This window comes from Molossus molossus, unplaced genomic scaffold (assembly GCF_014108415.1).
Source record: "Molossus molossus isolate mMolMol1 unplaced genomic scaffold, mMolMol1.p scaffold_m16_p_21, whole genome shotgun sequence".
NCBI classification, from domain to species: Eukaryota; Metazoa; Chordata; class Mammalia; order Chiroptera; family Molossidae; genus Molossus; species Molossus molossus.
The window spans coordinates 12,174,071-12,235,018 of NW_023425357.1; the positions used below are offsets into that span (position 1 = coordinate 12,174,071).

General features: G+C 44.3%; 2 protein-coding genes and 1 long non-coding RNA gene across 3 annotated transcripts; all 3 read right to left on the bottom strand.

Annotated features, from left to right (window-relative positions):
- Positions 1-14,519: 14,519 nt before the first annotated feature.
- Positions 14,520-24,536, bottom strand: LOC118639251 (cytochrome P450 2G1). Its single transcript, XM_036275544.1, has 10 exons — positions 24,401-24,536; positions 23,263-23,484; positions 22,320-22,482; positions 20,570-20,719; positions 18,917-19,077; positions 18,492-18,668; positions 17,578-17,719; positions 15,752-15,939; positions 15,514-15,655; positions 14,520-14,701 (listed from the first exon to the last, which is right to left on the bottom strand). Exons 2-10 carry the CDS (start codon positions 23,440-23,442, stop codon positions 14,520-14,522), a joined length of 1,485 nt encoding a protein of 494 aa, XP_036131437.1. The 5' UTR covers positions 23,443-23,484; positions 24,401-24,536.
- A 2,653-nt stretch (positions 24,537-27,189) lies between these two features.
- On the bottom strand, positions 27,190-32,122 carry LOC118639253. Its single transcript, XR_004961163.1, has 3 exons — positions 31,237-32,122; positions 27,878-28,022; positions 27,190-27,238 (listed from the first exon to the last, which is right to left on the bottom strand). It is a non-coding gene; the product is annotated as an uncharacterized LOC118639253 (long non-coding RNA).
- Positions 32,123-32,192: 70 nt separating this feature from the next.
- On the bottom strand, positions 32,193-44,623 carry LOC118639252 (cytochrome P450 2B11-like). The gene is given in 12 exon segments (XM_036275545.1): positions 32,193-32,543; positions 34,598-34,739; positions 34,902-34,966; positions 34,969-35,088; positions 36,309-36,326; positions 36,329-36,446; positions 36,924-37,069; positions 37,072-37,099; positions 37,614-37,774; positions 39,523-39,672; positions 39,819-39,981; positions 44,287-44,623. Coding segments are annotated over 12 exon segments (1,620 nt in total). The 5' UTR covers positions 44,614-44,623; the 3' UTR covers positions 32,193-32,361.
- Positions 44,624-60,948: the final 16,325 nt, after the last annotated feature.

Consider the following 60,948-nt stretch of genomic DNA (forward strand, 5'->3'; position numbering starts at 1 on the left):
TTTTTAGATTCCTTGGGATTTGCTACATGAACAATCATGTCATCTGAGAATAGAGATAATTGTATTTTTTCCTTTGCAAACTGTATGTTTTTATTTAGTTATTCTATTGGCTAGAACATCCAGTGTGATGTTGAATAGGCATAGTAAAAGCAGACACTCTTGCCCTAGCCGGTTTGGCTCAGCGGTTGGAGCGTCGGCCTGCGGTACAGAGAGACCCGGGTTCGGTTCCCACTAAGGGCACGTACCTCCGTTGCAGTTTGTCCCCGGCCCTGGTTGGTCGTGCGGGTGGCAACCACTCGATGTGTCCCTTCACATCGATGTTTCTCTCTCTCTCTCCTCCTCTCTCTCCCTCCCACTCTGTCTGAACAAAAAATGCAAAAATGTCCTCGGGTGAGGATAAAAAGAAAAAAGCAGACACTCTTGCCTTGTTCCCAAACTTAAGGAGAAAGCAGTCAGTCTTTCATTACTCATCTGTAATTTGAAATATTCTAGTAGCCACATTGAAAGGTGAAGAGAAACAAATACAATTAATAATATATTTTATTTAGTATACTATATCTAAAATATCTCAACAAATAATGTAAAAAATTTTTTTTCATATTGTCTTCTAGTTTGTTGGCATTTTATACTGTAAGAAATCATGTAAACAGCCCTGGCCAGTGTGGCTCAGCATTAGAGCATCGGCCTGCGGTCCCACGAGACCCGGGTTCGGTTCCCACTACGGGCACATACATTGGTTGCAGTTTGTCCCTGGCCCTGGTTGGTCGTGCCGGTGGCAGCCACTCAATGTGTCCCTTTCACGTCGATGTTTCTCTCTCTCTTGTCTCTCTCCCTCTCTCTCCCTCCCACTCTGCCTGAACAAAAAATGGAAAAATGTCCTCAGGTAAGGATAAAAAAAAAAAAAAAATCATGTAAACAGGGTCATTTCGAAATGAAGTCGGGGCCACCATCCCAGAGGAAAGACCCTGCACGTCTTGTTCTTTGAACATTTGGAATGTTTAAACTGTGCGAAAGAACGTTTGAAACAGGCCAAAACAACCTTGCATTTCAAACAAATGTTTGCAAAGCTAACAGGGGAGCAGACATCCTGACTGCAGGACTGAAAATTAAAGACATTCTTTATCATTAGCACCAACATGTGTCGCTAAAGAATAACAGATTGTTCGCAGGTACAAACATCCTTTCCTTAGCTTATTAACACCAATAGAAATTCCTTCTTTCTTTCTTTCTTTTTTAAATTTTTTTATCCTCACCTGAGGACATTTTACATTTATCTTCAGATAGAGCGAGAGGGAGAGAGGGAGGAAGAGAGAAACATCGATGTGAGAGAGACACATCGACTGGTTACCACTCACACAACCCCAACCAGGGCCGGGGACAAACTGCAACAGAGGTAGGTGCCCTTAGCAGGAACCGAACCCAGGCCTCTCTGGTCCGGAGGCCTACACCCTAACCACTGAGACAAACCAGCCAGGGCGAAATTCCTTCTTTCTAGTCATGTAATTATTCTCCTTCTTTTCTCATAAACCCCCCTTGACTTCTCCCCATAATCAGAATACCATCAGTACTTCCCAAACAGCTATTCCTTCTCACCTCAAATAAATGCTTCTTGGTTGTCACCTTGGCCTTTTATTTTCAGGTGAACATATCTGGTGCCAGAATCGGGCTCTGAAGCAATCTCACATCTGCCAGCCAAAGTCCCTTGGAACAAGGTATGTCGCCTCCAGAACCTCTTTTGTGCTCACTGCTCCATGGACATCCACCTCTTCAGCCAGGAGTTCCTCTGAGACTCTGGACTTCCCTCTTTTTATTTCCCTCTTTGAGGTCAGTGAATCCATCTGAGATGCAGAGGGATTTTTCCTGGAATGAGGGTAGGCGGGGAAAGAGGGCTCCGGAAATGCTTGTCCTGGTTCCAGCCAGCATGCAGCTCAGCCCGAGGGCTTGACCCAGCGTGAGGAACTGGTTTCCTGCAGAGGTCTTCTTTCATGGTTCTCACATGTGTGAGAAGTCTCTGGGTGGTGAGCAGCTCCTAGAGAATGTTTTTCCCATCCTGGCCAGTTTGGCTCAGCGGTTAGAGCGTCGGCCTGCGGTCCAGAGAGACCTGGGTTCGGTTCCCGCTAAGGGCATGTACCTCAGTTGCAATTTGTCCCCAGCCCAGGTTGGTTTGTGCGGGTGACAACCACTCGATGTGTCCCTTTCACGTCGATGTTTCTCTCTCTCTTTCCCTCCGTCCCACTCTATCTGAACAAAATACGGAAAAATGTCCTCAGGTGAGGATAAACAAAAAAGAGAGAGAGAGAGAGAATATTTTTCCCTGATGGCTGAATACTCATTTTTGTTGCATGGTGGTGGTTTTATTTCTGTCTATGGCTGTTGTATCCTTTGTAATGAGAAGGAAATTCACTTTGGGTTAAATCGGGTGAAGTTTTTTCCTTTTGCCTTGAGAGTTTGGCTTTTTGACCTATGAGAATACCCTCCCTGGTCCCTGCCACCCAGAAGGTGCCCGTATCTGTGTGTGTTTGACTTTTGGCATCTATTTTAGCTTCGCCACACAGCACATCTCAGTCGGGACTCTAACTTTTCATCAGAAATTCTTGATCTATGTTTAGATGTCATAAAATTTAAACCTGAAAATGTTGATTTACAAGTCAAAGTTGTTCTAAACATTTGCTACTGTCCATCGGCCAGAACAAGTGGCAAGGACGTCCCGGACTCAAGGGGTTGAGATAGAATCTACAGTTTTCTAAGAAGAACCGCACAATCTCATTTCCCAGACTGTGAATGTAGGGGGTGAGGATAAAGAGTTTGTAGTCATGTAGTCATTTTGCCATCAATCTACCACAGTTTCTACCATGAATTTTTCAGCTTCATCAAATGTGGCTCCTGTATTTTGCGTAAGAGTTCATACAATTTTTCCTTTTATAAATATAAAGTATTTTGAAGCAAACTAACATCCATTGTCGTCTGTAAGGAAGACATTAATCCAATTATAAGATGTCTCTCACTCTTTTTTTTTTTTTATCCTCACCCGAGGACATTTTTCCATTTTTTGTTCAGATAGAGTGGGTGGAGAGAGAGGAAGAGAGAGAGAAGCATCAACGTGAAAGGGGCACATTGAGTGGTTGCCACCCACACGACCCAGCCAGGGCCGGGGACAAACTGCAACCGAGGTACGCACCGCTTGCGGGAACCGAACCCGGGTCTCTCTGGACTGCAGGCTGATGCTCTAACCGCTGAGCCAAACAGGCCAGGGCTGATTATAAGATCTCTTAATGGAGTGAACAATATTCCAATAGATTTTTAGACATAATGTCAATATATATATACATATATATATATATTTTGGTACGTGCCCCTAGCGGGAACCGAACCTGGGACTCTGGTCCACAGGTTGATGCTCCAACCGCTGAGCCAAACTGGCCAGGGCACAATGTCAATATATTAAGTACATACATAAACTTAACAATACAGAAGATAAAAAAGATTTATACATTTTTAACTTTATATACTTTTAAAATGTAGGCTCTATATTTTTTTCTTGACAAAGCTGTAAATTGGGAGAACAAAATGACAGGATGTTAGTTCTCAGTTTAATTAATGACTTTGATTAATAGGTTTCAAGATATAATGCACCAAAAATGACTATTAAGCAACCATAAATATATAAAAGTTCTGGTAATATTCCTAGTTGATATGCCTCTAGCTGATTGCATAGTTTTTGTGTAAAACAACTGTATGTCTTCTCTTTGCTTTTACCCCATGTAAAAATAATGTTGGCATAATAATCTAGTCTATGTTTTTGTTTTATTATCTAGTTATTTTGAATATTCCTGTTTTTCCTGTTTATGTTGTTGTTGTCTTCAGGTCAGATTAACTATCATCAATGCATTAAGATTACAAAATCATGTGTTTAACTGAACTGAATTATCATAAGTAATGTCTGTATTAAAGGATTACATTTTTAAAATACTACAGTCATAAGAATTCAATTTTTCCATGCAATTTTCAGATTCTAAGTTAACTTGGCCAGTTTGGCTTAGCAATTTGAGTGTTGGCCCATGGACTGAAGGGTCGTGTGTTCAATACACAGTCAAGGACATGTACGTGGGTTGCAGGTCAATTGGTGTATCTCTCTCACATCAATGTTTTTCTCTCCCTCCCTCCCTCCCTCCCTTCCATTCTATCTAAAAATCAGTGGAAAAATATTCTTGGGTGAGGGTGAAGATTAACAAAACGAAAAACAAAGATAACAAAAGACTGGTTACTGAGTCAGTAAACATAGTTTTGATTTATGCTTGTTGATCAAAGTTACATATTATAGAATAGTGATTGATTGATAAGATAAAGCATATACAACTGCCATTGGATGATGTTACTACACATCCTTTTTTCCACCTTATATTTTCAAAATGGTATGTAAAGTGTACTCATGGGCAGACATATTTGACATTTCTAGGTTTTCTGCTTCCATTAAACAAAAGTTAGTTATGCTGGCTAAAAATTGTAGTTAGTAGAAATAGTTGAGATTACACTGTGTACAATATTTGCAGAAATAACTATATGTATACAAAGGATAAGGGATTATTTGGTTTGCTTGTTTATCGGAGGAATTGCTACCATTTATGAAGGGAATTTTAAATAACCATTTAAGCCAATGAAAATAGTGCTAAGAGCAAACAGCAAATGAAATCATGTGTATTCAAGATGATTAGTGAAAATGCAGACTGGGTGGAATTGGAACTATGACTGATCTCTTCTTAACACCTCCTCACTCAGCAAGGCAGAGACCCAGCTCCAGACTTCTGCACTAGAACACAGGGCTCCCCCTCCTCCAGATTCCAATCAGAAGACCTTCTTCCTGACTGATACAAAAATTACTTTAAATAGTGCTATTGAATTCTATGGAAATTCTCAAAGGGACAGAGGCATAAACATCTCAGATATATGTTGCAACAGATATTTGCCATCTTCTTAAAATTTACCGCTGCTACCACCATGGAAGGGATAAAGAAAGCAAAATCCTCTATTCTGTGCATATAAGTGGTCACATGTTCAAATACACCTTATTTACTTAGAAGCTTCTTTCAAGCACCACAATTCTCCCTTACAAATATCAGCTCTTAAGTTTGCCAGCACCTTGAACTTCTCTGAGCCGAGTCATGCCCCATAGCAAGGTTTGTATTGTTTTCCTAAGCCACCCAGTTTATGATAGTTTGCTGTGGTCCCTAAGAAGGTACCTGCCTTGGAAGCTGATACATCCATCCACAGATAAATGGATAAAAACAACCTGGTATATCCATACACTGAAATTTTACTCAGTCCTAAAAAGAAATGAAGGTACAGCAGCCCTTCCTTATTCATGGTTTCAGTTTCTGTGTTTCAGTTACCTAAGGTTAACCATGGTCCAAAAATATTAAATTATAATTTCCAGAAATACACAACTTATACATTTTATTTTTTCCTGTTTTTATTTATTTATTTATTTATTTTTAACTTATTGTTGAATGTATTACAGATGTCCCTCCTTTTGTTCCCCATTGACCCCCTCCTTCCCAATCCTGCCTTCCCCACACTCTTGTCTGTGTCCATTGGTTATGCATATATGCATAGAAATTCTTTGGTTTATCTCATCCCTTCCTCCCTCCTCCTTTCCCTTTGAGGTTCATCAGTCTAACAACCAATTTGTACTTCTTAATTCCTTCATCTTTTTCACCCATACCTCTAGTCCCCTCCCATCTGGCAAGCAACAAAAAGTTCTCTGTATCTAGGGATCTGTTTCTGTTCTGCTTTCACATTTTGTTTGTAGATTCAATTGTTGATAGATATGTATTAATTGCCATTTTATTGTTCATATTTTTGTTCTTCTTCTCCTTCAAGAAGATCCTTCGACATTTCATATAATAGTGGTTTGGTGATGATGAACTCCTTTAGCTTTTTCTTGTCTGGGTAACTCTTGATATGTCCATCAATTCTAAATGATAGCTTTGTAGGACAGAGTAATCTTGGTTGTAGGTAGGCTTTTCATCAGCTTGAATATCTCTTGCCACTCCTTTCTGGCCTGCAAAGTTTCTTTTGAGAAAAAAGTTTCTTTTGACAGTCTTATGGGAGCTCCTTTGTAGATAACAAACTGCTTTTCTCTTGCCACTTTTAAGATTCTCTTTGTCTTTAAATGTTTGCATTTTGATGGTGATGTGTCTTGGTGTGGACCTCTTTGGGTTCATCTTGTTTGGGACTCTCTGTGCTTCCTGGATTTGTATGTCTGTTTCCTTCACCAAGTTAGGAAAGTTTTCTATCATTATTTTTCAAATGGGTTTTCAAATTTTTGCTCTGTCTCATCTCCTTCTGGCACCCCATGTTGCAAATATTGGCACACTTAAAGTTGTCCCAGAGGCTCCTTACACTATCCTCATTTTTTTGGATTCTTTTTTCTTTTTGCTGTTCTGATTGGGTGTTTTTTGCTTTCTTATATTCCTAATCAATGGTTTGCTTTTTGGCTTTACCTACTTTACTGTTGATTCCCTGTAAATTATTTTGTATTTCAGTTAGTTAGTTCATCCTTCATTTCTGACTGGTCCTTGTTGATGTTCTCACTAAGTTCCTTGGAGTTCTCCTTAAGTTCCTTGAAGTTCTTACTAAGTTCCTTGAGCATCCTTATAACCAGTGTTTTTAACTCTGCATCTTATTGATTACTTATCTCCATTTTGTTTAGTTCTCTTCCTGGAGTTTTTTTCTTTTCTTTTCTTTTCTTTAATTTGGGACATGTTTCTTTGTCTCCTCATTTTGGCTGCTTCCCTGTGTTTGTTTCTATGTATTAGGTAGTGTTGCTATGTCTCCTAGGCTTCATAGGTTGGCCTATTGTTGTAGGTGTCCTGTAGGATCCAGTGGCATAGCCTTCCTGATCACTCCAGCTGGGCCCTCGAGGTGCACACCTAATGTGGACCGTACACATTCTGTTGTAATTGAGTCTTAATTGCTGTTGGCACATCAATGGGAGGGATTTACTCAGGCTGATCAGCTGCAAGGACTGGTTATGCCCACTGACCACTGGCCCCTGACTACCTTGGAGGATCAGCTGTGTAGGGGCCCAAACACAGAGCAATACTTACTTCAGCAGGGTTCTGGTACCCACTGAGTCCACTCATTGAGTGTGTCACTTGTGCAGGTGGTTGGGTGGTGGTGCTTCGATGTGGTTTGAAGCTGTCCACTGGGTGGGCTGGCTCTGGGGCAAGGTCAGCCACTGCCTGTGTTTTATCCAGAGCCACTGGCATAAGCTACAAAGTGATCTGCTGATGGCTGCTTCTTGTGCTGGGCTTGGAGGTGCCCAGGAAAAGCTAAGTTGTGAACTAAGCCTGGCTACTTCTAGTGCCAAGCCTGGGCCCACTTAATGAGAGGTATGGGGCTCACTGAGACCAGATGCTGCTTGTTTGAGAGATTTTAGGAAACTCTGAAGCAAGATCCAAGACAGGCCAATCCTATGGTAAAGCCTTTGGAAACAGCTTGGGTGGGCCTGAAAGTTGGGTGGGGCAGGGCCTCAGGGAATCACTAGGGTGGGGCAAACAGTGTGAGCCAGGTTGCTGGAGTCCCAGGTATGGCAGCCATGTGCTATTCCTGGGGAAGGGCTCACTAAAGGAGCAACAGCCTCCGCCAGCATGTCCGTCTAGGAGAAAGGTGTTCCTCCAGCTCTCTCCCCAATGCCAAACAACTCAATTCTTCACTGTATGTCTCTGGTGCCTTTCAAGCTGCCTCCCCAACGCTGGAGCTTGGAGGGTGTGAGACCAAGTAAGTCCATGTGCGGGCCCTTTAAGAGAAACTGCCTGTGGCTCCAGCAGCCTCAGCCTCCCTCAGCCTCAGTTCCCACTGGTTTTCCAGCCAGAAGTTATGGGGATTCTCTTCCTGGCACTGGAACCCTGAGCTGGGGGGCTGGTGTGGGATGGGAATCCCTCATTCCTCAGGGAGGACCTTCACAGCAGAGGTATCTTCCTGATTTTACCCACCACATGTGGGTGTGGGACCAGCCCTTCTGCACCTCTGCCCCTCCTACCAATCTCCATGTGGCTTCTTCTTTAATCTTGTAGTTGTAGGACTTCCATTCAGCTTGATGTAAGGCAGTTATGAATGATGGTTATTCTGTAGTTTAGTTGTCATTTTGATGTGGTTGTGGGAGGAGGTGATACCGCGTTTACCTGCACCACCATCTTCTTATACGTTTTAAATTGTGTGCTGTTCTTGAGTAGGATAATGAAATCTTGCACTGTTTAATTCCATGCTCCCTGGGACATGAATGGTCCCTTTGTCCACTGTTTATGCGCTGCCTGCCCATTAGTCCTTAGTGTTTGTCGAAGTTGTCAGATCAACAGTCACAGTATCACAGGGCTGGTGATCATGTAACCCCTATTTTAATAATGGCTCCAAAGCCATTTATATAACTTTTATTACATTATATTGTCATAATTGTTCAATTTTATTACCAGTTATTGTTGTTAATTTCTTACTGTGCCTAATGCACAAATTAAACTTTAACTTAGGGATGTAAGTATAGAAAAAAACAGAGTTATCTGTAAGGTTTGGGGCATTATACATTTTCAGACCTACTGAGGGTCTTGGAATGTATCCTCTATGGTTGAGTGGGGACTACTTCATACATAAGTAGCATTCGCATGAACTTTGAAAACATTCTGCCAGGTTAAAGAAGCCATTCACAAAGACCACATGCTAGCCCTGGCCAGTTTGGCTCAGCGGTTAGAGCGTCGGCCTGCGGTCCAGAGAGACCCGGGTTCGGTTCCCGCTAAGGGCATGTACCTCGGTTGCAGTTTGTCCCCGGCCCTGGTTGGTCGTGCGGGTGGCAGCCACTTGATGTGTCCCTTCACGTTGATGTTTCTCTCTCTCTCTCCCTTCCTCTCTCTCCCTCCCATTCTATCTGTACAAAAAAGGGAAAAATATCCTCGGGTGAGGATTAAAACAATAATAATAATAAACAAAGACCACATGCTATATGATTCAATTCGTATGAAAATCGAGATTGGAAAATCAATGCAGACAGAACGCAGATGAGTTGTTGCTTAGGGCAGGGAATGAGGTGACAGCCTAGGGGAGTGGTACCTAGAAGGTATGACTTTTATTTCTGTCTTAAAATCGGCTATAGTGAGGGTTGCACCTCTCTACGGAGATACCAAAACCCATTTCATTGTACTTTCTAAATGGGTGAATTGTAGATATTTGAATTCTATCTCAATAAAACTTTTGTAAAAGACAAACAGAAACCCATAGTAAAGCAAATGTCCTCTCTGGCTCATGTGTCCTTTTTTGGCTTTTCCTAGCAGTGACAGCATAAAGACAATTCATTCACCTACTTTTTTTGTTTTTTGTTTTTAATCCTCACCCAAGGATATTTTTTCCATTGATTTTTTTTTTCAGATAGAGTGGGAGGGAGGCGGGGGAGAAAGAGAAATATTGATGTGAGAGAGACACGTCGATTAGTTGCCTCCTGCATGTACCCCGACTGGGGATCAAACTGGCAACCCAGGTACGTGCTCTTAACTGGGAATTGAACCTGAGACCCTTTGGTCTGGAGGCCGACATTCTAACTGCTGAGCCAAATGGGCCAGGGTTCATTCACCTACCTTTTGAGAAAAATTTACTCCAGTAAAACAAATTACTTCCAAAAAAATAAAAGGAATATCAATTCTCTCAAACCTGTCTACTATTACCTGGTGTTGCCCCAAACCATTTTGGCATCTCTTATCTCATTATAGCCTTCGACACTATATTCTGTGCTCCTATCAGAGTTCTGGCCATTCTGGACTCTCACTGTCCAGAGATGGGTCGGTCTTCTTTGCTGGACTGCAAGCCCCATGTGGGCAGTGAATGAATCTATCCTGGTCACTGTTACATCATCAGGTTGCTTCATAAGTCCTCACTTAGAAAAACAGTGTGTGTTGAATGACTGCAATGCCTTCTAGCTCTCAGAATTTTCAGGACCTTTCTAAAGCGCTTTCATCAGTGAAAGTGAAGGCTCTTTTGAGAGTCAAGAGCTCCTCATGCTTTCCCTAGAGAGAAAGGTTAGGAATTACCTCTCCTATTTTGTATATTTGACTTGTACATAAGATACTTTGAGAAAGTTTTCAAGGCCAAAAACATTTGATGACCATGGAACTTGTTGACTATGAGAAAGAAGATGCCTACCAAGAAGGGCTTTTGGTGGCTAGCTGGGTTTGAATTTACAAACAGAGCCTAGCAGCCATTGCTAAACAGGGGCCTTTCAGGCAAGCTGCACATCGGGGAGACCCTGCACTGAACCACCTGCCTTCAGCTGTTCCTGCGTCTGTTTCAACATGGATAAAGGAGTTGCTGGAATTGTATTTCAACCAACAGGACTAAGACTTTCCCCATCCAATTGGAACTGTGCAGCTATATCTCCATTAGCATGTTCACTGACCAATCAGAGTAGCTCCACTTTGATAAATCAGGACAGAGCTTTTCTGGACCAATCAAACTGTGAGAATTTGGAGTGCTCATTTACATAAGGCAAACCAATCAGGGACCAGAAGCGGGAACTTCTGTCTATGTAAGGCAGTTCCCTCCGCTTAGGAAACCACACTCTTTCCGTGGAAGGCTGTCGCCTGCATTTTTCTAGCTGGAGCTGAAACACTGAGGACTTCCTGCCACAACAGAGCAGTGCAGAAGGGAGCAGGCAGAGCAGAGGTCTCAGAGCTGCCGCACCTGAGAGCCCACTCCCAGGCATGCTGTTGGCCAGCCTCGCTGTCTCACAATTCAGCCATAACACTAGTGAGCAGTTACATAAGATTTTCTTCTTCAGCACACCCCAAATTGGGGATTTCTGTAGTCATTGAATTGGTGCCAACATGCATTTGTTGACAGACTGTACCCTTATAAGGGTATCTGTAGTTCTGAAACTCAATGCTTATGGAAGGAGCATCAAAGATTTAATGATGTATATTTGTACCTTTGTCAGTAGCGGGCACAGAGATGTGACACTCAGATCTCCCTTCAGGAAAGACCTTGCCATTCAGCTGCAAGGAGTGCAGCGAGCTGATAGCCCCCAGCTGCAGCGCCTTCAGGATCCACTTCAGCCTGGAGCAGAGTCCAGCTCTTCCAAGGAAGCGCAGCCTGTTGTAGACCAACGAGACAGACCAGACTCAGACTCCAAACTGGGTTCAGATTAGGAGAGCTTTATTAGCCGCGCGGAGGCTGTCCCATCCTACGCAGAGGAGAGAGCAGCCCCGAGCTCAGGGGGAGGGCTGCTTATATAGTTGTCTTAACCCCTTTTAAGGAATTTGGGCTAAAGGTTTGCGAACAAGTAAGCACGTACAGAAGCAGATATTTGCAGTTAGCCGTTATGCCTGAGAGACGGTTTGCACAATGCAATAGTTATTTATCTCTACAATATAATGGTTATCTATTAACTCTGCCTGCTAGTTCTTACTATTCTCTTAAACTCTAGGGGTAAGGTCTGCCTAATGGGACACATTTTTACTGTACGTTCACATAGCATGTGTTTGTCCTTTACAAGCCAGCGACTAAGAATAGGTGGGGTTGAGGGCATGACCACTTCTTGCCCAACGTGAGACACCCCCTAACAGCGATCTTCACTCTAGAAGTACCATTGGATAAACTGAAACTCTGCATGGCGGTCTGAGTATCTCCCTGCCCAATTCTGCTTCTGGTCTTTCCTTTGATGTGTGTCAAATCTGCATCCTGTTCTGAAGGCTTTTACTGACCCATTCTGCTTCCTTCCTCTTTTGTATTTAACACTCATTACTCCACTCCCCCACCCCATTAAATTATGCACTCCTAGCTCCATCTAAGCCTCTGCTTCCCAGGGGGCCCAATTTCCGTAATGAGCATCATGGCATTTGCTGTTTATTACATTCTCAGTCTCAAAACTCTCTTCCAGTTTTGGAAGTTCCCCTGTTGTGTGACTCTTCAGCAGTGGAAAGTCTTTGCCTCCCACCCCACCAGTTGAAGGGGCCATTACATCTTCAGGGTCATTAAATCTTGGCCAGCACACCCTGAAACCTAAGGCTTTAACACCAGTCAATGGCTTGGCTAATTGGGTCCTCCTTCCTGGATATCGTTTGAGGAAATGACAACATAAACACAGGCACAATCCGGAAGTTGTCCACAGCGAGGCCTGGTGTCAGGGCCCTAGGTGGGTGGGGGGCGGGCGGCAAAGGCAGCAGCAGCCCTTGGCTGACGTCCCAGTGGCGCTGCCTCTTTTTTACCTTTCCTGCTCATATTCTTGGCCTGACTTCCCACCGATTTTGTGTGCTAGTCATTCTCTTTCCAATAGCCAGCAGCCTTTACTGTTTCAAACAGCCAGAGCTGCCCTGGCCGGTTTGGCTCAGCGGTTAGAGCGTCCGCCTGCGGTCCGGAGAGACCCGGGTTCGGTTCCTGCTAAGGGCACGTACCTCGGTTGCGGTTTGTCCCCGGCCCTGGTTGGGTTGTGTGGGTGGCAACCACTTGATGTGTCCCTTTCACGTCGATGTTTCTCTCTCTCTCTCTCCCTCCCACTCTATCTGAACAAAATATCAAAAAATGTCCTCGAGTGGGATAAAAATAAATAAAATAGCCAAAGCTTTTTTGGGTTGATTAAAAACATTGTAGTATCCTCCTAATTGGTCCTTTCTTTTGCCTCACCCCTTCCTTCAGTGTTTTCACTACAAAACAGCTAAAGTGAGCCATTTAAAACTTTTCAATAAATGTTATCTATGCTCCCCCCCCCCACCCCCCGCAAAGAAACCTCCATCTCACTCAAGTTCCCATTCAGTCCGGCACTTGAGCCCTCTACCCTCATCTCTTTGACTCTCACAGACTCTCACTCCTCCACCTACTCCAGCCACATGTGTCTCCTCCCGGACTCATGAACACACACAGCCTTCTGTCCTAGACTCTGCGCTTTTTTTTTTTATCCTCACCCGAGGACATTTTTCCATTTTTTGTTCAGGTAGAGTGGGAGGGAGAGAGAGGAACAGAGAGAGAGAGAGAAACATCGACGTGAAGGGACACATCGAGTGGCTGCCACCCGCACAACCGACCAGGGCCGGGGACAAACTGCAACCGAGGTACGCGCCCTTAGCGGGAACCGAACCCGGGTCTCTCAGGACTGCAGGCCGACGCTCTAACCGCTGAGCCAAACCGGCCAGGGCGACTCTGCGCTTTTTAATTGTTCTTCCAGGAACACTCATGTCCAGATATCTGTATGGCTTGCTCATCATTGCCTTATGAAACCACCCATTTAAAATTCCAATCTTGGAATTCCCAATTCCATTTCCCTAGTTTGCTTTTCTAACATATCATTGATTTATTATGTTTATCTTTAATGATCTACCTTCCCAATTAGAATGGAAGCGCCATACGGGCAGAATCTCATCTGTCTTGTTCACTGATAGGTCCCAAGCACCTGAGGAGTGTGCTGGTCCACCTTGGATATTTAATAAATATTGGTTGAATAAAAATGAATGACAAGGGAAAGCTTTTTTTTTTTTAATCCTCACCCGAGGACATTTTTCCATTTTTTTGTTCAGCTAGAGCAGGAGGGAGAGAGGAAGAAACATCGACGCTAAAGGGACACATCGAGTGGCTGCCTCCTGCACGACTCCAACCAGGGCCGGGGACAAACTGCAACCGAGGTACATGCCCTTAGTGAGAACCGAACCCGGGTCTCTCTCGACCGCAGGCCAATGCTCTAACCGCTGAGCCAAATCAGCAGGGTGACAAGGGAAAGCTTTAATCACTGAGCAAGTTAGTGGAGTTTAGAAATGGAATTACAGAGCTATGGGCCATTTATTCTTCAAAATGGGTTGGGGTGTATTGAGACTGGAAGTTATAATAAGAACAATCAGGGAAGCAGGTTTAGAAAAAAGAGATGCTGGGGAGGGAGAGGTAACGAGCCAGCAAGATGGTTGAGGCTGGGGTATTATAACGGTGGCCCAACCAGTAGGAAATCTCTGGCAGTCAGCTGGGAGAAGCAATACTTAATCACAAAGTAGTAATAAAGGCCATTTTAAGTTGTTTGTAGTGCCCATTGAACTCACCCACACACTACACAATAAATATGCCACACACAACAGTATTGAACTCCTCGATGCCTTTTTTTTTTTTTTTTTTTTGAGGGGGGTTGGATATGAGAATCAAGAAAAAGGATTGTGACCCACATTTTGGTCATGATCAGGGAAAAGACAAAGGAACGCCATAAAGACATGGGATCTACAACAAAAATTTGATACAGATACAAACCTAGCCGGAGGTGGTCAAGGGAAGGAAAAATCTGCAGGCTTTTGCTGAAATGTCAGACAGGGCGTGGCTTTTCTACTAGTGTAGAAGATATGTTACTAATTCACACTGCATATTTTCAGGTGATCCTCGCTGACCTGTAGTCCCCTCTAATAGTGCCTTCTCTTAGGATTGTGAGGATTTAGGGAGATGAGAGGGGTGCCCCTGAACACTGGGGCAGAGCTCTCTTCTCCGATGGTTCCTTCCACACCCAGTAGGGGGCGCTCTCAGCGAGCCACCAAGCAGAGCTCATAGGTTGGGGGGATGTTGCCAAAGCCCGAGATCTTGGGGGTGACATCGATGTCAGCAGGTGGCACCAGCGGGCGTAGGGAGAACTTCTGAAGGATGGAGGTCAAGTAGAGGAAGAGTTCCATGCGGGCCATGGCCTCGCCAAGGCAGACACGCTTTCCTGTGAGCACAGTGGGGGACAGGAGGGTCAGTCACAATTGCACTGGCATAGTGGAGTCATGGGGAGCCTTCTGGCCCAACCATCCCTCTGAGCCTCATCTACTTCCTCGGCATCTCTGGGGTCATGATACCACCACTTGATAGGCTTATTAAAAAGACGCAGTGGGTTCCTAGAGTCAGTGCTCAGCTAGGATCTGTCACTCAACACGTGGCAGACACATCTCTGGATGGCTTGGATTCCATCAGATTCCAAGATGGAATGGTGGTAAAGGAACCTCGAATATGAAGATTCTGTGCATTTCAATTTCTTAAATGTTTACCAGAAGCCTAGTTGGTACCAGATACTGGTGAGGGGGAAGAAAACAAAAGCACACACTTAAATAGTGTCAGTCACCCTTCCGATGGTTTGGAGAGATTAATCTCCATTTTACAGACAGGGAGCTGAAGTACCCCCCCCCGCATTGTCCCCACCATTTGTAAGTGGTGGAGTTGCGACCTGTTTCCTAACCATGCTCACTTCTGTAGTACAACGGTGTATGTGACTAGTTAACACTGCCTATTTCAGACAGAGACCATATGACTGGCCAAGCCTAAAATAGTTTCTATTTGTTCCTTCCCAGAAAAAGTTTGCTGATCCCTACATAGTGCTATTACTTTTCTAATTATGAGTCAGTGATTCTAATATTTGATGATTCTAGGATTCTTTGAAATAGCACTCAACTCCCCTTTCAGATCCGAACCTAATCCAGACCAATGGTCACAGGACACATCAAGCATCTTCCTGGGGGGGACACTCAGACCACAGAAACCTACCAGAAGAAAAGGGCACAAAGGCTTCATTCTTCTTGAAGCGGCCCTTCTCATCCAGGAAGTGTTGGGGGTAGAAGGCATCTGGGTAGCGGAAGTATTTGGGGTCTTTGAGGACTGAGCCAAGCAGGGGAAACACGTCAGTGCCCTGTGGTGGAAATGGGGGCAGTGAAGAGAAATCGGTGCTGGAGCATGGGGTAAGGGACCAGGAGGAGAGAGGGGTGCCAGAGAGGGTGTACTCCACCTTGGGCAGAAGGTAGCCTCGGAAATGAGTGTCCCGAATGACATTGTGTGGAACACCCATGGGCACAATATCTGTCAGTCTCTGTATCTCATGGATCACGGCATCTGTGTAGGGCATCTTGACTCGGTCATCCACACTTGGCATCCGATGTGATCCAATCACCTGGTCAATCTCTTCATGGATCTTCCCTGGAAGAGGCCCAAAAACACAACAGACAAGGATACAGGGTGTGTTTTAGGAACCAGGGTTGGACCCCGAGGGAGCAGGCCACGTGTGTTTGGATTGCCTCTTTATTTGTAACACGTGACACGTTGGTGGGGTTAGTGAATACTCATCAGATCATTGGGAGGCACATAGCCCTGAGCCTTGAATGCCATTTGGGACATTTGGTCTTCATCTTGAAAAAACCAAGGATCCATGGAAGGCTGATGAGCAGGGCAGTGTCCCGGTCCCAGCTGGGCTTTCATACCCAGAGTTTTGACAGGATGGGAAAAAGGCACAATAGATAACTAGGTCAGGATTAAAGCAAATGATAGTCATTATGTGACAGTGATTAAGAACACTGTCGGTGCAGTCACCCCTCTCCGCACTTCCTGGATGAGTTACCTTGGAGCAAATGACTTTACCTTCTGAGACTCTCTTTTTTTCAAAATAGATGTGACAAGCTCTTAGAATTGTAAAATTTGCATAAAATCCAAGATGTAAGTAACTAGGACAGTTCCCAGCACATAGTAAGTGTCCATTACATATCTGAATTCTTAGATTAGTAAAAGATGACTTGGACAATGGAGGAGACTAAGAGTTTGAGTGGAGTGCGACCGGTGTGGCTCAGTGGTTGAACGTCGACCCATGCACCAAGAGGTCACCGGTTCGATTCCCGGTCAGGGAACATGCCCAGGTTATGGGCCCATCCCCAGTGTGGGGCATGCAGGAGGCAGCCAGTCGGTGTTCTCTTTCATCAATGTTTCCATCTCTCTCTCCCTCTCATTTTCTTTCTCTGTAAAATAAAAAAATGGAAAAAAAATTAAGAATCTGAGTGGAAACAAGTTAGTCTTTCCATTCGTCTGTAGTAGAAAATTGTTGGTTTGTTTTGAACTGCATTAGAAGGAAGACAGGCCAAAATTGGGGATTTTCTTTAAGCAAGAAATTAGCTCCTCATTGCTGGAGTTACTTCACTAGACCAGATTCCAATGAATAGTTGATTCTAGTGCTATCGTCAGTTAAATAATGGCCATCAAAGATATCCACCTCTAATCCCTGGAATCTGTGAACATGACCTTATTTGACAAAAAGGACTGTGTAGATATAATGAAATTACAGATGTTGAGATGAGGAGATGATCCAGAATGATCAAGGTTGGCTCTAAATATAATCAGAAGTGCCTGTGTAAGAAGGAGGCGGTAGCGTCAGAGTCAGAGAAGGAGATGTAACAGCATAATCAAGATGTGAAGATGGAGGGAAGATCATGAGCTCAGGAAAGCACGGAATACAGCTCTAGAACCTGGAAACAGCAAGGAATCAGGTTCTACCTTGATTCAGCCCAGTGAACACCTATTTGAACTTCTGGGCTCTGGAACTACATGATAATAGATTTATGCTGCTTTACGCTACTAAGTTTCTGGCAGTTGATGACAACAGCCATAGGCAACTAACACAGGCACCGAGGAGAAGATTAAATTAAATGGCCTTCTAAGACTTAGATCCTAAGATTCTGTATTCTGAGATTCTAAGGTACAAAGAGGCTAAGGCCATAGGATTCCAAGGTTTCAAGGTTATGTCTTCTTTCCTGGTGGGAGTGGGAGTCGCCAGCTCAGGTGGACACTCACCTTCCACCTCAGGATGCTTCATCAGCAGCAGGAATCCGTAGCGCAGCGTGGAGCTTACAGTCTCTGTGCCAGCAAAGAAGAGGTTGAGAGTGGTGAGGACCAAGTTCTTGAGGTTGAATTCTGTGTGGGGGTTATTTTTATCCTGAAAATAAGAGGATAAGAAATAGAATCACCCTTCTCTGTTGTTATTTTCTTCTTTTTTTTTTTCTTTTGTGTATGGTAGACCTGAGTGAAAACACAATAGATGGGAAAACCGAGTGGGTATCTGCGAGGAAACAGCCAGAGCAAAGGTCCTGAGGCAGGGGAGTGCCTGGTGTGTTAGAGGAACATCAAGAAGGAGGCCAGCGTGGTTGGAATGGAGTAAACAAGGAGGATAGTGGGAAGAGAATAAACTAGAGATTGCCTTGTCAGATTAGAATATTCTATGACATTCAGGTATATAGTTTTAAACTTTTAAGTGTTGCTGTTTTATATTAAAACATCTAGTTCAGAGAATCTGTGGTACAGAAGAACTAAGCTTCTAATTTCTACATCTCAATGACTTTTAAGTTTAAAATGTAAACTTTTAAGTTTAAAAACTTTATATGTCTAAGCTTCTCAAATTCTAAGACTCTAAAGACTCCTCCTACTTTTCTCCAGCTCTCAGTCTCTGGCAGTTATAATCAGTCATCCGTGATTAGAAAGGTATAAAATTTTAAGTTCCCATGTTCTTAAAAATTTTAGATTCAAAGTTTATTTTTAAAAGTGTAAGAGTTTATGCTTCTACAGTCTTTAGAGCTCGTCGATAAATTAAAGTACACCATGCAAAACAATGTTTGCTTTTTTTTCCCTCTCTACCATGTCTACAAATGAGTTTCAAGTTGCAGGTACTAGGAATTGAGGAGGTAAGAGAAAAGGGTTGGGGGAAGAGGTACCTGGTGCATCCTGATGAGGAAGCAGTCAATGAAGTCCCGGGGGTTCTGTGGGTCAAGGGACTCCTCGTTGATCTTGACCCTGGAGGCAATGAAGTCCTTGAGCTCTTCTACCAAGTAGTAGATGCGATTGTGTCTTCCTGGCAAATACTGCATGATTCCGGAGTACATGTCATATAGCTGTGGGGAATGGGCACAGGGGGTGTGTCAGCAATGGGCACCCAACGCCATCCTGGGCTGAATCTGGAGTTGGATAGCTGGACTCAACATCCAGTCCTGGGTCTGGGAACTAAGTGAGTCCATTTGCTTTTTGGAGACTCAGGGCATATTGAAACTTGCCTCCCGAGGTTGTGGGGAGTATCAAGCAAGATAGGCAGGTAATTAGTTATTTGGATTGGGGGGTGGGCAGAGAGGTGGCAGGTGGGCACCTGTGCCCAGGGTGTGCTCATCTCAATGAAACTCTGGTTGATCATCTGCAGAAGCTTCAGGAACTGCTTGTCCTCATAGTCAAAGCGGCTTCCAAAGACGACGGAACTGATGACGTTGGAGACAGTGCGGCTCAAGAAGAAAGTGGGTTCGGTGGGCGCACCTGGGGGATGGAAACTGTCCATGTTGGAGGCAATAATCAGGAGCATGGGATGTGGAATCATTCAGTCATGGATATGAGTCCTGGCTCCGCTGCCTAATAGCACACGTTAGTTATCTCATTTTTGTGTTTTGAGTTGATTCCCAATATGCAAATTGATTTAATTACCACTGCACTCGTTTATGAGGATTCAATGTAATGATCCACGTAAAATGCTTAACACAGTCTTTGCCATGAAGTAAACAGATGCTGGTGGAACTCAGTCGTTACTTTTTGGTATGAGCATTTAGTTATGTTTGTGCTGGAGAGTCACAGATTTGGGAAAGGAGTCTCTGTAAGGGATACATTTTTAAAAAATGGATGGCTGGAGTCTGTCTTTACCAATCATTCCATTGGACCTATTAAGAAAATCCTGCCCTTGGCCTCAGCATCATAAAACAGGATGCTTGTCAGGACAGTGGATTTGGGGATGACTTCCCCAGAACAATGCCCATATTCACAAATATACAATTTTGCAAATAATCTCTGGGGATACATGAACATTCAAAGCTTTTATGTAGACTATTTAACATCCGTGGAGCCCAAGTGAAGAATGTCTGACTTAGAGAAATTATCACTATTTCTGTCTCAACTATTCACCTTTTTTTTCTCACCCCCTATGTGTTTTTTCTCGAGACTGCAGTGGTTCCCAGATCTTATTTTTGGGTGGGGACCAGATTTCTTTCAAAATATAATGAAATGAGCCCTGGCCAGTTTGACTCAGCGGTTAGAGCATTGGCCTGTGGTCCAGAGAGACCCGGGTTCGGTTCCCACTAAGGGCACGTACCTCGGTTGCAATTTGTCCCCGGCCCTGGTTGGTCATGCTAGTGGCAGCCATTAGATGTGTCCCTTTCACGTCAATGTCTCTCTCTCTCTCTCTCTCTCTCTCTCCCTCCCACTCTATCTGAACAAAAAATGGAAAAAAATGTCCTCAGGTGAGGATTAAAAAATATATATATAATGAAATGAGTATAGAGTTTCAGACTCTCAAGATGAAAAATTTCTGAAGCTCTGTTTCATCATAATGTGAATGTATTTACTGAAAAGCACCCTTAGGAATGGCTAGGATGGTAAAATTTTATGTTATATGTTTTTCTTTTCTTTCTTTCTTTTTTTTTTTTTACCACAATTGTGTGTGTATTTGCATATATATGCAATTAAATTTGGTCCTGTCACCAGCAAAAGGCACAAACTGACATATTGCCCAAGTCTGCATATGATATGAGGAGCTCACAAACTCCACTGATTAAGGTTTCTGGACAAGTGGTCTCCAAGGCTCCTCCTATATGATAACTTTTGATATGGAATCTGGCTGGAAATTTCAGTAAATTCTCAATCTTTTTCATCCTCTCCTGTTCTAGAGCTTTCTGCCACCAAGGCCTAGCTTCTCATGACTGAGCACTCTACATTGACTGAGTCACCTCGTAGCTCCCTCACCCCCTCGAGGCCCCCATACCCTTTGTCTTCCGTAACTCCTCCAGCAGGAAGCCAGCCTCCTCCTGGATCCGCTCCTCAATGCTGCGCTTTCCCATCCCAAAGTCCCGAAGAATGGTCAAGGAGAAGCGTCGGAGAATCTTCCATCGTTCTCCATTAGCCAGAGCTACACCTGCCGGAATCGCTGTGTCAGGCTTCTGCCTCCCCTGCCCTTCCTGTGTCCAACTCTTTACTAGACAGGGATGCAGACACATTATGAAAACTCTAGAATCTGCTTTTAGGGAAGCCACTCTCAAGGCCCCAGCCTTGATGGGGAGACTGAGGTTTCCTACATATGGACCCTCAAAATCAGTCTAGGACTGAGAGTCATTGAGGAGATCAAAGAGAGTTTCCTATAGAATAAAGACCTAGAACTGCATGAATGGGATGGATACATAGGAATGTGGAGGGAAGTGGAGATAGAATGCCTTATAGAGTACCCTGGAATGGGAAGACTACTTCTGTTTTTTATACACCATTTGAATTCTTTAGAAATGTACATACATGTACACAGAAGTTCACACCTATACATCAATATACTTACACAAAAGGAGTTATCAAGTAGTAAGAAATATTTAGAAATTATCAGATGTGCATGGATTGGTGAATTAATGTTTGGAAATTTAATGAATGATTTGGGTAGATTAACGAAAGGAAGAAAGAGTGTGTGACAGGAATGACTGATAGATGGATGCGATGAAAGACCTAATGGATGAGTGAAGGGTTTATGGATGGTTTGAAATGGATGGATTAAAGGTTGGAAAGATGTATGGACAGCCCTGGCCAGTTTGGCTCAGTGGTTAGAGCGTCGGCCTGCGGTCCTGAGAGACCCGGGTTCGGTTCCCGCTAAAGGCATGTACCTCGGTTGCAGTTTGTCCCCGGCCCTGGTTGGTCATGCGGGTGGCAGCCACTTGATGTGTCCCTTTCACGTTGATGTTTCTCTCTCTCTCTCTCTCTCTCTCTCTCTCTCTCTCTTCCTCTCTCTTCCTCCCACTCTATCTGTACAAAAAATGGAAAAATGTCCTCGGGTGAGGATAAAAAAAAAAGAAAGATGTATGGACAGAAAGATTAATAGATGAATAAATGATGGAAGGATACATGAATGGATGGATGAAATGGTGGATAGATGGGTAAATGGAAAGGTAATTGATAGATGTATAGATAAATTGGATAGAAAGATATCTGCATAGAAAATCTAATTAATGAATTAATTTTTTAGTGGATAAATGGATCAATGGAAAATGGATGAATGGAAGGAAAAGTATAGGAGAGATAGATGGATGGGATATGGAAAGAATGGTATGAGGCTGCTTGGAATTGAAAGGTGTGGGCAGTTAGAGTTGTATGTATAGGTAACACTAGAAAGGTATCTACCTAAATCTAGAGGGCAGGGACCTATGGGTTGGGTCCTTGTGTATGTATAAGAAAATAAGAAATAAGTTTGCTATGAAGGCTTCAGTGGGTACTCAGTGTAAACTAATCCATTAAAAATAAGAACAGAATTAATTCAGCAGATACTCTAGAGTTAGATGGTTTAGGTTCAAAATAAAATTGTTCTACTACTTACTGTGTGATGTCACCTAACCTTTCTCAGCCTCAGCTTACCCATTTGCAATATTAGTAAGACATTGACTTAAAGGAGTCAATGCAATAATTGACATAAAGTACATCCAAAGAGCCTGGGATAGGAAGTACATTGCAATCATTTTGTCTTCATTGTTATTGTTTCTTACCATAACCTTGGAAGTTTCGTTCTATTGAAGCCAATTCTCCACGGCCACTGAACTCATCTGCTCGGTCTACCAGGGCCTCCTTCACTGCTTCATGTCCACATAAAATAACTACTGGCCGGGGACCCATGTACACGGTGAAGATTGGGCCATATTTCTCCCTGAGCTGGGAGTGAAGGAAGACACAAAAGAATGGGGCTGATTGGAGTGCTAAGGATAGACCAATTAAGGATTTTAGGAAGTGGAGATTTCAAGGGAATACAAATGTGGCAATAACAGATAAAGATAAGTCCTGAGCTTGGAAAGACTATTGAGAAAAAATCCTTGGCTCTTGTGATCTTGAGCAAGACTCCCCAACACCTTCACAAGCCTTAGTTTCCTCATCTGTGAAATGATGGACCTGGATGAGATAAACCCCCAAATCCATGCTCCGCTCTCTAAAATGTTAACTTTCTAGAATCCTAAGATTTCATGACACAGTCTCAAAGTTCTAAGATAACTAGACTGCAAGAGTTGTGTTTAAGGATATAAGGCAGAGGTTCTCAACCTGTGGGTCGCGACCCCTTTGGGGGTCGAATGACCCTTTCACAGGGGTTGCCTAAGACATAACAGTAGCAAAATTATGGTTATGAAGTAGCAACAAAAATAATTTTATGGTTGGGGGTCACCACAACATGAGGAACTATATTAAAGGGTTCCAGCATTAGGAAGGTTGAGAACCACCGAATAAGGTATGGTGAGTCCTAAGTCCTGAAACTGTGCGAGTCTTCATTTCCAATGTCCTAGGAGTCTGTCTTTCCAAGAAACTAAGATTCTGAAATGTCAGAATTCTGAGGTTCATCGAGTCTGTGTTTCTAAGGGCCTGTGTTTTAGAAGTTAGAAGGTTATGCATGCATTTGTCTGTAGAATTAGTTGCTCCCAGCTCTAAGAGAGGAGTTAGACTCACCTTCATGAAAGACTGAAAGGTGGCATCTGTGCGGATCTGTAACAGGTTCCCCAGGAAGGGGATCGGTGTGGGGCCTGGCGGTAGCTTTCCCCCCTTGTTGATCCGCTTCCAGGCAATGAGGATGAGCAGACAGGATAAGCAGAGTGCCAGGAAGATGGTGAAGGCCCCTCCGAGCTCCATGGTGCCAAGTCGAGGGGTTGTATCCAGGGCATCGGGTCCTGTCTAAATATGTCCCGGGAGATCAGCAGTGCAGAAATCTGAACACCCTGGGATTCAAGTTTTCCGGGTATGGATACTATCAGGGAAGAGATTGCCCTGTCTGGGGGACAGTTATATAACTGATAATCTCCAACATGAATAAAGGTGGATTGAATTCACCCAGGTAAGTCCACTGGGAACATTCGCCTTTCTTCGTATTTCCAGTCCCTCGGTTCTCCCTCGGCTCAACATGTCTCAATAGGGTGTGGGAAGTATTGAACATCATTTTTAGGCTACTGCATTTAGGAGTCAAATCTCTGGGTTCAAATTTCAGCTCCATCTTTTCTTCACTGGGCAAGCGACCTAACCTTTTTGGCCTTAGATTCTCCATCTGTCAAATAGGGTAACTGCTTTAGAAAGTCTTGATAGAGACTAGAGATGTCTCTTTTCTCTTTGTCAGGCCCTAATCAGTCTTTTAAAAATAAAGGCAGTAAGATGAAGATTTAGAATAGCAAGAGAAATAGCTCAATTCAAAGGGTCTTATTTGACAAGTTCTCTTATTTATACTTAAGGTGACATTAAATAGTAATGATCAAAGACTGTGTCAGTTTATCAGAACTTTGTTGATGTGTGTGTGTGTGTGTGTGTGTGTGTGCACGCGTGCGCACATCAACACATTCATTTTCAAAATCTGAGATACAGAGACCTCCTCTGAGCCTCATGAAGAGAAGACCACTGTATAGGTATGATTGTTTCCTGTAATAATCTAAATAAATGATTTTCAACACCTTTTGTACCAAATACTTGTAAATCTTCATTGTCCTGAAACAAAATTCCTGAGTATTATATCCCACCTATGCATGTTATTAAACAAAACCCAATGCCCTTCTCATGTGTCTGGATTCTCAGCCTTAGAAACTGGATCTCTTAGAGAACTCACAGGTTTTGAAATAGGGCTTGGCTGGTTGGGCTGAAGCAGGCTGTGTCCAGAAATGGTGGGAATCTGGGAAAACTGAGTGACTCGCGGAGCACCACCTTCTGGATCTTGGATCTCCTGGCAGGATGTCCTTTGTGGAGTAAGAGTCAGTTCTAGTTTGACTCTCCCAGCTGTTGCCTCTCTTCCACTCTGCCCCCATGCCAAACACACAGCACAGTCAGAACCAGTCTTTTAATTATCCACGATGGTGCAGAAAAGAAGAAAGTTTCCTTAGAACAGCCCCTGTCACCATCCCACTCCAGGGACAAAGCCAAGAGTGTCGGCACAAAAATCTGTTGTTGTCCATAGCTTCTGTGAGTCTATGTAATTTAATGCCATAATCTATGTATGCTCTAGGAAGTCCCCCTGATACTTACGTTTACCCCCAACTTCTTTTCTACATCTCCTCTCATTGTGATGCTCCAGCTTGAAGTTCCAGCCTAGAACTACATCATGTCAGAGGTTGAAGGGGCCTTAGAAATATTTCTAGTTCAGAGTTCCCTCTTTAATTTCAAATATATAAAAGAAAGTACAAAACTGTCATCATCTGGGGCATTTGAGATTTTGTCTTTTTGTTGTTGTTGTAGTTGTTGTTAATCCTCACCTGAGGATAATTTTCCATTGATTTTTAGATAGAATGGAAGGGAGGGAGGGAGAAAGGAAGGGAGGGGGGAAATATCGACATGAGAAAGACACATGGACTGGTTGCTTCCCACATGACCCCAACTGGGGCCAGGAATCAAACCTGCAACCCAGGTAGGTGTGACATTTTGTCTTGCTTCTTGGCAGTTGTCATCTGTTTGGCTCAAATGCAATCTTATAAAAATTGTTTACAGGTTTGAATGTTCTTACATCAAGATCTAAGAATACCCATTATGGGAATTGTTCTATGGGATGATTCCAAGACTAAACTAAACAGCCTCCCCAAGCTAGCATTTTTCTAGGATACTATGGTTCTCAGAACCTGTTTTTCTGAGGATTCCACAGTTCTATGATTTTAAGTTTTCAGAAGTCTATGGATTTTTTTCCACTGGGAGTGAAGGTCCGCTTTGGAAAAGTGAGGAGCTGTGGGGAGAGGGGCTGAATGACCTTTCACCTTGTGGATGTTTTCATCAGGAGCAGGAAGGTACTACCAGTGCATGACTGTTGCTCTCAGTCCAAATAAAAATAAACTTTTAGAATCTTAGAAAACAAATTTTAGAAAGTGAATTTGGCACAGGGGTCATTCTTCTATTGGAGAGTAGGAAGGTTAGGAAATGGGGCTTCTGAATTTCTTTCCTTCTGCTGGTGACAGACACCAAAACACGGACCCAAGTTCAAAAAACACCCACAGAGTAAATACCAAACAACCCAATGTAAGCATGTTATAGTCAAACTTCAGGAAACCAAAGACAAAGAGAAAATTTAAAGGCTAATATCCCTGATGAACATAGATGCAAAAATTCTCAACAAAATATTAGCAAACCAAATCCAATAATATATTAAAACATACACCATGACCAAGTGGGATTTATTCCTGGGATGCAAGGTTGGTACAATATTTACAAATCAGTTAACATGATGCACAACATAAACAAAATGAAGGATAAAAAATCTATGATCATATCAATAGATGCAGAAAAAGCTTTTGACAAAATCTAGCACCCATTTATGATTTTAAAAAACTTTCAGCAAAATGGGAATAGAGGGAACATTTCTCAACATAATAAAGGCCATATATAACAAATCCAGAGTTAACATCAAACTTGATGGGGAACAACTTAAAGCATTTCCCTTAAAATCAGGAACAAGATAGGGAAATTCACTTTCACCATTCTTATTCACAATAGTACTGGAAGTCCTAGCCACAGCAATCAGACAAGAAGAAGAAATAAAAGCTATTGAAATTGTAAAGGAAGGTTTTAAACTGTCATTATTTGCAGATGACATAATACTGTATAGAGAGAGTCCTAAAGATTCCACCAAAGAACTATTAGAACTGATAAATAAATTCAGTCAAGTAGCAGGATACAAAATAAATATCTGGAAATGGTTGCATTTTTAGACACCAATAATAAACTATCTGAAGGGAAAACTAAGAAAAGAATTACATTTGCAATTGCATAAAAAAACTCTCTAAGAATAAATTTAACCAAAGAGGTAAAAGACCTGCACTCAGAAAATTATGACACTGAAGAAGTAAATGGAAGAAGATACAGATAAATGCAACCATATATCATGCTCATGGATAGCACGAATTAACATCATTAAAATACCCACTCTATCCAAAGCAATCTATAGATTTAACACAATTCCTATCAAAATACCAATGACATATTTCACAGAACTAGAACAAATAATTCAAAAATTTATGTAGAACCACAAAAGACCCCAAATAGCCACAAAAATCTTGGGAAAGAAGAACAAAGTTGATAGTATCATGCTGTCTGATATCAAACTATACTACAAGTCTATAGTAATCAAAACAGCCTGGTACTGGCATAAAAACAGATATATAGATCAATGGAGCAGAATAGCCCAGAAATAAACTCATGCCTATATGATTCATTAATATTTGACAAAGGAGGCAAGAATATGCAGGTGAAGACTATTCAATAAATGATGTTGGGAAAATCGAACAGGTACATGTAAAAAAAAAAGAAGCAAACAAACAATACCACCTTCTTATGCCATATACAAGAATAAACTCTAAATGGATGAAAGACTTAAATGTAAGTGATGACTCCATTAAAATCTTGGAAGAAAATATAGGCAGCAAAATTTCAGACATCTCTCGTAGGAATATTTTTGCCAATATATCTCCTAGGGCAAGGGAAACAAAGGGAAAAAAAATAAACAAATGAGACTACATCAAACTAAAAAGCTTCTGCCCAGCAAAAGACGCTATCAACAAAATGAAAAGGCAACCCACTATATGGAAGAACATATTACCAGTAATACATCTGATAAGGGGTTAATTTCCAAAATGTGTAAAGAACTCATACAACTCAAAACCAGGGAGACAAACAATTCAATTAAAAAATGGGCAAAAGCCCTGGCTGGGTTTGCTAAGTGGTTAGAGCATCAGCCCAAAGACCAAGGGATCATGGGTTTGATTCCTGGTCAAGGACTCTTACCTGGGTTGCAAGTCTGATTCCAGCCTCGGTTGGGGTCATGTGGGAGGCAACCAATCAATGTGTCTCTCTCATATTGATGTTTCTCTCTCTCCCTTCCTCCCTTCCACTCTATCTAGAAATCAATGGAAAAATATCCTCAGGTGAGGATTAACACACACACACACACACACACACACACACACACACACAATTAAAATGGAACTGCCTTATGACTCAACAATTTCACTTCTGGGAGAGAAATAACATTTCAAGCCATTCATTTTTGTTTTCTTCTATCACATGCAGCTGATACACCAGTATCTTTCTAATATATTATTTTTCTTACCTACATCAGCTCAGTTTGGACTTTTGTCACTTGAATTCCAAATATTAACCAATACTGTCCTATAACATGGTGCCAGGAGTTAAAATTCATAGGAATTAAAGGTGCTTACTACATGACGGGCACTGTTTTCATTGAGGTAAAAGTCCTGTAACATAAAATTAACCATTTCATTGAGTGAACAACTCAATGGAATTTAATATATCAGCATAAGAAACATCCAGACCTGTAAGCATTTTTATGAGTTTGTTTGAGCCAAGCTGACGACAATTGCCGGGAAGCAAAATCTCAGTGGATTGAGAAAATGTTCTGGAGAATAGCAGTTTTGCAGCTTATTTTATACATTACAATCAGAGGAGGAAGGCATAAGGAGGGTTAAATGAAATTCACTGGTGATAGATTAGGGAGGCTGGAGAAAGCCAAATGGGGAAATCTCTGGGATTGGATAAAAAGTTAAATAAAGAGACACATACTTCTTTTACATTGGTGGGTGCAGGATAGTTAACATGATTTGTATATTGCATTGTGTATCCACCACCCAAAGTCAAATCATCTTCTGTCACCCTATATTAGAATCCCTTTAGGTAAGGTATAAGAACATGCCTACTACATTGTGTGGCATATCAAAGGTCATTCATTCATTCGTCATTTTTGTGTGTGTTTCTTTGTCTCTTCCTACCTATTATCCATTATACCATTCCTTCTTTTTTTTTTTTCCCTAAGATTTTAAAATTGATTTTTAGAGAAACATCAGTGTAAGAGTGGAACATCAATTGGCTGCCTCCTGCATGCCCCCTACTGGGGATCCTGCAACCCAGGCATGTACCTTGAGTGGGAATCAAACTAGCAACCTTTCAGTACACAGGATGACACCCAACCAACCGAGCCACATTGGCCAAAGCCCCCTTCTTCTGTTCTTGTCCTTCCTTTCCTTTAGCCCTCCTCTTCTCTTTTTTCTCCCCACTTATTTCTTCCTCAATACTCCATTGCCTCGTATCTGTCTTGCCATCAATTCTCTGACACCAATGAGGTACCCTACAATTTAATTCTAGTCTGAGACTAACTACCTGTAGTTAGCATTAGATTCAACAGGCAAAAGGGCTCCATCCCACAACACACCCCCAATTCCAGCGTTCTGTGAACACGCATTGTGATGGAGAGGGGCTAGCAGGAGGAGTCTAGAATCCTCAGTTCCAGGTTTGGCTCATCCATCGATCTCCTCTGAGACATTGAATATCCACTTCCCTTCTTAGATCTGAGTCTCCTAATGTCTGAGAGATGGGATTGGACTAGATAACCTCTTCCAGAACCAACACTAGTTTATGATATTGACTCACCTCCCAAAGTTAATTAAGAGTCAAGCATGATGATGACTTCAAAAGTGCTTTGTAAATAGGAAAGCACATTGTAGATAGGCAATTGCTTGGGAAAGTATTTTTGCATTGCTCTGTGACTGAAAACCCTTGCTCTCAATAAGCTCCCAGCCCTTCTTCTTCTTTATTTTTTAAATTTAATTAATTTATTATATTTTTTTCTGTATTGATTTTAGAGACAGAGAAAGGGAGAGGGAGAGAGAGATAGAAACATCGAATGGCCACCTCCTGTATGCACCCCCACTGGGGATCGGGCCCACAACCTGGACATGTGCCCTGACTGGAAATCGAACTGGCGACCTCTTGGTGCACGGGTCAATGTTCAATCACTGAGCCACATCGGCCAGGCTCCCAGCCCTTCTTATTCACCCTCTATCATTGCCACTCAACTCTCTCCTCATAGCATTTATCACTGTCTGCCATTATCTTGTTTATTTATTTTCTCCCCCATTTGGTGTTGGTTCCAACAGGGCAAGACATCTTCCTGGTTTACTGCCTAACCCCAGTCTGAGCACTGCCTGACCCACTGTAGACACCAGTGAACAGTTATCAAGTGAGTCCTCTGTCAGCCCGGCAGGTGGTTTAGAAATGTGTAAGCCATCATTAAGTGCTGTTCTATTTCAATATTTTCTTTTTTTTCAATCCTCACCCTAGGATATTTTTCTATTTATCTTTAGATAGAGTGGGGGCGGGGGGAACATCGATGTGAGAGAGACACATCGACTGGCTGCTGCTTCCCGCATGACCTCAACCAGGGCTGGGGACAGAACCGCAACCGAGGTATGTGCCCTTGACCGGAATTGAACCCGCAACTCTTTGGTTCACGGGCTGACACTCTAACTGCTGAGCCAAACCAGCCAGGGCATATTTTGATGTTTTCTGCAGGTAGAAGTAAAGGCCATATGAAAAGCAACTTCTTGCCCTGGCCAGTTTGGCTCAGCGGTTAGAGTGTTGGCCTGCGGTCCGGAGAGACCCGGGTTCGGTTCCCGCTAAGGGCACGTACTTCAGTTGCAGTTTGTCCCCGGCCCTGGTTGGTCGTGCGGGTGGCAGCCACTCGATGTGTCCCTTCACGTCGATGTTTCTCTCTCTCTCTCCCTTCCTCTCTCTCCCTCCCACTCTATCTGTACAAAAAATGGAAAAATATCCTCGGGTGAGGATAAACAAAAAAAAAAGAAAAGCAACTTCTTTGTGAACACTACAAAGGAATTAATAAAATACGTTTGGTTTTTTTTTGAAATATGGAAAATCACTTTATAACAGTGCACTCTCCTAAGGTGTTTGGAAACAGAAAAAGTGTTCTAAGTTGTGAAATCCTTTGTTAAATCACAAAGTGGTTATGAATGCTTATCCTACATACCATCTAAAATCTTTGTTCACAATGTTCTCAGAACAACAGGGGCTTTTATACCACAGAGTCCTAGGTAAACAGAAATGTGGGTTTGCTCAGGGCAGCACATTTTATAAATTGTGAAATGATCTGTCTACATGGACTTGTTTTGTAATTTTAAAGTGCTCTTAAACTACAAAACGTTTTATAATGTGGAACAATAGGTTGCTGTATGCTTTATAATAATCAAAATATTTACAAGAGGCAAAGTCTCTTACATATGCGCTAAGCCCCTCCTCCCACTCCAGCCCCAGCCCCTCTGCCTGAGCACTGGAGACGAGGATCACAGAGAGGACAGAACAGGAGAGGGGTGGAGGTTCCTTTGGCTGTTGTCAGCTCTACCCCCACATCAATCCTTCCAGACACAGAACCATCTGTCTCTCCCACCCTCCACCATGAAATGACGTCACTCCCAGACACACCTTGCCTGGGCCCACTGGGGACAGGGATTTATTTGATGCATCAAATTGAGACTGGAGGACATGTGATCTGATGGGGGGAAACTAACTCTATGTTGGTAGTTTGGAAGGTTGCCAGATTTAGCCATTCATTCATTCATTCATTCATTCGTTCGTTCGTTTCTGAGTAAATATTTTGGATACCTGTTATATGCCACACACTCTATGTGCTGAGAGAACAGTGATGAACAAGACAATGGTTTTGCCTTCATGGAGCTGGCATTGAGCTGAAGTCGAAGTATTCACCTTCCAGAAAGATTCCTAGTGACCTGACAATAAATGGGTCACATGTAAAGTGGCATGGGTCACCACCTGACCCGGAGGTGTCAGGGTTTGGATGTTTATTTGAGTCTCAGTGGACTTGAAGAGGTATATCAGGGAGTCCAAAGCACTAGTTTATAATCACACCAATCAGGAGGCCATGGTCTGAGGAGACTCTTTAATATTGAAAAGGAAAGGGAAAGACCATAAGGTTAGGAGGCAGCAGGACCATGGCTGGGCACTACAGTCTACAACGTAGATGAATCTTGAAAATAGCACGCTGAGTGAAAGAAGGCATTCCCAAAGACCACATACTATGTGATTCCATCATAGGAAATACATGAAAAAGACAAATCCAGAGACACAGAAAGCACTAAATTACACTAATAAAAATGGTTGGGTTTTTTTTGTTGTTCTCTGAGGGGTGGGCGGAACATTGGTAAAGGAGCCACAGAGACTTGAGTGTGGATCTTGCTCCTTCACTCACTGTCCATGTAACTTCGGACAACCGATGCATTGCCTCACCTCTGCTTTCTTATCTGGACCATGGACTTGATCATTGTTCCCACCACGCATGGCTATTGGGAGTGAGAGCGTGTATGTACAGATGATGGAGCAGAGGGAACTGTGAGATGGAGGCTGTGGTTGTTCTAAGGAAGGGAGAAGCCACTCAGAGTGAGCAGTGGCCTGGGAGGCAGAACAGCAGAGAGATCCTGAGCTGTCTTCTCTTTCAACCTCCAGTTTCTATACACACACCACTTCTGGAATTCCATTAACAGAGGAATGGAAAACACCTCCTTGAGTCTTAGAAGAGCCGCAGCTCCATGGAAGGAGGCAAGACTGCGGGAGGGACTTTCTCACGGAGGAGGCAACCACGGAGGAACAAGGAGGACTGGCTTGTAGCAGATCTCTCCAATGCAGAACAGGGACAGAGTTAGGGGGCATTCCCTGCAGAGGTGGGGATACCTCCTGACCCTGAAATCCTTTGAGCTCCTTTCTTCCACCGTTTCAGCGGGGCAGGAAGCGGATCTGGTACACTGGGGGCAGTTTGGCCATTCCACTCTCCTGGGGTGTAAGGTCAGTGTCCTCAGGGGCCATGGGACTGGATACGGAGAAATTCTGGAGGAAGGTGGTGAAGAAGAGGAATAATTCCGCACGGGTGATGCCTTCGCCAAGACAACTGCGCTTACCTGTGGGCACAGAAGATCACAAATATGAACGCGGAGCAGATGCATATTCCTTTCCCAAAGCCCAGACACCTGTGTCCATTGCAACTGGTTAGCAAGGGACTAGCCCTTCACTTACAATTCAGGGTGGACTTTAAGGGGTTCCCAAACCTCTGAAACGATGTGCAAATCTTTTTTGTTGCTAATCCTCACCCGAGGATATTTTTTCCATTGATTTTTAGAAAGAGTGAAAGGGAGGAGGGACAGGGAGAGAGAGAGAGACATATTGATTGATTGCCTCCCACACATGCCCCAGCCAGGGCCAGGAATTGAACCTGCAACCCAGGTATGTATCTCTGACCGGAAATCGAAACCTTGACCCTTTGGTGCACAGGCCGATGCTCTAACCTCTGAGGTACACCAGCCAGGGTGGGGTGCAAATCTTTCATGCAGCTTTTTCCAGGGGAGAGTTTGTAGCTTCTGCTAGATTTCCAAAGATTCGGTTGGCCTCACGAAGTCTAAGTACTATCATCCAGTTGGATGTGTGTGTGTGTGTGTGTGTGCGCGTGCGTGCGTGCACGCGTGCGCACACATGCCTCCACATGTGTAATGTGTGCATATTTCTGACAACATTTGGAGAATTGTGAGGTTAAAAAAGCTAATACTTGTAAAAATTTTTAGAAGAGCACCTGGTCCAAACTAAGGATCCTGTAGGTGTAGTTGGTACTTGTGTGTTTTTTCCAGGTGTGTGTGGTGGGGACTGTGGGGTGAGTGTCTGGCAGTGTGTGTGATTGTTCATCTCTGGGTTGATTTCTTTCTTTATTTATTCACTTATAGTTGGTAGTCAATATTATTTTATATTAGTTTCAGGTGTCCAGTATAGTATATATATATAATTTACAAGGTGATCCCCCTATGAATCTGCTACCCATCGGACACCATACATAGTTATTACAATATTATTGACTGTGCTTCCTGTGCTGTATTTTACATCCCCATCAATATTCTCTAACTAACACCCTTCACCTTTTAACCCAGTCCCCCAAGCTTCCTCGCCTCCGGCAACCATCAGTTTGTTCTCTGTATCTATGGTCTGTTTCTGTTTCGTTCCTTATATCTGTTTTGTTTCTTATCTCAGCTTTGAGGAAAAAAAAACACCACACCATATTATCCATACATTTGTGATTGGGACTTATGCGCGTGAGGTAGGTCTATGGCTTCCATCAGATCCTCAGAGGTGTATGCCCCCCCACCTCCCATAGGTTATAAACTACTGGCTTGGAGAGAAATGAGGGCTAAGGGAGCCAGAAAGGGCAGGCAGACACCGAGAGTCTCCTCCATTACTTCGTCGGTTCCTAATCTGCCTGTTGATTGCCTTGAGAAGGCCATTTCTAGGATGGGCTTCTAGGAATTTCCTAACCCTTTCCAGTTGTTAGACACGGTGCCTGTGTGGAGGTATCTGGGGAAGAGGTCACACTTTTGGCACACCCAGAGTTAGGACACATGACCTAGAAATCCTCAGGGCAGGGCCCTGGCATTTCCCTTCCTGTAACTGGCTCCATGACCCACCTCATCCGAGAAAAGCCTGTTCCCCCATCACCGGGGCTGTTCTTCAGGCGCCTTTCGGTAGATCTTTGTCTCTAACTCCTTTGAGTTGGTTTGTCTTTCTTTCTGCCCACGGCAGCTGGCCTCAGTTTTTTGTTTGTTTTTGTTTGTTTGTTTTCTGTCTTCACCTCTGACAGGCACTGTTTCTCTGTCTTTGTGACTTGTCTGATGCATTATATTCAGCCCCCGTAAACCGCTGGGCCCGGAGCATAGCGCTCAACTGCTATCTTATACAGAGCTATAGAGAGGTAAACACACTTTCCCAAGGTCCAGCGTACCGAGGTGTGCCGTTGGGTTGTGATCTCACTCTTAAACCCCTTCTGGGGTTGTAGTGAGTATGGGATGGGATGATGAAGGTAAAGCAACTGGCATGTACTAACCGCTCAATAAACCAAAACCTCTCCTTGACGTCTCAAGGAGGAGGAGACACCTGCACTCTGGTGTGTGGGGAAGCGAGTGCAGATCCAGCTTACCTACGGAGAAGGGGATAAACGCGTCATTCTTCTTCAGCACCCCACTGGCATCCAGAAAGTGGTCAGGGTTGAAGGTGTTCGGTGTAGCAAAGTAACATGGGTCAAAGAGAGCGGAGTATAGGACGGGAAACACTACAGTGCCCTGAGGGATGATCATAAGATAAAAAATATTACAATTTCCTTCCCCACCCCACCCTGAAAACACACCATGAAACAAGAGGCCCTGGTGATAAAATAACAAGAGATCAAGTTTGGAGATTAAGGATCCCACACAGGGGAGATGTGATCGCCTGGCTGGCCTCACCTTTGGGATGATGCTCCCTCGAAATTCAGGGTCTCTGATGACCATATGAGGCATACCAAGGGGGCCAGGTCTGCGAATCTCTGAATCTCGCAGATGACTGCCTCAGTGTATGGCATTTTGGCTCGGTCATCGAGGGCTGGAGGGCGATGTGAGCCAATCACTCGATCAATCTCCTTGTGGACTTTCTCTGCACAGAAGAGTGGGACCAGTGAACCTCATTTAAAGGGGCATTTCAGTAGGGACACTGCTTTCTATGGGCCAATGAGCCAGGAAAAACTTACAGTGAAGTGTCAGGTCATTGACACTCTTCAGGATAACCTGCTTGGGGTGGGGGAGCATATTCTCACTTTTTGAAATCTAATGAATGTTAGAGATTCTCTCCCTATATGCACAGGGAAACACACACACACACCACAGTTTTGCATAAAATTTCAGATTGATAACTCGAGGCTATGAACCTGTCAAAATTGCTTCTCTAAGATGAGTGGAAATGAACTAATACTTGCTGTGTGTGTATTATAAATGAGGCACTGTGTGCTAGGTCCTCAGGAATATGACAGTGACATATATCAATAGATGAACCCGTGAACAACTGGATAAATAAATGAAGATATTATTCAATCAATTCATAAATGAAAAGACTGATGAATGGAAGAACATTATTTAATAAGTGTATGTATTTACTTATCAATCAGTAGATGAGTTAATAAATCATTAATTAATAAATGACCCATAGACAAATAAATACATAAACCTAATTAACCAATCACATGAATAAATGGATGGCTAAATTTATGGAAGAATAAGTGAATAAAGTTGGTGGAGAAATAGGTAGATAAAGTAATAAATGGATGGTGATTTGATGATACATGAATAAGTGAGCGAATTATACAATTAATAAATGACGAGGTAGAAGGTTAAGGATGAATTACTGACTGATGGAAGGATTAAGGAATGAAACCTAGTACATAGAAGGATAGATGGATGCGTGAATGAATGGATGGACGAGCCCGTGAATCAATGACAAATAGTTCATTCAATTAACAAGCGTTTCAGAGGAATAACAGGTGAATCAATTAATCCAAATAAAGAATGGAAGTGCATGTTCTTGGGCGAATCCGAGATAAAAGAATCTGAGCATACAGATCCATCAGTGGATAAAAGCACAGATAGATGGATAGATGAGTAGATGGATGGGTGAATCTTTAAGTGATCAGCGAAAACAGATTGGCAGAGTCTTCATCCATCCATCCACCAACAGGGCTGGCTTAGTTGGCAGCTCATTCAAACCTGCAGTGTTCCTGATTTAAGAGGGGAATGCTGCCTCTCTCATTTAGGCAGGACCCCTATTCCTTCTACAGCCAAAAAGGGATCGGAGGCCTGCCCTGGGTCGGCCGCCCTGTGCACCTGCAATGTGCGGGTATTGAGCATGAGCAGGAATCGTAGGAGAGAGTGGTGCTGCTGGTCTCTGCCCGCGAAAAAGAGCGAGAGCACGTTGTTGATGAGGTTCAGCTGGTGGAACTCGCTGTCTGGGTTGGACTTCTCCTGAGTTCAGAGGGGCAGGGTTCTCATCAGGGAGGCTGGAACCTGGCTGCATGTGCAAATCGCGGGCCCCCCACCTGTTTCTGGGTCTCTCACACCATTTGGTCCGTTTTACTTTTCTCTGTCCTCGGCATGTCCACCCATCTGTCTCTATCTCTGTCTCTCGGTTTGTCTTCATTCTGGCTGTTTCAGTCAACTCTTGGGCATGTTTGTCTCACTTTCTCTCCCAGCCTCTCTCTGCCTCTGTGGGTCTTTTCGCCTGTTGCCATGTATTTTGCTCCTTGTCCTGTATGTCTCCTCTCTCTCCTTCCCTCCCTGCTTCCTCCCTAGTTTCTCTCTCTTTTATCACCCCTATGTTCCCTTCCACATCTCCCCTCCCCTTCCCTCATCTCCTCATCCTCTGTTCTTCCATCCCTCACCCTCCTTCTCACCGCCCCCATCTTTTCCTACCCCGCCTCCATGCCCCTCTCCAAACCCCACTTTGTCCATGCGGAGCAGATAGGTGTCGATGAAGTCCTGGGGAGCGCTGGGGTCCAGGGTTTCCCTGTGCTTCTCCACACTGTGGGCAGTGAAGTCTTTGACTTCCTGCAGGTTTCTGTAGATGTGCCTGTGTGTGCCCGGGAATACTTCAAGAAGTTGGGGAAGAGCTCAAACACCTGCGGGAGACAAGGGGCTTTGAGGTCCTCCCGGGGCTGAGCTAGTGGTCACAGGAAGGGACAGCTCTCCTGGGCCCTAACCCTCTGATAGAGGGGACTCTGTTTCCCTGTTTCTCCTCTCTCTCTCTCTCTCTCTCTCTCTCTCTCACACACACACACACACACACACACACACACACACACACACCCTTTTCAACTCTGTCTCTGAGGATCTCTTTATCTCTGCCTTTATTTGGTCTTGTTTTCTCTTTCTTCTCTCTTTTCCTCTCCTCTCTCTCCCTCGAATTCTCCGACTGTTCTCCTCCTCCCTCACTCCCCTTTCTTCCTTTTAGTCTCTCAGGCCCTGTCTTGCCATCTCTCTCTCCCTCCAGCTGTCTGTGCCTCTGTCTCTCTCTGTTGTCCCTGTCCCTCTTCCAACCAGAAGCTACACTTCTGGGGCCCCAAAGCAGATCACCCCCTTTACCGTTCCCTGGATGTTCACCTTCTGCCCACCCTCCTGCACCCTCTCCCTGACCTGGCTGGGGAAGGAGCTGATGAGTGTGAAGGACTGGCAGGACATGTGCGTAAGCTTCAGAAATTCAGGGTCTTTGTAGGCAAAGCGTTTCCCAAAGACAATGGAGCATATGATGTTGGCAGTGATGGAGTGGCAGGTGAAGGTGGGGTCCTGGAGGGCTCCTAGGAGGAGGTGGCAGGTCAGAAGACATAGACTCAGATGCCTGGGGAGCACTTGGCTGCTGCCCCATCTCTGTGTGACTGTCCTTCATCGCTCAGTAATGATAAAGAAAACAGGAATCACCCAGCCGGTGTGGCTCAGTGGATTGAGCATTGTCCCATGGACTGAGAGGTCCCGGTTCGATTCCCGGTCCGATTCCCGGTCAGGGCGCATGCCCAGGTTGTGGGCTTGATCCCCAGTAGGGGGCGTGCAGGAGGCAGCCGATAGGTGTTTCTCTCTCATTTCAATGTTTCTATCTTTCTCTCTCTCTAAAAAAAATCAATAATCAATAAAAATGTATATATATAAAAAACATATATATACATATACACACACATAGATAGATAGATAGATAGATAGATAGATAGATAGATAGATAGATAGATAAAGAAAACAGGAATAACAGCTACCTCTCACTAGCCTGTATGATGTGCCAGGCCCTAGTCTAAGCACTTCCCATATTATCTTATTTAATTCTCACCTCAATCCCGTGAGGAAGGTGCAGTTCTTTTTCCCCATTTCATAGATGGGCAAACAGGGACGTTAAGTAATTTGACCAGGGTTACCCAGTGACTCATCATGGGGGCCAGAGTTCAGACCCAGGCAGCCTGGCTACAGAGGCTGTGTGGTTGGCCCCCCGTCGAGCCCCAGCTCTGACTCGGGGAACAGGTACAGTCAGGTCCCAGGGCCAAGGGGAGTGCAGTACAGGCGTGCAATCAATTGCATGTCAAAATTTAGAAGCTCTGCTCTCCCTGCCCTTCTTCTGTGTCTCCTCTTACTTCTTTGGTTCACCTCTAGGGATCTCTGGTGTTCAGAAAGTTGATCTGCACTTGTTTACTGACAACTGTATACTGGGCTAGTCCCTTGAAAGGGAGGGCGTGCTGTGAGCTCAGGAGTGCAGGGCATCAGGTGGGTGCGGTCCTCCTCTGTGGGTGTCACCCGTCCACCTTCTCTTGTTCCTCTGCAGACCCTTTTCTGAGCCTGTCTGTCTGTCTCTCTAACTTTCTCTGCCTTTGTTTCTTTCTGCCTTACCCAGTCTCCCCCACTCACTCTGTCTCTGTGTGTCTCTTTGTCTTGGTCCCTCCATCACTGTCTTTGCCTCCTTCTCTGTCTCTATGTCTGTGTCAGTCTGTTTCTGAGAAAGGACCTTGTTACCTTTATGTCTCATGAACAGCAGTTTCATGGAGAAGCCAAAAGCAAGCGGGTGCTTCTCTGACGGCCCACGCAACTGCAAGAGCAGGGAGCCCCTGTGCGCTCTCTGCCACCCAAGGAAGGGAAAACAGACTCCCTTGTTTCCCAGATGCCTGCAGTTTTTCTTTTCTCTCTTTGCTTTCCATCATATACGTCCTGTTTTGCTTTGATAGATACAACTGATCCATGAATCGGTTTCCCTGAGCACATGTAAGTAGTGTGTTAATATCTAAGTTCGCGTCATTGAGTTGTTCTTTTTTTTTAATAGTCAAGAGAAAAAGTGAGAAGAGTTGTTCTTGACACTATACAGCCCACAGCCCTTCTGGTGCCCCCATGAAACTCTCCTTCCCATCTCTGTTCATCTCCATGTCCTTGTCCCTCTGTCTGACGGCCTGTCCGGCTCTGTCTTTCTTCAGCTCCACGTCTCTGGCTCTGCCCACATACCCCTGTCTTCCTGTGGCCACGCACCCCGATCCTCTCTGTCTCACTGTCTGTCTTTCCTTCCCATCGCCGGGCTCACCCTGGGATTTCCGCAGCTCTTCCACCAGACACTGTGCCTCCTCCTGAATCCGCTCCTCCACACTCCGCTTGCCCATCCCAAAGTCCCTCATGGTGGCCAGAGAGAATCTCCGAAGGGCCTTCCGACGTTTCCCATTGGCAAACACCACACCTGGGGTGGAGGCAGGCACGGGTTGCAGAGGAAGTTAGAAGGAGACTCCGGGTCCCTCTTCACCCCTATTCTCCCTAACTAGGCTCACCTTCCCCAACCCCCACCCTCCATCCCTTGCCCCCTCTTGGTGCCTTTCAGGCCCTTACCATATCCTTGAAAGATCTGATCAATAACAGCAATTTGGCCCCGGCCAGAAAAGGCCTCAGCTTGGTCCACCAGGGCCTCCCGAATGGACTCTATCCCACGCAGTACGACCACAGGCCTTGACCCCAGGTACGCCGTGGAGACATCCCCGTATTTGTCTTGGAACTGCCAAGCATACCCACACCCACAGCTGTGAAGCCATAACAACACATGTAAACTTGGAATCAGCCTCCATCCCCAAACCCTTCATCTGTGTCTGCCTTTCCCCTTCCCAGGACCCAGCAACTAAAGGATTAACCCAAGACCGAGCCAGGGCCTGCATGATAGATTGGTGCCCTAAGTAGTACAGGTGGTTAAATATGTCTGCTATCACCCCTGCCATCTCCTTAAATCTGGCCAGATCTCCTTGGCATCACAACTAAAGGATTATCTTTTATTTAAATATTTTATTCTTTATTGCCTTTAGAGGGAGGAAGGGAGAGGGAGAAAGAGATAGAAACATCAATGAGAGAGAACATCGATTGGCAGCCTCCTGCATGCCCCCCACTGGGGATCGGGCCCACAACCTGGGCATGTGCCCTGACCGGGAATTGAAACGGCAGCCTCTTGGTGCGTGGGTTGACACTCAACCACTGAGCCACACCTGCAGGGTAGGATTATCTTTTTGTGGTTCAATTTCCAACCTGCTGTCTGCCTCCTGACACTTTCCCCAAAGAATTACACTGACCAACCCATTTGACAGACATGAGGAGAAATCAGTAGCCCTTGGGGTGATCATGAGATCTAAAAACATCATAACATCAGGCCCTGGCCGGTTTGGCTCAGTGGTTAGAGCGTCGGCCTGTGGTCCAGAGAGACCTGGGTTTGGTTCCCACTAAGGGCATGTACCTCGGTTGCAGTTTGTCCCCAGCCCTGGTTGGTCGTGCGGGTGGCAGCCACTCGATGTGTCCCTTTCACATCTCTCTCTCTCTCTCTTCCTCTCTCCCTCTCTCTCCCTCCCACTCTATCTGAACAAAAAATGGAAAAATGTCCTCAGGTGAGGCTAAAAATAAATAAATAAACAAACAAACAAACAAACAACATCATAACATCAGTACAGCCACTTTGGAAACTGCTCAGTGTATTTACTGAAGCTGAAAGTTCACATGTATACGCAGTGACTCATCAACTTTCAGGTACATGTCCAAAAAATGTGTACTTGTGTTTACCAAAATACAGGACAAGGAGATTCACTCTAACCTTATTAATAAAATGCTCACCACCATCGATATAGAATATATAGTGTTGTGTCCATACCATGGACTACTACACAGCAGTGAAAAAGAACAAACCACTGCTATACCCAACAACATGCATGAAACTCACAGGCGTAATGCTGAGTGAAAGTAAGAGGAGTCCATACGTGATAAATCTATTTATATGAAGTTGAAAACAGGTAACCTGAACCTCTGGTGTCAGGATAGCGGGAGGGTAGTGACTGGAAGGGTATCGGGGTGGGCCATGTTACTTATCTACATATCAATTGAGTGACTATGTTTGTTAGAAAATTCACTGAGCTGAGCACTTATGATTTGTGCACTTCTTAGGGTGATGTTAAACTTCAGTAAAAAGTTGACCTACAATCATAAAAAGTTTTAGTTTTTATGAAAAATCTCTCACAGTGATCTCTGCAAAGCCTCCTCACTGGTCTCTCTACCCCCATTCCTAGCCCCTCTACAATCATTTTACAATCTATTCATCCCTTCCCATCCTGAAGCCAGAATAATCCTATTAAAATGTAAATGAATATCACTGACCTGCTCCAAGCCCTCCAGTGCTCCCATCTCATTGAAAATAAAACCTGAAGTCTCCACCATGGTCCACACCAATCTGCATGATGTGCCCTCATCACCCTCTGCTTCTCCTCCCACTGGTCCCTTTTCTCACTCAAATGCTGCCTCCAGGTTGTCCCCCAAGATGCTGAATTGGCTCATGCTGCGTGATTCTTGCACCAACCCCTGCCTCTTTCTGATGCCTTCCCCCTGCATCTTTCGGGGTCTCTGCCCAGAAACAAAGCAGGGTTTAGACTTTTCCTCAGCATTCAATCTAAGGTAGTTTTCTCCACTTTTGAAAATAGCAACTGTGGGGTTGGAGGTTGGAAGATGGACGTTTTATAATCTTGTGTTAAGCACTCTCAACCTTGTGTTAATGCATTCTTGGAATCCTGGCCCAGGGGAAAACCTGTCCTGCCCAAGTATATTGGGTGTTTCATTTGCATGTGAATAAGGGTTTGTTATCTTTGGCCTCAAGGTCTCTTTCTGTAAAAACCAAGAGACAAAGCTAGGGTGTATGGTTTGCACTAATGCCATCTCAAAGAAATAATTTACCAATCTGCAAATAAATGGGACTGCATCCAGAGATCTGGAGCATTTTGCTCTCTTGCAAAGCTCCCTCTCACTCCAACCAGCATGTGCTTGTAGTTTCATTACGTTGCACCAATCCAGGCAGGCCGAGAGATGGCAAGCAACTCGCTTTATTTTAATCACAGCTCTTGTCTACCTAATATTTCTTATTTGTTTTATTTTCTTAGTTTTATGCCCTGTCCAATGCCATGCCTAGAATATTCCTTGGCACACAGAAGGTGCCCTGTAATGTACTATTGAATGAGTGAATAAATGAACGAGTGGATCAAAGTGACTGTCACTTAATGAGTATTTACTATACACCAGGCTCTATGCAATACCCCTTCTCATGCTCACAACACTTTTATGAGGGACACATTCTTATTGTCATATCTCATTTTACAGAAAAGACTCAATAAGGAACAGTTGAATCTGAAACACAAGTCCACGCCTGACTCTAGAAGGATTTGGCGCACATAAGGGAATGGGGGAGAAGCCATACCTTCCCCAACCCCTCCCCTCAAGACACCCACTAGCTCATGCTCTCTCCTTCTCTTTCTCTATTTCTCTCTCTCTCTTCCCCTTCCTCTCTCTTTCTCTCTCCACAAAGATGCAATAATAATGAGGGATCATGACACCCAGAGGATCCTTGGAAGGTCTGTGTAAAGAACTTTAGGGGTCTGAAACTCTCAAAATTTTATGCAAAGATGTGTGTGGATATTGGGAGGGATCCTAAAACTTTAATGAGATTCTCAAAAAATTGACTGATTCCCAAACTCTTAGACAACTTCAGGACACTGAAGATGAGAGACCTCCCTGCCGGGCCCCAGCTTCCCCTCTGTGAAGTCTCTGTTGTGTGGCGGTGGACAAGTACCTTCTTGGAGCTATGCCTCGCTGCTCCTACCCCTAACGTGGGGATAGCACATCACCCATTTCCCAGGATTGTTGTAAGCAAGACCTGATGATTTCCCACGACAATATAGGTAGATCCCAGCCACATAATTTTGAAGAAAGAAACTAAGTCCAGCCCGGCCAGTGTGGCTTAGTGGTTGAGCGTCAACCCATGCATCAAGAGGTCACCAGTTCAATTTCGGGTCAGAGCACATGCCCAGGTTGTGGGCCCGATCACCAGTGGGGGGCATACAGGAGGCGGCCAAGCGATGTTCTCTCTCATTGATGTTTCTATCTCTCTCCCTCTCTCCCTTCCTCTCTCTCTCCAATCAATAAAGAAAAAATATTTTTTTAAAAAAAGAAAGAAACTTAAGTCCAGGAATTTATAGAATGATACATTGAAGACAACAAAAACTAAACCACACATACTTGGGGCCTCCACCTACGTGACAGAATTTTTTTCTCTATTGAAAGCAAAGGTAGTGACAAGCCCGAGATTCAGGCATGTGTCACCATGTTGGGGGAGGGGCAGTGAGCCGGGACCACAAAGCAGGAGGCAGCTGGAATTACTGTCTGCTCCGGATCTCCCACTGGGAAGTGGGTTCATGGTGTGGATTACAGTATGAACGAATGAACAGACAAGCGTGCACTCACGCCTGGAGAGCAGTGACACAGAGCCTAGTAAATACTCCGTAGTGTCAGCTGTTACGTGTAGCGTGTTGATGGTCGTTATTGGTAAGCCCTTTGCACCTGGCCCCCTGCTCGCCCCCTCCTGCTTTGTCCCAGCATTGACATGAACCAGACTTTCCCTTCTTTTGTTGATAGAGGAGAAACCAATATGACTGATGCCAGGGCTCCCTTTTCTCTCTCTCCAGGGGTGGGCAGGCACCCAGGAACTTGACAGAAGGTGGCGGAAGATATGAAATTCTACACCCGTGGCTCCTACCCAGAAACCTCTTCACACCCACTTGTCCACTCCAGAGACTGTGACCACACACTTCCCCTGAGCAAGATGCCTCTGACTATCTGACCACCATCCACCATGCTTCAGCCTCGTTCTTCTTACCCACCCACCTTCACACACACACACACACACACCCCCGCCCTGAGCCTGGAACAATGCCTCACTCCTTCTGGTGAGGGATCCCCAAGTCCAGAGACTGGGAGCACCCTCAGACCCCATCCACCTGCACCTCACCTTCAGGAAGGATTTGAGTAGGCCTCTTCTGTCCATCTGCAGAAAGTTCCCAAAGAAGGACAGAGGGCGGGGGCCTGGTGGAAGGCGCCCAGGTGCCTTTTGGTGGCCCTTGGTCATGAGAATCAAGAGTCCTATGAGGAGAGCAAGTAGGAGGAGGACGCTGAGCTCCATGGTCCCAGTCTGACGACCTTCCAGTTGGCTGACAGTCTCACTCTGGGCCTTTATCCTGAGTCTGCCTCCCACTAGGTTATGTAACCTCACCCATTCCCCACCTTCCCTCTTGTCAGTGTGCAGGAGCGTGAACTTGAAAGAGTGTACTGGGCTCATACCTCCTGCCCAGAACCTGTTCTCTCCCTCCCTCCTCCCTCCCTCCCTCCCTCCCTATCTCTCCCCAGATGTTGGCAGAGACGCTGCTGTGGTTAGCAAGGTTAGCATGTGTGCCCATGAGAGCACCCGTGTGTTTATTTCGTGGGTGTGGGTGAGCTGCACTGTCCGCTTGAGGCCTCGTTTGCATGTCCTCTAGCAGGAGCCCGTGCCTGCTTGTGTGTGTGCTTATGTGATTTTTATAGGTTTGTATTGTTGTAGACGTGCTGATGTGTTTCTGTGTATGGGTCTGCATGTGCTTTTGTATGTATTTTTCATGTGTGAGGGATTATATGTATTTATACGGATTCCTATGTGAAGGGGGTTGGCTTTTGCATGGTGGTGGCGGCGTGTCCCTCCGTGTGAATCTGAGTGTGCTTGTGTGTTTGTGCGCCTCCAAGCTCCTGTGTTTGTATGGCCTTCGGGTGCTCAGTGCTCAGTGTCTATCTCCAGACCCCCTTCCTTCACCTTCTGTTCTGTGACAGCCACAGATGGAGTGATGGGAGAAACAGAAGTGGGGAGAGACACGAACTGGTGAGACTCAGAGGTGAAGGGGGTAGATGGTGACAGACAGAAGGACTGAAGCCTGGTGGGGGGGTATTTGGGTCCTCAGACTGCTCTGACTAGGTCCAGGCGGTTGGTTCTCTTTCTGCCTCTGGCTCTGTGTTCACCGTGCAGGCTGTTCCTCTGATCCTCTCCGGTAACCTGTGTGCGCGTCTGCCTCTCCTAATCTCCGTCTCAGTGTCTCTGTTTCCCCCTTTACAGTCAGCTCCAGAAGTGCAGGACGATCCAGTTTGATTGATGGCCACTGGGCTGGTGCGCTAAGCCTCTGGCAGGCTCGGTCCCTATTTGCCAGATATGTGAATGAGTGTGTCCATGTGCACCTGTCGTGGGCTAAGCCTGGCTTTCTACCTCTCTGTGTGTCCTGCCTTTAAAAGGGAATGGGGGAGGGGGCCTGACCGGTTTGGCTCAGCAGTTAGAGCATCGGCCTGCGGTCCAGAGAGACCCAGGTTTGGTTCCCGCTAGGGGAATGTACCTCGGTTGCAGTTTGTCCCCGGCGCTGGTTGGGTCGTGTGGGTGGCAACCACTCGATGTGTCTCTTTCACGTCAATGTTTTTCTCTCTCTCTCGCTTCCTCTCACTCTATCTGAACAAAAAACGAGAAAGTGTCCTCAGGTGAGGATAAAAAAAGGGGGGGGGGAATGGGGGGGCCCTGGCTGGTTTGGCTCAGCGGTTAGAGCATCAGCCTGCAGACCAGAGAGGTCCTGGTTCAGTTCCCGCTAAGGGCATGTACCTCGGTTGCAGTTTGTCCCCGGCCCTGGTTGTGGTTGTGTGGATGACAACCACTCGATGAGTCCCTTTCACGTCGATGTTTCTCTCTCTTCTCTCCTCCTCTCTCTCCCTCCCACACTATCTGAACAAAAAATGTCCTTGGGTGAGGATAGAAATAAAATAAAATCAATAAAGAAAAAAAAAAGTGAAGGTCAGAGAAGGAAGGATCTCCTGCAAGGTCCCCAGCCAACTGTGCAACAGGGAAGGGCCATAGCGACCAAGAGGAGGTGGAAGTCTTGGATCAGAGCCCCGCGCTTGTAGACATTCCTGCACATGTTTCTTTCATGCCCTCCTTGAGATGGCGACAAACACCGGGCACAAAGGAGGCGGGGCCCTAATCTTCTGAGAAACTCTTCTGGAACTGTGTTCGGATGCCTCCCCGCTCCATGTACCTGCTCTTCCTGCCAAGACAGTGCTTCCATCCGGCCAGCCCCAGAACACCCCCGGTACTTCTCGTGCCTTCTATGGAGGAATCCTAGCCCTGTCTATATGGTCCTGATCAATCCCTTTCCCCTCACTGTGCCTCAGTTTCCTCTGCTGTAAAATGAGAGTGTGTGGGGCCATGCAGAAGGGCGTAGATTGAAGTAACTGTCCTACATTAAAAAATCTGGACTAGCCACTTGCTAGCTGTATGACCTTGAACAAATGTTTCTTTGTTTTTTATCATCACCAGAGGATGTTTATTGAATTTAGAGAGAGACATTGATGTGAAAGAGAAACATCAATGTGTTGCTTTCATTCTTCTGGTGAGAGCTGGCCACATGGTCTCATCGACGTCCTACTAACTGGAAAGCCACAACTCTGGAAGACAACACAGATTCTTGGTGGACAGCTGGCTCTGACAAACACAGCAGGGTTCTGGTCACGGAGATTCAATATTCAGGGTTTGTTTATTAACTCAACAAATATTGATTGGGGTAATGTGTTTCAGGCACTAAGTACTCAGAATTCAACCAGAAACCAAAGTTCCAGCCCTCATGGACCTTGAATGTTTGTGGAGAAGACTGATAATAAATACAACAGTCTCATTTCTATTTCAGTTGCAAATAGCAGAAACACACACCAGTTAAGAAAGCAACAAGGAAAACAAAGGGGCAGAGATTATCATCTCCCATAATTGGGTGTTCCATGAGTGTGTCTGGTTAGTAACTCTCTCTCTCTCCCTCACTTTCACTTGCACCCCACCTCCCTTGCATCTGTGCCCCTGTCCCCCCACCACTATGGCTTCATTCTGCCTCACTCACGTCTGTTGGTGGGAAAGATGGTCATTGACAATCCTAGTTTTACATAAACTCAGGAGAGACTCTGATTGGCTTTGCTTGGGTCACATGCCTATTCTTGGTCCAATCACCATGAGGTTACAAAGGTAGCAGCCAGAGCCCTTTGCTCACCCTTGAGAATGTTGGGAGGGGCAAGACAGTGTGATTGATGGCAAGACAGTGTGATTGATAGCCCAACAGGACCCGTTGTTGTGCAAAAAGTTCTTCAAATCACCGGGTCACCGGGTAGGGGAGGAAGTGAGTATGAGCTCTGATGATGATCAACAGTAGATCCTTCAGTCCTGGTCCACGATATAGAAGACCAGAATCAAGGCATACCCACTGACTCCTACACGTGGCTCAAAAATGCACCCTTTCAACACGAAAGCAACTCTCCCACAAGCTACCCAAAATTCATTTACCTTCCTCCTCCAAATAAGTGTAAGTCCTGTGCTAATGTCTAATCAAGGAACTCTGAGTGAGGTGTGAAGTGGATAGTACAGTGAGGGGTCAGTCATATCCAAAATGGATAACCAAGGGACAACTCAAACCACTGTCTATACACCGGTGTGGAGTTTGTTCATTGCCTACACCACAGACATTTCCATTCTCTTTCTTCTGACCGGAAGGGCCTGTGTCCCACAAAAAAAAAGTTTAGAAATACTTTCCCAGCATACCACGTGTCAAAGTTTTTAGTCAATGAGACATGCGGATATAGTGTTCTAAAAGTATGATCATTCCCCCTTAATAAAAAGAGAGTAGAATGTGGGGTAAGTTCTCTTAAAGTGCAGGGTGCCCTCTGATTTCTGTCTTTGGAGAGGGTTACTCAAGAATATGATGCCTGGGGCAATGGCAGCCACCTGTGAGCATAAGATGATGAGCCTGAGGCCTAAAAGTCATCAAACAGTCCCTGGCCAGTTTGGCTCAGCAGTTAGAGCAACGGCCCGCGGACCAGAGAGACCCAGATTCAGTTCCCGCTAAGGGCGCGTACCTCGGTTGCAGTTTGTCCCCGGCCCCGGTTGGGGTGGTGTGGGTGGCAAGCAGACGATGCCTCCCTTTCACATCAATGTTTCCCTTTCTCTCTTCCTCCCTCTCTCCCTCCCACTGCAAAAATGCAAACATGTCCTCGGGTGAGGATAAACAAACAAACAAAAAAGAATGAAGTAAAGTGGGTTTCTTGTTGCCTCATTGAGTTATTGAATAAGCTCTGGCATTGCTTATTTCCCAACCTATTGCTTTATAATATGATTAAATATTGTTATTGTCGATCCAAGATTCTTGCTTCACTGTGGAACCAAAGCGAAAAGGTAAACAAATGCCACCCCGGGAAGAGATTAGTGCATGATTCAAGGTTGCCGGGAACGGACAGTATGTACACACGGCTTGAGTGGCTACAGCCTTTTGTCAGAGCGAGAGGGGAGAGAGTGTGGAAGGCCCAGGCCCTGGCAATGCGTCAGTCCCCCAACCAGCGGCCCTGCTCCGCAGCCACGCCAGCCACCTAACCCGACACGCCGCCGCGCTTTGTGCTCGGGAAGGAACTGGACCTCTCCCGTGGATTCTGAAATTCAGAAATCTGCAATGTACAGATGATGTATTATAGCCTTCTAAAAAGAGAGAAAGAAAAAAGAATCTGGGGGCCTGCCTGAGGGCTGTGGACATGTGCATTTTCACCGAATCCGAAACAGGAAAAGATTCTCTCATGAGGCCATAAGCCCAGCACAGGCTAAGGGGGCTCCTTATCTCTTGGCGAGGAACTGTCCCCGCCCCAGGCCCATTCAAGTGCAGTTAAGCTGGGGTGGGAAGGCACTCATGAGACCGCCTTCCCCAACAGTTCTGCTACTGACAGCTAAAAGCGTTCTAGCTGCTAACACCTTGGCGGTGAGGGACCCCCTTTGACAGCCTGCATGGCTGCTGCTGATCCTCATCTCTGAAAGTTACTTCTCCACCGTGTCCTCCTTGTCTAGTCTGAAGGGGGTCTGGAGGAGGATTTCCCTTCTGGGATTGTGCCGCGTTACTTCTCCTGGTCTCTGGCTCTTACAATGGCCTCAATCAACCACAGGCCAGACTCAGGGTCTGTTTGGACAACTCCTTTAAATTAAGTCCACTTTAGGGAGATGCTTCAATTCTTGGGAATTCCGTGGAGGTTGTCCATAACACCAGAAACCTTGACAACCCTTGGTTCTTGATTCTGGATTGAGAGCCAGTCAGGTGCCTTGTGTAATCAGAAAAAGGTACCCCCTCTAGATGGATGAATTAGAAAAGGATATCACCCTGGCCGGTTTGGCTCAGCGGTTAGAGCGTCAGCCTGCGGTTCGGAGAGACCTGGGTTCGGTTCCCGCTAAGGGCACGTACCTCGGTTGCAGTTTGTCCCCGGCTCTGGATGGGTCATGAGGGTGGCAACCACTCGATGTGTCCCTTTCACGTCGATGTTTCTCTCTCTCTCCCTCCCACTCTATCTGAACAAAAAATGGAAAAATGTCCTCTGGTGAGGATTAAAAAAAGGATATCATTAGGGCAGAGCCATTCCCCAGTGAGCAAAGCTTGACAAGTATCCCTTGCTTTGAAAAAAGAAAGTCTTTTCCTATGATTGGATGCAGCCTTGCACCAAGGTACATGACTTGTCAGACAAAGTGTGAGCAAGATTGCAGTGACTGGCCCAGCCAGTGTGGCTCAGTGGCTGAGCACCGACCCATACACCAAGAGGTCGCCGGTTCAATTCCTGGTCAGGGCACATGCCCAGGTTGTGGGCCCGATCCCCAGTGGGAAGCGCGCAGGAGGCGTGTTCTCTCTCATTGATGTTTCTCTCTCTCTCTCCCTCTCCCTCTAAAATCAATAAAGAAAAAAATAAAAATGAAAGGATTGCAGTGGCCGTTCACCCGTTGTGCAGTGAACAACTTGCACACCGCACAGCCATTCACTCTTTGGACCCACCCTCGAAAGTCTTCCTCTCAGCCAGTCGTCAGAGCTGTAGGTCTCTGAGGGACGTCAACAGAGCTGGACTTACTGACAGATGTTGGTCATGTTTCTAACGGCTGGAGGAACCAATGGTGTCCATCAGGGCATCTCCAGGAGGAAGGCCTGGGAGATGTCTGCATTAATGTAAAGGCCAACTTGCTGTAACCTACAGATCCCACAATACAGTGGCTTAAATAAAAGAGAAGGTTCTTTTTCTCTTTGTGACCATCTGGAAGTAAGCAGGTTGTCCAAGATGGCAGGTAGCTCCCCTCCATGTGGTCAACTAGGGACCCAGTTTCCTTCAATCTTGTGACTCTGCCCTACATAGTTTAGTGGTTCTCAAAGACCAGCCCCCAGACCAGCAGCTTCAGTATCACTTGGAACTTGTTAAAAATGCAAAATCTTGAGTCCTCAATTCAGACTCACTGGATTAGGAACTCTGGGGGTGGGCCCAGCGATCTGTGTTTCAACAAGGCCCTCAGGTAATTTGATGGATGCTCAAGGTGGAGGACCACTATCCTACAGTGCTGTCCAAACCTTCATGGTCAAAGGGCAAGAAGCACTTTGTCCTTTTTGAATCATCCCTTTCTATCCAAGAGGTGGCCAGGATGGAAATCCTCTGGCTGTTCAAAGACCTCAGGCCCAGAAGAAACTTGAAGTCGGGGCATGCAACATGGTTTAAGAGGGCGAGGGAGTCCGGTCTAGCGTAATAGTTAGTGGTATCAATTCGGAAGACAGACCGCCCGGATTTAAATCCCCAAGTTGCCATGTCCCCATTGTGTGACTATCAAGTCCTCCTCTCTCAGCCTCAGTTTCCTCACCTATCACATGGGAAGCATTACCATATCCAGTTTGTGTATTCCTATGGGAATTCAGTATTATTATGTGCCTGGCATGTAATGAGCCCTCAAAATATTTGCTTAGTCATCTTAATAGTTTAATGTTGATGGGAGCCGCTATTTAAGTCTCGTATTAAAGGCTTTACCTACAATGGCACATTTAATCCTTGTGATAGGTGTATTTTACCGAGAGAAACTCATTTAATAAAGGAGGAAACAGAAGCAGACCGATAAGGTCGTGTAGATTATAGGTGATGGAATGGGAATTCTAACTCGGGTCTGATTCACATAGCCTCAAATCTTAATTACATCTCAAAAAAAAAAAAACTGGATTTCTAATAGTTCCCCAGTCTTCTAAGAAGAGTGTGTCATCTAGTGGCTGGAGGGCTGACCTGTCGTAGATTTGGATGAGGCTGGGCCAGAGGAGAAAGCTCCCTCTCTGTAGCCACTTCGGATTTTCACGATTGCTTAGGCAGGTGGGTGAATCCCCACAGGAAAAAGGAGGAACACTGGACCCAGAGGCAGATCCTGAGAGACAGGTGTCCAGAAAGAGGTGCACAAGATACTGCATCAGTCTTGCTACATCATTACATCACTGTGTCTAAATCATCCTAACAGCTCAGAAATTTATACTGTTGCCATCCTCATTTTAGAAATGCATAAAATAAGGCTCAGAGATAGTAAATGTCAACGAGGAAGAGACAACAGAATGTAAACTCAGGGCTAATCATCTGCACCTGGCTTTTTATGGCGCTGGGAGTCAGCGCCACCTAGTGGTAGCTTTTCTGAACTGCTGCGGGAGTAGAAAGAACAAAATAAAACCTACGGTACCAGCATTGACCATTGTCAAGCACTGTTCTAAATGCTTTACTTAGGTTTAATTTAAATTAACTTGTTTACTCCCTCCTCCTAACAACATTTTAAGGCAGGTAATTAATCATTAATAGCCCCCACCTCTCCCATTTTTTAAATTTTACTTTTCTGTCTTTGAAAACATTTTTTTTTATTACCGTGGAAGACTTGAAACATACACAAAAGTAGATATGATGATATATACACTATCCATTTTCAACAGTGATAAACTCAGGGCCAATTTTGTTCCATCTACACTTCTAACAATCCTCTCCCCTAAACCTCCCAAATCAGGATTATTTTCAAGCAAAGTCCAGACATTGTATCAATTTACCTGTAAATGTTTTCATTTTGTTATCTCTAAAAGTATCCCCATTTTACTGTCGCAGAAACTGAGACATGAAGAGGTCATAACATGACTGGGGTCACTTTGCAGATGGGTGCCGAGGCTGGATCAAGCCCATTGCCTGGTTCCGTTGTCTGGTTCCAGGGCCTTTGCCTTTAATTGCTGAGGTACCTCTGGAGTGTGGCATCACAACAGCAAAAGTCTGTCATTTCTTTCTTTTTTTTCTCCTCACCTGAGGACATTTTTGCATTATCTTCAGATAGAGTGGGAGGGAGAGAGGGAGGAAGAGTGAGAGAGAAACAGTGATGTTCCATCGAGTGGTTGCCACCCACACAACCCCAACTGGGGCCGGGGACAAACTGCAACCAAGGTACGTGCCCTTAGCGGGAACTGAACTCGAGACTCTCTGGGTCACTGGCCGACGCTCTAACCACTGAGCCAAACCAGCCAGGGTGCCATTTCTTTTTAAAGTTGTCAAAATGAGAAGCAATTTGACAGAATTGGAATACAAACAGTAGAGATAAAAGTTTCCTATCAATGTTAACCATACTGAAGTTGATAACTGTATAACAACTATATAAGAGAACATTTCTGTTCTTAGAAAATACACACTGAAGTATTTAAAGGTAAAGGGCCATGTTGTGTGTAATTTACCCTAAATAATTCAGGTAAAGTATTAGATAGACGAGAGAGAGAGAGCAAATGATAATGAAAATGGGTTCAAAGTTAAGGTGAATCTGGGTAAAGACTAAAATGGATGCTATTTGTACTATATTTGTTCTTGAAACTTTTCTGTTTGAATTTTTAAATTTCTCCAAAAAGTTATATTTTTAAAAGTTTAAATAATATTCCACTGAATGTATATACCACTGTTATGAACTGAAGGTCTGTGTCCCTCCAAAATTTATATGTTGAAATCCTAACCACCTATTCGATGGTATTAGGAAGTGGGCCTTTGGGAGTTAATCAGGTCTTGAGGGTGTAGTATACTTAAAACACACACACACACACACACACACACACAATTTCATTTATGTAAAAGAGGCAAAAGTGCCTGGCTGGTGTGGCTCAGTGGTTGAGCGTCGACCCACGCACCAAGAGGTTGCTGGTTTGATTCCCGGTCAGGGCACATGCCCAGATTGTGGGCCCGATCCCTAGTGTGGGGGCATGCAGGAGGCGGCCAATCAATATTCTTTCTCATCTATGTTTTTATCTCTTTCTCCCTTTCCCTCTAAAATCAATAAAGAAAAAAAAAATTTTAATGGCTATGAGAAGACCTAACTAATCTTTGTTTTGAATGGACAGATGTGTCCCAATAGGCTTTATCCCTGTAGTGGTTAGCATTCTCCAAAGCAGTTCTAAGAAAAAAGAATGAAGCTGGAGGTATCACTCTACCTGACTTTAAATTATGTGACAGAGCTACCATAATCAAAACAGCATGCACCCTGGCTGGTTTGGCTCAGTGGTTGGAGCGTTGGCCCACAGACCAAAGAGCCACAGGTTTGATTCCAGTCAGGGGCATGTACCTCGGTTGCAGTTCGTCCCCTGCCTTGGTCCGGGGTTGTGCGAGAGGCAACCAGTCTATATGTCTCTCTCACATTGATTTTTCTCTCTCTTTCCCTCTCTCTCCCTCCCTTCCACTCTACCTGAAGATAAAGATAAAATAGAAAAATATCCTTGGGTGAGGATTAAAAATAACAACAACAAATAAATAAATAATGACATTGGGGTTTTGATGGTATTGTATTAAATCTGTATATTGCTTTGGCTAATATAGCCATTTTAACTATGTTGATTCTTCCAATCCATGAATATGGAATGTTCTTCCATTTTATTGTGTCTTTTTCAATCTCTTAATAATACTTTGTAGTTCTCAGTATATAGGTCTTTCACATCCTTTGTTAAGTTTATTCCTAGGTATTTTATTCCTTTGGTGGCAATTACAAAAGGAATTGTTTGTTTTTATTTCTTTTTCTGAAGTTTTGTTGTTGGTGTAGATCTTCCAATTTAATAGGTTACATTTTGTTCTTTCACTGAAGCAATCGAAACTAATACAGCCAGGTATCAAGTCCCTGTGAAATGGGAGGATACTCGTCCCTGAGTGAGCCCTGGCCCCAACCTTCTCCCTTCCACACGTTTGCAGTGGATTTTGTGGCAACAAAGATTTGGGGAGTCCCTCTGGCTTAAACAGCCCAGACTCCCGAATCAGACCATGTCTGTGTCACCTCCTGGTCTTTGTCCAGACTCTCCCTGTCCCGGGTTCCCCTCCATGGTGGGATTTAGGGTTCAGTGTAGATCTAGGGTTCAGACTAATTGAGGCCTGAATCAGGACTCTGCTGATGTGTACTCTCCTGAAATGTCCACCAATTATGTGGGCTTGTCCAACCCCTGCCCCTTTGGGCACTGAAAGAGAATCCAAGCTGCTGTGGCATTGGGTTTGGGCTTCCCCTGAGTCATCTCAGCCATGACCCTACCTCTTGGAGAAATTTCTCAAAAGATTAAGACTGTTGCCATAGGTGTTTGTCTTCGAGAGAAACTATGCCAAAGTCCTTGGTATCAGAATGTCAACAGGGAGAGATTCCCACCCATGCCTCTGCCTTCCCCACCTCACACCTTGCACCTGCTATGCCCTGTGGATGACCTTGTGCAGGCCACTCCCTGATTCTGCCCCAGGCCCTTCTTTGCAAAACAAAGACGATGTATAAGGAGGTCTCTGCCCTGGTTGGTTTGACTCAGTGGTTGGAGCGTCGGCCCGCAGACCACAGACTGGAGAGTCCCGGGTTCAGTTCCCACTAAAGGCACATACCTTGGTTGCAATTTGTCCCTGGCCCCCATTGGGGTCACGTGGATGGCAGCCACTCGATGTGTCTCTCTCACATCGATGTTTCTCTGTCTAAAAAAAAAAGAAGGTCTCTACTGGGGTGGGGGTGGGAGATCTATGGTTAAAATCCTACAGCTCTGAGAGCTGAGAGTCCTCGGGTAGTGTGGCACAGGCTTTGGATTCAGACACACCTGAGTTGGAGCCCTAGGTCTGCCAGTTGTTGGTTGGGTGGTCCTGGAAAAGTAATTGAGCCTCAGTTACCTCCTCTAAAAAATGGGGATTAAATAAGGAAATGCCTCTTAAGTGCCCAGCACATCCCCTGACACCACACACTCTATATGTCTTTGCTGTTTAATTTGTAACAGTTACTTATAACTAGGTCTGTGCCCAGCAACTCGGGGCCAAGCATGCAGGACACACAGTTCTAGACACTCTGGGTTGGGATACAGTAACGGTGGCCCTCTCCTTTATTAATGCAGGACACAGTAGATCACCGAGTGTAAAACAAAACATTACCTGCTCTTCTAGGTGGGGACTGGTCCTTAGTCCAGAATACCACACGTGGAAGGGCCCAAGAAAATTTTCCACTAGATAGGCAGATACAGGGATTAATGAAAGAAAAAATGAATGCCAGATCCTCATCCCAACAGGCAATTGCCCGAATAAACCTGCCTGCGAATATCCCTGGTTCCACAGGAATGAATGAACCGTTTCCCGGTTCCACCCTCAACACACTTTAAAAACACACACAAAAGCCCTACCTCTCCCCATTCTCATTTGATGCTCTCAGGGCAGAAAATCCTCTGGTGACCAAAGAAAGAGACATCTAGACCTTGAATACTGGTGTGAGAAAGGGAGACTCTCGATAGTGAACCCTTTCGTCAGTCTTTGCTTTCAGTGTTTGTTTCCAACACTTTGCATTCAGCATTCAGCAAAATGGAAGGAGGATCTAGACAACTTAGCTGAGAAATTACTAAACTATTTTATTTTTTCAGATAAATCACAATTGATATTTAGCACATAGCTGATAAGGAGTTGAAAGAATTAAGGAACGTCCTTATACTGGTATTCGTTGGGTTCCCAACATTTTCTCCAGGCTTGCATGAAAAGAGAGAGAGGGGACTTACTCATTTTTCTCTGGGTATCTCCTATGTGTACATAAAATATACATGTTAATAAACATGTATATGTTCATATAAATATGTTTGTTTTATTTAAAGAGAGAGAGAGAATACATTTTTTAAACAAAAGTACACATAAAAAAGAGGCTACCAGACAATTTTATGACAATTTTTTTTGAAAAATAAATTAAGTGGACAAAGTCCTAGTTAAAAAATAATAATACAACTTGCCAAAATTGACACAAGAAGAAATAATAAATATGAATAGTCCTATAAAAATTAAGGAAATTGAATCTATAATCAAACACTTTCTCCTCCAATGATTCTGAAAGCTTCACTATTGACTTTTACCAAATAATTAAGGAAGAACTAATGCTAGCCTTACACAAACTCTTTCAGATAAGAGAAAAATGCGGATTTTGTGAAGCTAGTAGAAACTCGGTATCAAAACCTGTCTTAGACAATAAAATTACAGGCCAATTTCACAAATGAACTTAAGTGTAAAAATCATATTAGCTAACAGAATCTTGCAAAATATAAAAAGGTTCATACATTTCAGTTGCCTTTATCTTAGGAAGAATGGTTTAACATTAGAAAATTATTTGACGTAATTAACAGATGAAAAGAGAAAGTTTATATGATGATCTCAGTGGATCTGAAGATAAAATTCAACAAAATTTATCCCCTGTTTGTGGTTTAAAAGAAAAACTCCTTGCAAACTAAGAATAAAATGTCTTCATCTGATAAAGTTTTCTGCAGCAAACTTCATACCTAATAGTAAATATATATATATATATCCCTCACTCAGGGATCATTTTCCATTCATCTTTTTCTAGAGGGTAAAATGGAGAGAGAGAGAGAGAGAGAAACATTGATGTGAGAGAGACACATCAACTGGTTGCCTCCTACATGATTCTGACCAGGACTGGGGATCAAACCTGAAACCCAGGTACATGCCCTCGAGTGGAATCGAACCCGAGACCCTTGAGTCCACAGGCTGACGCTCTAACCGCTAAGCCAAACCAGCCAGGGCCTCACACCTAGTAGTAAAGCATAGTTCTCCCTTTGAGATTGGCATCAAGAGGAGGAAGTCTACTCTTACCATTTTTCTTCAACGTGTTCTATGGACCTTGGCCTCTGAACTAAGGCAAAGAAAGAAAGAAATAAAAATAAATAAATGGTATAAGGCTTGATGAGGAAAAAACAAACCTGCCATTATCTGCAGATGACATAATTTGTGGTTGTACCCCAAAAATTAACAAGTCATTGTGGGGGGAGGACATCTGTAATACTTGCAACAATAAAGATAAATTTTTAAAACTTAAAAATTAAAGCCTGGCCGGTGTGGCTCAGTGGATTGAGTGTCGTCCTATGGACTGAGTGGTCCCTGTTCAATTCTGGTCAGGGCACGTGCCCGGGTGTTGGGCTCAATCCCCATTAGGGGGCGTTCAGGAGGCAGCCGATGGATGTTTCTCTTTCTCTCTAAAAAAAATCAATAAAAATATATTTTTTAATTTTTTTAAATTAAAAATAAAGTGACAAGTCCCAGAAAAAAAATTAACAATTGAGCCTAGAAAGATTACTAGATACAAAATCATATATTTGAGTTTGTGGATGAAAGAACAATTAGCAGATGGCATTTTATAGCATTTAAAAATACCGAATACCTAGGAATAAATATAACAAAAGATATGCAAAAACACTACAGAGAAGAACAATAAAATCGTATTGAGATCAATTTTCAAAGGCAAATTAATGAAGAGAGAAACTATGTTCCTGAATTGATAGACTTTATATTTTATTTTATTTTTATTTTTATTTTATTTTTATTTTTTTTATCCTCACCCAAGGACATTTTTCCATTTTTTGTTCAGGTAGAGTGGGAGGGAGAGAGAGGAACAGATAGAGAGAGAGAAACATCGATGTGAAAGGAACACACTGAGGGGCTGCCACCCGCACGACCTACCAGGGCTGGGGACAAACTGCAACCGAGGTACGTGCCCTTAGCGGGAACCGAACCCGGGTCTCTCAGGACCGCAGGCTGACGCTCTAACCGCTGAGCCAAACCTGCCAGGACAATTTTATTTTATTTTTAATTAATTAATTTATTTTTGTTACAGATGTTTCTCCTTTTTTTCCCCCACTGAAACACGTCGGTTCTCCCCAAACGGATTTATAGATTCACTCCAAACCAAATCAAAATTCCAAAAGGTTACTTTGTAGAATTGGATGAGCTCATTCTAAAATGTACATGGACAGTACACCTTAAACTTACACAAGGTTATATTTCAATTATACCTTAATAAAGCTGGGAAATAAAAATGTACGCAGAACTGCAAAGCATGCGGAAAAGCCAAGACACACCTCAATCGGAACAAGGTGAGACAAGTTACTCTACTTGACATCAACATTTATTATGAAGCTATACTAATTAGAATGGTCTAGACATGCCACAAACATGCACAGAGACCAACGGAAGAAAACAGATTTCAAAATAGGGATACATGTATGGTTGGTCCTAGAGATGACAATACAGAGCAGTGGGGAAAGGCTGGTTTTTCAATAATGGAATTGAGACAGTTGAGTAGATGCAGAAAAAGGAAATTTGACACCTACCTGACATGACACCCGATATCAGCTCCAGGTAGACTGTAGATCTAAATGTGAAAGACACATTTTCTTTATCCAGTCATCCATCAAAGGACACTTAGGTTGTCTCCATATCTTCGTTACAGTGAATAACGCTGCAGTGAATGTAGGGGTACATATGTCTGTATGAATATGTTTTCAAAAATTTCAGGTAGATACCCAGAAGTGGAGTTGCTGGGTTATACGGTTGCTCCATTGTTAACTTTTGAGGAAACTCCATACTATTTTCCACAGTGGCTGTACCAGTTTACGATCCCACCAACAGTGCACAAAGGCTCCCTTTTCTCCACATCCTCTCTACCACTTTTAATTTTCATATACACGTAGAATACTACTCAGCCATAAAAAATGATGAAATATTGCAACAACATGGGTGGATCTTGAAAATATCATGCTGAATGAAATAGGTCAGATGGAAAATGACAAAAACCATGTGATTTCACTAATATGTGGGATATAAAACAGAAAGCAACAAACAAACAAACCAAGCAAACAACCAAACTCATAGACACAGACAACAGTATAGTGGTCACCAGGGGAAGAAAGTGAGGGGAGGATGAGAAAGGTAAAGGGGGTCAAATATATGGTGATGGAAGGAGACTAGACCTTTGGAGATGAGCACACACCATAGAATTGTAAACCTGAAACACATATGTTATTAACCAAGGTTACATTAATTTAATTTTTAAAAATTTAAAGGCAAAACAATAAAAGTTTTAGGAAATAATATAGGAGCAGATCAAGGAAGGGGAAGTGTTCCTAAATAGGTTACAAAAAAATCACTAACGCCCAGCTGCTGTGGCTCAGTGGTTGAGCGTCGACCCATAAACCAAAAGGTCGCTGGTTAAATTCCTAGGCAGGGCACATGCCAAATTTGGTTGTGGGCCAAATTCCCAGTAGGGGGCATGCAGGAGGCAGCCAGTTGATGTTCTCTCTCATCGCTGTTTCTATCTCTTTCTCCCTTTCCCTTCCTCTCTCTCTAAAATCAATAAAGAAAAATAATATAAAAAAGGAAGATGCACCCTGACCGGTTTGGCTCAGCGGTTAGAGCGTTGGCCTGCGGTCTGGAGAGACTCGGGTTCGGTTCCCGCTAAGGGTACGTACCTTGGTTGCAGTTTTTCCCCAGCCCTGGTTGGGTCGTGTGGGTGGCAGCCACTCGATGTGTCCCTTTCACATCGATGTTTCTCTCTCTGTCTCTTCCTCTCTCTCCCTCCCACTCTATCTGAACAAAAAACAAAAAAATGTCCTCAGGTGAGGATTAAAAAAAGGAAGATGCTCAGCCCATTATCCATCAGAAGAAGCGAATTAAAACCACAACACAACACAACTGTACACTCACAGAGTTGCTGAAATTAAAAGGTCTGGAACAAAGTTTGCAAAGACTTTGCAATAGTCTGGAATGGAATAGTAGAGCTCATAAGCTGCTCATCTACATGTTAATTAAAATAATCACTTTTTTTTCTTTTTTTTTTTTTTATCATCCTCACCCGAGGACATTTTTCCATTCTTTGTTCAGATAGAGTGGGAGGGAGAGAGAGGAAGAGAGAGAGAGAGAAACATCGATGTGAAGGGGACACATCGAGTGGTCGCCACCCGCACAACCAACCAGGGCCGGGAACAAACCGCAACCGAGGCACATGCCCTTAGCGGGAACCGAACCCGGGTCTCTCCGGACCGCAGGCCGATGCTCTAACCGCTGAGCCAAACCGGCCAGGGCAAAAATAATCCATTTTGAAAGTTGGTAGTAACTACAGTAATAGTTGAAAGAAATTTACACCCAGTGGCCCACTGTTTTCTCCTGGGTATATACTTAGTAGAAATGCATAAAAATATATCAAGAGACATGTATTTTAAATGTTTGTTGTAGCATCATTTATACTGAGCAAAATTCTGTTAGTATAATGAATCCTGTTTATTCACAAATCTAAGAACTAATTGGGGAAAAAGCACATCCAACCCCTCAAGAAATGTGTCAAATATAATTTTGCTTTGTTGTTGTAGTTAATCCTCACCAGAGGATATTTTTTCTATTGCTTCTTAGAGAGTGGAAGGAAGGGAAGGAAGGTGGGAAGGAGATGGGGGGGGGGGGGAGAGAAACATCAATGTGAGAGAGACACACTGCTTGT

Bases quoted from the DNA above. Each gene is read 5' to 3' on its own strand.
- LOC118639251 (XM_036275544.1), bottom strand. From the start codon at position 23,442: ATGGAGCTCGGAGGGGCCTTCACCATCTTCCTGGCACTCTGCTTATCC. The intron at 20,720-22,319 runs GTAAGAAACAAT...CGATTCCGGCAG, and splicing joins ACGAAACTTCCAAGGTTATG to GTGTAGCTCTGGCTAATGGA. The intron at 15,656-15,751 runs GTGGAGTACACC...TTTCCACCACAG, and splicing joins GAGGCTACCTTCTGCCCAAG to GGCACTGACGTGTTTCCCCT.